Raw genomic sequence first — 72,089 nt, 5'->3', positions numbered from 1 at the left:
TATATCAAAATTTCAAAGTGAAGGAAAATAATCAGAATGAATTCCTAGATTATGGACAAACTTTCAAGCAGCCAAAACATTCTTCAAGCAAAATTTATTTCCAACAATCTGGCTAATCTCATCTAGCTTCAAAATATGATCCAATCTCTTTTTCATATTTGAGTTTTAGTCCATGCCATGTTGAGGTGCTAGTATGATATTGAAAATAACAAACTCTAGTGGTACGATAGCCTTTGATCCATAAACCATTTTGAAAAGGGTCATACCATTGGTAGCCTTATATGCTATTTGATATGCCCACAAAGTTGTTTGGAGCTTCTCATCCGAGTTATGGGGTTCTTTCTAAAAAATATTTGTGAGAATTGTCTTGATGGTCTGATTACTACTTTTCACCTATACATTGCATCTATGATAATAGAGTGTTGATTTTTGATGCTTGATAGATAAAGTTTCATTTAGTATCTAGATAGTATCATTTATGAAATGATTCCCTTGATCTGAAACTATCTACAATGGATAGCCATACCAACTATGAGGGCCAGGGCTAGAGGCAAGGTGCTAGTTTGAATTGAGCTTGAGGGTGCCTATATAAAGGGTAGAGGCTGGATGGAGAGACAGGTTCTTGACACCCTCTAGCCTCACAACCATACCAGAGATAATCTGGGAAAACGAAACCGTGGGGCTATTTTGGGGAAGGGGCGTGCATGAACCTTCTCCATCTCTAGCTCATGATAAAGAAGCTTTGGCGGGTGTGGCCACTTAGAGGACGAGGGAAGAGTGGAGCAACATGCAATCAAACACATCTTGTTAGGCTTCTTGGAGTGCACAGGGGAGTGGAAAAAAGCTTGTTTCTTCATCTCAGGCTCATAAGATCACTATAAGGAACCGTAAGCAACCTTCTCTCTCCAATGTTGCCTGCCATCACTATGGTTCAGAAGTCTTTGTGTTTTTCCAACTTAACAACCAAGGCAAGCCCATATTGGTTGATTTTCTAAAAAGCCCATATTGGTTGATTTTCTAAAAGGCCCCTAAGAGAGGGTGCCCATGACACAAGTCCAACTAGGTTGAAGGAAAGTAGGAAGTGGAGACAAAGAAAAACCATGTCGCAGTACCTCTTAAATTGTAGGAAACTTTTATGTAATTTACAAGATTACAATAGTAAGCATCTCTCTATTTTTTTTTTTATTGAAAAGTTTTTGACTCTCCAAGTGGTATCAACAAGGTGTTCTTCCACACAAACAGGGAAAAATATAGCAAGCTTTTTTTGCTACCTATAGATTGATGGTCTATCTTTAATGAATTAGATATGGTCTTTTTTTAATGTCTTTCAATCGGCAAAGTTTGCAATTGGATGGTGCTTTATGATGTTTGCGATCGAAATCGACAATTGATTATGATTTGACAATGTCAATTTAGCAAGTCTAATTGATTTTTTTGTGGTTGTCTGGGCCTAGTTCTAGAAAATTTTGACAATGATTTTCTCTTTAAGGTACATCTTTTTTCTAGCTAGCACAACATGTTGCGATACGAATTCATATATTGATACACAGTGTAGGTTTGATTTTGAAAATCCACTGACACTAGCTATGTCTGCTGCTGCTACCCCGCGGTCGGTTACTCTCACAAACGTTGCCCATCCGGAAAATAGTTTGGATGATAGCATGATGCATGGAATTTCTTGATATCCAAGAGTTTAGAAAAATGCAAACACACATGATTGTTTTATAGTCTAATTTTACACAGTTGAATGCGCATTTCACTAAGATGTCTGATATGCTTATGCAATTCATGCAATAGTCATCCAAGGGACAAGTTAGTGAGCATACTAGGGTTTTTGTAGCATTAGTGCCTAGCACGAGCACCCCTAGTTTGCAAAAGCAGTCCTCCAATCTAGAGGGGTTGCACCTTCTCTCTCAAAAAGAGGTGGATGACTTATTTAAGGATACCAAGACACCAAGTTTTAGAGGGGTGGAAAGGGAGTACAACAAAGATATTTTTAATATATTCATGAGAAAATGGGATGGTATTCATGATCTTCGACACACTTGAGATGCAATCAAGGCACTACAAAGAAGACTAACACTAGAGGGTAAGGCCTACAAATGGTGGATCTCATTCAAGGAGAAGGGTATCATATTACATACTTGTGAAGCCTTCAAGAATGTGTTCAAAAAGGAATTTTTGCACACAAATGAAGTGGGTAAAATTTGTCTACATGGGACAAGTGTTCTATATATGCACCAAGATACAACACTATTGGAGTATATCTTGCGCTATCATCACATGATTCTCAAGCTAGAGTGTAACAAGACTTGATTTTGAGGTGTTTTAGTAATAAATTTTGTTTTCTAGGAAGTTTTGTCGTTTTAAAGTTAGTCTACTGTGTAGAAGGATGTGTGGATTGTTTTCGTCCGATAAATTTTTTTGATCCGGAAGGCACTTTCTGGGGCATTTTTGAAGGCGTTAACGTGGGATTTTTAAAAAGTGATGTATGAAGCGATTGAAGCCTGCGTTATAAGGAACAACTTTGGTTCTTTGAGTCTTTAGAGATTTTGATGTTTTGATGCTCGTTGAGGGCCAAAGATTAAGAAAAAAGTTGGATTTGCTGTTTTTGCATCATTTTTGTAGAAAATGCTGTTTTGCAGAATGATTTTCAGCAAATCAGAGCAGGCTATGGAAATTTTCCATCACATAGTCGTCGAAGAGCACAGCGAGGGCAACAAGATTGTGTGAGACGGACTTGGGCTGTTTTGGCTCCGTTTGGGAGTTATGTTCAGTTGAAGACAGCTTAAAAATTGTGGACTTTAAAAAAATAATAATAATAAAAAGAAAAAATCTAACCCTACGGATCGCTTCGCGATCACGTTTTTACCTTGTTCTCGCAGGTATATTGGCGCGCAAGTCGAGTCGACCGAACGCTAAAAATAGAAAAGCGGATATTTTAAGAGGTCGCAGGCTTTTGGAGGAGAAAGGAGAATAGAAGGATGGGTGGTGCGTTTTGGGGGGGATTCACCGATTTCTCTTCTGCGAGTGCGAGTGAGACGCTACATGCAAGCGAATTGAAGCTCGGGGGTGGTCGGGAGGTTCGAGCTCCGTACAACGGAGTGCGCCCATATATTTTGCTCCTCTGTTGTATCAAACACTATCAATACAAAGATTTCTTCCTCTGTTTTGCTGTCTATCTCTATTATTCGGTTCCCGTGACAGAGAGTCTTGATACCTTTCATCAAGTACGTGGGTTCATCCATGGATTGACACCAGAGCTTCAAAAGCATGTTAGAACCTAGGACCTAAAGATGCTGACGATCCGATGGAAAAGCATTACACAACACTCACATTTTTGGCATCGCTTATATAAATGCATGAACACAGCATGGACATAACAAGAGAAGATTCATCTTAGCTACATCTTATGTATCGTGGAAGCCCAAGGGGCCTAGGGACGTTTTTTGTCATTCTTTATCAAATGTTGATAATGTTTTAAGTGACAATTCCTCGATGCGGCATGATTCTCCCTCTTCTCTTCCAACAATGGCTACTTCTCTTTGCGAGAATAAGTAAATGTTGCTAGTAAGTTAAAATATTTATTAATGGAATAAAAAGACATTCTCGAATGGCTTCTCACCAAGGTTACCATTGACATGTGTTGTGCAACATGGCATAGACATGGTTGCAGGTAGTAAGCTCATAAGTAAACCACCCTATAGAATGAGTCATTTTGAGGCTACTAAGGTGAAACCTTAGCTTGTTGACTACCTTAGTAGAGGATTTATACAACCCAACATTCACCTTGGGACTCTTCCATCTTTTTCATGAAGAAAAAGGACTGCAATATGTGCATGTGTGTAGATTCCCATGGACTGAACATTGTTACTGTTAAGAAAATATATATGTTTTCAAGAGTGGATGAGTTATTTAATACGATCACCCATGCTCATATCTTTACGAGGATAGACTTGTGGGAAAGGTATCATCAATTATATATTAGACTTGCTAATATACCCAAAACTGCTTTCCAAACAAGTTTTGGACACTAATGAGTTTTTGATATGCTCTTTGGATTGCACCAACAACTTTCATAACACTTATGGGCAATGTCTTGAAACCATACCTAGGCAAGTTCATTATCATTTTCCTCAATGAAATTATAATATATAGTGCCTTTGAAGAGGAGCACTTACAACATCTAAAGTATGTGTTCGAATTATTATGGCAAAATAAGTTATACACCAAAGGATCCAAGTGTGACTTTCTCAAGGATAAATTTCACTATTCTAGGCGTGTGATTTCAGTTGCCAGTCTACATAGGGATAAATCCAAGGTTGATGCCATTAAGAGGTGGCCTTCTCAAAGAAACCTAAAAGAGATAGAAATTTTCTTGGGATTGGCACGTTTTTATTAATAAAGAACTATGCTCATATCGCTATTTTGATGATGGACCAAATGAAAGCCAAGGGGAAAACCTTTTAGTGGGGAGGATCTCAATAGAAAAGTTTTGATGCTCTGAAGGACGCATTAGTTGCAGCTCCTATTTTAGCTTTTTGGGATCCTTTGAAACCATTTGTGCTAGAAATGGTTGCTAGTGACCGTGCTATTGGAGCATTCCTTCTACATGAGAAAAGGCCAATTGCATTTGAAAGTAGGAAGCTTGATTTTTAAGAGTAGAATTCTTTTGCCTACAAAAGAAACTCTATGCAATAGTGTCTACTTTGAAAATGTGGTAACATTATTTGTATGGAGCTCAGTTTGAGACTGTGTTTGACCATGAAAGTGTAAAATGGTTTACACAACAAATAGATTTGAAGTGTTGAAATGCAAGGTGGGCTGAGATTTTTTATGCAAATCTCTGATGTATTAAAGGATGATACAATGTGGTAGTTGATTCTCTTCCTAAGATCAACTCTGTTTGTTTCATTGAGCTTCAAAGTGACCTTTTGGAATCTCTCAAGGGAAAAATATGAGCATACTCAAATGTGTGGAGCCAAGTGAAAATGAGGAGTCCTTTTTAATCCAGCATTGGTAGTGTGTCTTTAACATCCATACACAGTCCTCGTCTTTTGAGTGACGAGCTAGAGAGATGGAATAATTTTTGCATAGATGATGGGTACCTACTCCACAAGGGGAGAGTTTGTGTACCAATAGACATAAACATTCATTGCAAGTTCTTTATGAATGTCATGACAGTCCTAGTGCAGGTCACCTTGGCATAAAGAGAACTTATGCACTCATACAATGACATTTTTATGCCCAAGTTTACATTGGTATGTTCAAGACCATATCTTGCATTGTCAAAAATGTCAAATGAAAAAACGATCTTGGGGGTGTCTCCCCCTAGAGGTTGGGTGGAGAGACAGGTTGTAGACTCCCTCTGGTCTCACATTGATAGTTGATATCCTCATAGATGAACCAAGATGTGGACTTGGCTATATTATTTAACAATGCGTTGGATTCCACCCACTTGATGACATAGCATGTTGCCATGATTATATATGTATTCTCTCTTGATGTGAAATTATTAAAATCTCCCATAGTATCAAGAGCCCAGTTCAAAAATATTTCCTTGCGTTGAATAGTGATCAGAGATATCATGCCCACTATTATTAGCCTACCCATTCTCTCACAAATGTCACATGTCCTGCAAAAATATCTATCATATGATATCATACTCTACCACCATAAATGATCTTGAAGAATATTCTTCTACAAGATATGAGAAGAGAAGTGTCCACATAAATTTCTCATGTGTCATTCCATTAGGTAATATTTGGACTCTCAAAGAGGCCCTATAACGAGGTCTAACTTTGCCTCTCTTAGTCCAAAGTGGGCAACCTGATGAAGTACATATACGCTTTGTCAAAACCCTATCAACCAATATATCATTGAAAAGATCTTAAAAGGTAGGTTCTAAATCCCCAAACTTCAGCAAATTATATGGTATTCCACCATATTGCAAAAGTCATACACACCTTGCCACTTTGGATCTCGATCCTCCATAGTCATTGTCTTGAACAATTCAACATCCACTAATTCATCTATTAAGGATATCAATGAGATAACTTTCATGATTCTAAATAGGAAGTCTACACCACAATGTCTTACTAGAACCATGAAAGTTATAGTAGGAACATCATCCATCTGATTGACCTTCCTTGAATGAAAAACTTATTAATGGACTTGGGGGTTCACTACACTATAAAAAATGTGTATTGTATGGGTCCAACATTAGGGGTTATTGTATTCTATATTTTCTCACATTTTCATAAACAAAAGGGAGATGAAAAATGATCTTGATTTTTTTTTCATAGTTTGAATAGCATAAGGGTTCCTTTTATTGTGATTTTTTTTTCATAGTTTGAATAGGATATATAGGTTTTACATATAGTGAACCCCTCCCACCGAATTAATCAAATAAATTAGGGCCTAATGATCAGCAAAAAATTAAAAAGATTTCCAAAAAAGTATTGTCTATACTTTGTGGCATTAAACACCATTCCTAGTTCCTCTCTTTCCATGGTTGAACACCCTTTTTTTGGCTTATGGAATCTTTGATTGGCAAAGTACATAGGGTAATTAGTTTTCCCATAGGGTTCAACCAAAATAGCCCACATCACCATACCATAAGAATGAACATGAACATGGAAAATGGAATCCCAATCAAATTGGCAAAAATTGCCTTCGTGCCGATGGGAACTTTTAAGAGATAAGAAAGCGGCTTCACATTTAGGTGACCAAATAAACTTATATTTTTTATGGATTAGGTCATATAGCAGAGGTGCATTAGCTACAAACACATGAATGAAACTTAGATAAAAAGTAATGTATGCTAGAAATGAACTAAGCTCAAACGTAGTTGTTGGTGCTCTAGCCTTCTTGGATAGGTTTTGTCTTATGTTTAGCCATCTCAATTACATTTCTTGACACCACATGAATATCCCTTATAGACCATGAACAGTTATTTGAAAGGATTCAAATAGGTCCTCTTTTCCCTACATATTTGAAACATCATCTTTAAGTATAGTAGATGCATCTTAATAGATGAAAATAAGGTTACATCATCCACAAAGATGTCTACAAATTTGCACAAGAACTCAGTAACTATTTCCATCATGCATCTTTAGAATGCTGCCAGAGCATTATATAAACCAAATGGCATAGCCACATACATAATGCTCTCCATTCAGTTATGAAAGTCATTTTGGCTCTATCTTTTGGTGCAATCTTCAACTAATTATATACACTATAATCATCTAGAAAGTTATACATCTCATGTCCAGCTATCTCATCAAGCATCATATATATGAATTGTAGAGGCAATGGTCTTTGATGGTATGAGCTTTGATCTTTCTCTAATCCACACATACCCTGAGTTTGCCTTTTTTTTTGGGATCACCACTATGGGAAATAATCAATTGTTGAACTGAGAGTCTAGATCTACTCAGCGGGAAATTAGTACAACTACATTTGGTCGATGTTATGAACGGTGCAAGTCAAAGCTATGTGTTCTTACAGGTACATGCTAAAGTGGACAGGGAGATGTGAAGGCAAAGGGTAGGCAAAGAGTAGCAGGTGTGTATGCTTTATGTGGTTTTTCAGTCCAAGGAACTACATTAGGTGACTATAGTCAAATCATTCAAGTGTAAAAATGGAGGTACCAGAGATGACCCTCAAAGTGTTCTTTGAGCTGGTGTAGATGGCTCCTTAACCGGAGCTATGGAGTGCAAGATATGGCAGTTTGAAGGTAAAAGTGGTTTGTAAATCTCTACCGGATTGGACAGTTGCAAATCGTTGGTTAGAGGGGATGTGAGTGCATGAATTCAAAGTACTTTATCTATGGTGAATTTTGGTCTTTTCATATTGTGAAACAAAGTTTAAATGACCAAGTTATGGACAATTAAAGTTTTGACAGGGGTGAGATATGTGCGAGTTTGGTCGCTTCAGTAAGTGTGCCATCAGGGGTTTTCTTGGGTTATATCATTTAATGAGCAATTAATGAGTGTCAAAAAATGAGAAAGTAAAAAATTTCAAGCATAGGCCAAGATTTTCCCTCAATAGTGGTAAGGCTTAAGACTAAGGTTGGATCAGTCCTTCCTCATTTAGTAAGTTGATATAGTCTTTGTTTACTAAGCTTGGCTAGACCACATGTCCAAAGTAGCATACACTTGCTTTGTGTGAACTTAACAAGTTTGTGTGTGTGTGTGTGTGTGTGTGTGTGGTGCCCCCACTTTCCAAGAATATTCCCAAGAAGGGGGGGGGGGACTATTTCTTTATGCATAGCAAGCTAGTAAAAGTGTTAGAACATGCTTGACTTGTATTATGAGGTGTTTCGACCTCACTGGTCAAGTGTGAAGCATTCTAATTCAAGACTAGTTGCACACTAGCATAAACATAAAAGGGGGGACTCATTCAATTTTTGGCTCTCTCTCTCTCTCTCTCTCTCTCCCTCTCTCTCATGGGATCTCTAGAGATGCACTATATGCTCAAGCTCTTAGCTATGGATGCAAATCCAAGCCAATGAAAGTTTCTTATCCATCCTTTGAATTATATGCATGATTGTAGTGATTTTAATTTGTATATGTGCAAAGAAATCAGTCCGTACAACCTTTATTCTCCTTGCTATCTTTCTCTTAAGGCAAACTATATCCTTTCATAATTAAATTAAGTAAAAAATAGATTCTCTAACAAGTTTAGAGTGATCAATTTACTTATGGGTAAAGGTTATTCAAAGTACATCAATGGAGATCATGAGGTGTTACTAGAGGAAGGTTCAACTCCTATGGAGATAATGGTGTTTAAAGATTGGAACCAAGGAGCTTGAAAGGTCAATTATTGTAATTTTGTGTGTGTGTAAGAGACTATGATTAGGCACATACAATATTTCCACACCCCTAAGGATATTTGGGACAAAATATAGAAGTGTTTGAGGTGAATGTTGCTATATTTTAACAATGTAGAGGAGTTTTTGCAGATACTGAGCTCTAGCACAAACATATTGGTCATGTAAACTTGCAAAGGCTGAAAATGATGCAAATTAAAGAGATGGTTACAGGTTTTCCAACATTTAAAGTTGTTGAAACACAAAAAATTCAGTTTGGGAAGTCATCAAAAGCATCATTTTGTCATGACAAGCATGTGAGCAAACATGCATTGGATTTAGTACATGCAGATGTATGGGTCTAGCAAAGACTGCATCTATGTGTGGTTTCAAGTACTATGTGAGCTTCAGTGATGACCATACAAGGTATAGCTCCACTACATGAAGAAACGTGCATTTTTAGAATTTCAAGGTTTTTATTGAAAAATAGACTGGAAAACATGTAAAGTGTTTATGCATTTTCAAAATTTCAAGGTTTTGGTTGAGAAATAGACTGGAAGACATGTAAAGTTCTTGAGGTCAAATGGAGGGGAAGAATACTTCTCTAATGAATCTAATGGTTTTTTGTACAATCATGGAATTTAGAGGTAGTTCTCATGCAGGTTTACTCCACATAAAAATGGTGTTGTTGAGTGGAAAATAAAAAAAAATCGCAGAAGCTGATAGTGCATTGATGAATGAGAAGAACATGCCTTATTGTTATTGGGTAGAGGCTATTGCTACAGGTGTTTACATTATGAAGAGGACCCCTGTTGTTGCAATATATGGTATGACACAAAAAGAGAATATTTGTGGTGAGAAACCAAATGTATTAGATTTTAAAGTGTTTAAAAATATTGCTTATGTGCCTATGCTAGATGAGCTGATAATTAAGCTTGATTAAAAATTAGAAGAATGTATGTTCATTAAGTATTCTCTTGAGCACAAAGGGTATAAATGTGACAATTCTATCACAAGTAAAGTTACGGTGAATAAAGATTTTTCTTGAAATGGCGAGTTGTTATGTTGATGTGAAGGATTCTTTAGGGTATGATATAAGAGAAATTGTGGTAACCAAAAATGCAAGAATGTAGTCACAGGTTTTAAGTGGGCTACAATGGTCACCTAGTGCAAGTTATGATGAGAATTTATGGAGTGGAAAGTTATGTATTAGATAGAGTTTTACTAGCTCATCAAATGTATCAAAAGAAAAGGAAAGGAAAAATCAAATGATGCCCCTAAGCTATCAAAGTTGAGTGTTGATCACGATGATGGTGACAATAGTGGTTCTAGAAAGAGTCTAGATGAAGAGTTTGGCATAACCTTTGTGAAGACTCTAGTTGCAAGAAGGATGTACTTAGGGAATAATACACCTAGAAAGATTAAGAAACCCTATGCAAAGATTGACTTACGATTGCTATGTGGCTCATCATTTTGCATATACGGTCAAGATTACACAAGAAGTAGAATCCACTTGTTTTGAAGATGGTATCAAAGATAAGAAATGGCACCAAACTATGGATGAGAAGATGGATGACCTTGACACAAATGCAATATGGGAGTTTTATGCCTTTTTCAGAGGGAAATAAGGTAATTGGATGCAAAAGGGTTTACAAGATAAAGCAAAACTTTGATGGCACTGTGAGTAGGTATAAGGCAAGGCTTGTGGCCAAGGGTTATGCGCAAATGTATGGGATTGATGATGAAGAGACATTTAGCCCTATGGCCAAAATGGCTATCATTCTTGTGTATACTATAGTGGCTATGACTTTGGGATGGGTGTTAAACAAATGAATGTAAATCTATGCTACATATACGTCCATATCGTTAAAATATATACGTATAAAACGTCATTACACACCAAAATCCCGAATAATCACCAAATAGCCGTATTTTTTCTTTTTGAATCGAAATATCTTTTGATCGAAAGATATTTTGATCAAAAAATATTTCGATTGAAAAAACTGCTTATATAAAGACAGTCGCCGGTTTTGATTGAAACCAACGACCGACTGCAATTGAGAGAGCAACAATAATCTAGAGCTTATTGACATATACTTTTAAATTGTTTACATGTGTTCTAACTTATTATTCTATGTTGTGTTAGACTTGTGTGGTGTAGTAGTTTTTCTCTCACCATAGAGTTGGCTTGCAGGTTATATGCCACTTTGTGGTGTGTAGCCATCCAAGTGACTCCAGAAGTGAGTAGAATCTAGTGCTTTTCTCATGATGTGCAGCCACTTGGCTCACTGCAAGGAAGGGTTTTACAACAAACTTGGATTCTCACTTGTGTGGTACAGTAGTATATCTCTCACCGGTTAGAGCTGACTTAAAATTTAGTGATCGATTTGTGGAGTGCAGTAGGCATGATGCTACACCTCTCATTTTAGAGTGACCTATAGATTTCTCAATTTTAGATCATATCAAATTATCCTTTGTACCATGTAGAAACGCAAGAGTTTTTCTCGTCATACAGAGAGTGGAGAGATGTATAGTTTATATCCTCTTCATCTCTGTGTGATGCACTATTTACTCTTGTGCTTCAAACTCCAAAGACACATCATTGTTCATCACTAGATGACTTGGTGTTGTCTTGGATGTAGATACATGCGATCTTTGGCCTACATCTGAGATTGTTAAGGTATTCGTTGATGTTTTTATTGTGAGTTCCACACACTTCATTGGGGATTAGATTAAGTCACATCATCGTTCTTACTACATAGAAATATGAGGGTTACGTTTGTGTACCTAAGAGTGGAGAGATGCATACCTATGCCCTCTTCATCTTAGCATGGCATTCCTTTCCCTTGTACTTTCTAATCCGTAAGTACTCCAGTCATCAATGACTTGGTGTTATCTTGGATGTGAATATTGATAGCCATTTTTTGGCTATCCGTAATTGCCATAATGAGCTAGCTTACCCTACCAAAATCACCCAAACACTGTGGCTATCTTCACCCTTTCACTGTACATAGGCTTGTGTGAGTTAGGGGACTTTTCCCATATCTCCTTAACACTAGGTTGGTAATGGGACACTTTTATGTCCTGGGACACTTTTATGTCCTCTTAAGTGACCATTTTCCTTGAATTATGTCAAGAGTTTCAAAATGGATTTTGAGGTGCTATCTATCAAGAAAGTTGTCTCATCAACTGAAAAAAACTCGACATTTTTTTGGAATATCAATTCCATCTTTAACCTTGTCCTTGCACAACATTTCACAACCTAAACTGTGTGAAAAAACGGGTCCTGTTTTTGGCTTTTTTCAACTTTTTGCAACTATACCACTCTAGAATTCATTTTTGGGAGGTCTACAATGCTAGAGAACTATCTTTAATAGGCCTCAACATGTCCTGATGCTTCTAGGGAGAAATAAATATTAAAGTTGTAAGTTATGACCAAATTACAAAAATTGTCAAATCCTGTTTTTTAGCCAATTTTAGCCCTTCTATGATTTTTTTGGTGGATTTCATGATATCCAAATGCATTTTTGATTTTCTATGTCGCATATTGTAGCATAAAGCTAATATTCCTTGAGTTTTGGGGCACCTAATACCCTATTTTGCATAGTATACAACGATGGTTAATTTTTTCAATTACAGAAGAAAACGAAACATTCTAGTATATCAAGTATTGCTTTTTCAATATTGTTAGTTTCTTGTGATAACTACATGCATTTTGTAGGTAGTAGCCATATCTAGTCATAAGGATCAAATTTGGTTAGATATTGAATAGTTTCTATGGGATTCTACAACTCATAATGTTGAACCCAGTTTTTTCATGTTTGCTGTATTTAGCACTTCATCTTTGTCCCCAAGATTCCCCTTGGTAAGAGATGTATTATTCTTTCAACATGATCCATGGCTCCTTATGAACATAAAGACAATAGGGAACTAAGAAAACATGCATATATTATTTGTATTGAGTGTGGCTATAGAAACTTTGATGATAGGTTTGCAGAATGGTAAAACTTCAACTTGCTTGTACCTATTTATTTTGGCAAAACAAAAAATAGTGAGTGAGAAGCAATCATATGTTCTGATCACCAACCCATTGAAGTTAACTAGGGAATTTATCTCAAGTCCTACAAAAATCCCTAATCTTATTTTTATGCAACAAAACGTAAGAAATTACTGTTTTGATGAAAATGTACTGGTCCATCAACTTTGGAGGCTTGGTGTGACCAAAAGATGAGAAATTTTACAAGTTTCTTATTTTTTCCATGTGTAGTAGGCCTTGAACTATAACCTCATGAAATGATTTTACAAAATGAGTGGATCTACTATGGTTTTGAAGGTTTTTTTCAAAACCCTGAAAGGACACTTTTATGTCCTGTTAGGTTACCAACCTAGTGTTAAAATCCTCAGCTAACTAGTCATTGGGTTAGTTGAGCCAAAAGAGTAAATAGAATCAAAAAGATGAAATATATGGCCCGTTTGTGTGTAAATATGTCATTGTATATAGAGCTTAAACATAAGGATTTTTCATAATTATTTTGGTATTTATTTAAATATTTCTACCTAAGTGTACTTTATTTTGCATATGTATGCTATGTACATTGACTCACCATTACCAAAATTTTCTTACCATTTTGCATACTCTTTATTCCATATAAAAATACCTTCATGCAAGCTTCTTTTTTTGTTTTGTGAATCGACTCCAACGAAAAACCTCAAAAAAATACCTTCCACCATCAGTCATTGCCTTTCACTAAATTCCTATTTTCAGCAGGTATTCTTTTTTACCCCTTGTAAATAAATATACATCAATAAAAACAAATGAGGGCCCTCCTAATTTGATCCCTATATTTTTATATATTTATTTTTAATATATAAGCACCTTTAATGAACTCTTGTGGCACCCACTCATCATCTATACCTCTAGTGTTGTGGCATGCAAGTGCTATAACCTCATCCTTTGGCCGCCTTTGCGAAGTAGAGTTGGCCATGCTTGAGCAAAGAAAATTAGGAGGAGGAGCAATACATTGCTTGTTGCTACGAATGTAGGTGGGATAAAGTGATAGGAGAAGGTGGTTAACACTAGGTTGGTAATGGGACACTTTTATGTCCTGTTAAGTGACCATTTTCCTTGAATTATGTCAAGAGTTTCAAAATGGACTTTGAGGTGCTATCTATCTAGAAAGTTGTCTCACGAGCTGAAAAAAACTAGACATTTTTTTGGAATATCAATTCCATCTTTAACCTTGTCCTTGCACAACATTTCACAACCTAAACTGTGTGAAAAAACGGGCCCTGTTTTTGGATTTTTTCAACTTTTTGCAACTATACCACTCTAGAATTCATGTTTGTGAGGTCTATAATGCTAGAGAACTATCTTTAGTAGTCCTCAACATGTCCTGATGCTTCTAGGGAGAAATAAATGTTAAAGTTGTAAGTTATGACCAAATTACAAAAATTATCAAATCCTGTTTTTAAGCCAATTTTAGCTCTTCTATGATTTTTTTGGTGACTTTCATGATATCCAAATGCACTTTTGATTTTCTATGTCGCATATTGTAACATAAAGCTAATATTCCTTGAGTTTTGGGGCACCTAATACCCTATTTTGCATAGTAGACAAAGATGGTTGATTTTCTCAATTATAGAAGAAAACGAAACATTCTAGTATATCAAGTATAGCTTTTTCAATATTGCTAGTTTCTTGTGACAACTACATGCATTTTGTAGGTAGTAACCATATCTAGTCATAAGGATCAAATTTGGCTAGATATTGAATAGTTTCTATGGGATTCTACAACTCATAATGTTGAACCCAGTTTTTTCATGTTTGCTGTATTTAGCACTTCATTTTTATCTCCAAGATTCCCCTTGGTAAGAGATGTATTATTCTTTTGACATGCTCCATGGCTCCTTATGAGCCTAAAGGAAAATAGCAAACTAAGAAAATATGCATATATTATTTGTATTGAGCGTGGCTATAGAAACTTTGATGATAGGTTTGCAGAATGGTAAAAATTCAACTTTTTTGTACCTATTTCTTTTGGAAAAACAAAAAATAGTGAGTGAGAAGCAATCATATGTTCTCATCACCAACCCATTGAAGTTAACTAGGGATTTTATCTCAAGTCCTACAAAAATCCCTAATCTTATTTCTATGCAACAAAACGTAAGAAATGACTGTTTTGATGAAAATGTATTGGTCCATCAACTTTGGAGGCTTGGTGTGACCAAAATATGAGAAATTTTACAAGTTTCTTATTTTTTCCATGTGTAGTAGTCCTTGAACTATAACCTCATGAAAGGATTTTACAAAATGAGTGGATCTACTATGGTTTTGGAGGTTTTTTTCAAAACCCTGAAAGGACACTTTTATGTCCTGTTAGGTTACCAACCTAGTGTTAACCCTTGTGGCAATGGGAGGAGAATGTGGATAACTCTTGCTTGGTGTGGCAATGGAAGGAGAAGGTGGATAACCCTTGCTTGGTGTGGCAATGGAAGGTGGTAGGTGAGGAGAGAGGAGCTTCCTTGCTGCAGCAATGGAGATGGTGTAGAGAGAGAGAGTGCTGGAGTAGAGGATGAGTGTGATGGTTGCAACCAAGGAGGGGTTAGAAAAGGGGTTCTAGAGAGAGAAAATAACTTTTTGCCCAAGGACTACTTTTGGGGGATCTCTGGATAGTAAAAAAAAAAATTCAAAAGTTTTTGTAAAAAATTAAATTTTAGGGTTTTCGGTGCACGTTTTGACTTTTTGAGGTCAAAAAATGCTTTTTTGACCATAAAATAGATTTAGGGGGGTTTTAAGAAGATCAAATTTGAGTTTTGAAAATTTTCAAATTTTTGGAATTTTTTCAAAACCGGATCAAAAAGGAGGGAAGTTGGAGGTTCCATATGGCCTAGCCCCTCCCACCCCACCTTCTCACTAGGTAAGAGACCATTTAAGAAGTGTAAGACTACTTTGCCCCCCTACATTTTGGAGGGCATAGAGTGTGTCCACCACCCTCTTCTCATTGGCTGGCCTCTAATTAACCTTAATCCCAAAGGGCCCCTGGAGGGTTCATATTTTTCCTAATGTAAACCATGCTTAACCTCTGCAAATTGAGAGATCTCATCAACCGAATTGCCATTTTCACCGTGATAATCAACCTTAACGGTGGTGGCATAAACAAAAGAAGAAGAAGAAGAGGATCAATAGTCATTTTGAGAACCTATACAAGTAAGTCCAAAACTTATTCAGGCTTCACCATCACAAAGATTTCCTCACTTCATTCAACCATCCACCTCATTCTACCCACTGTAAATATATCATTAACTTTGTAGTGATTACTTACACTAACCACTAACAAATTTGTTAGTTTGTAAATTAGAATTTTCAAATAATCTTAATGAGGGTCTCCAACCTATAAATAGGCCCCTCTCCTTCTTGTAAAACAATCCCCAATATCTCACATAGCACCCCAACACTCTATGCGTGAAGAGAGACTTAGGCGTACCAACCACTTTGTGAGCTTCACTCACGCTTCACTTTTGGAGCTTCTAAGCTACACATTGCAAGTGACAGAGCGTGAGTTCAAAATCTCAAAACTACTATTTTATATGTTCCTCCATCATTAATAAATTGAGGTTTGGTGCATCAAAGGCATGATTCGATGTTCAAACCTTTGTCCTTCCACTTATGCAATACGGTTTGGTGAGTTCAAGGTGACTTGTGTATTTTAAGTTTCTATCATTTGATCTTGTTTGAGAGAGTATTTTATTGTGCTTCATTACCAGTTTTGTGTCCATTGTAAGAGCGTATTGTGGTGAGACATCTCCCACACCCTAAGATAGTGTGTGTGTGTTGGCAATGTTTAGCATTCACTAAGCATTGAGTTATCTTTGTACAAGCTCTATGATAGCATCATAACGAAACATCTCTATTTGCAAGTCACAAACAAGGTATTACACAAGCTCCATTCCTCTCTCTATATTCCCTTTGCTCTAGCTCTCTCTTCTCCGTTTGGTGTATGTCTTGGTGTGAGATGTATGTGTGTGTTTTGTGACACATATTCTTGGTTGTGACAAAATCTCTCTTGCATCCTAGTTCACATATCATAACTAGGTGGTGCCCCTATCTTGTTTGGGTTTGGTTGTGGGTTTGTTGTTGTGTTGTGCTTGTGGTTGCCCCAGATCCAATTGAGTAGTATGGGAGCCTTGAGGGGTGTTTAGAGATCGCCTCTCTTGCTGCCCACCCCGGACCACCTCAATTTTGGTGCCCGCATGGAGAAGGGCTTGTGAATGTTGTTGTGAATAGTCATCCTTTAGAGTAATTAAGTAGCATGCAGGAATCAAAAAAAATTGTATGACCCATTTGTTCCCATTGCAAGGCAAAAGATGCATATCATTGTAAGCACAAAATTACAATTTCAACGAGTAATTCGTAGAATTTTGGGTGCTCTTAGGTCAAGATAAACGCTTGGGTAAATCCTTTTATTTTGCCTCTCATTAGGTACGACCTTAGTTTGGATGTCTATATTTTTGTTTTGTTTTAAGCATTAGGTCATGCATAGACCATGGATAATGGCCTAGGAATAGAGTTTTTTCCCTTCCATTTCACTCCACACATTAGAATTAACGTTGCAATTAGTAGAAAGATTCATTTTCAACAATGTATAGTATTCATGTTTAGTGCCCAAAGAGTAGGAGAAATTCTGGCATCACCAAACCCTACCATCTTGCCTATTGTTGACTGTCATAGATCATATGATGTGCATATTTTTATTTTGTTGTAGAATTGATTGCAATTTTAGAAAACATTATTGTCTAAACTTTCTAAGAAAGAAAAAAACATGGTATCGCTTTGAAATCGATTTAATGGAGGCCCAACGCCAAATGTCAGGATATCCTCTCTTTTTTGAAGAGCCTAGTGAGGATGCTGAGATATTTTTAGAAAATTTCAAAATGGCTTGCCGCATAAAAAGAGTGATAGGAGATGAGGAACACTTAGAAATGTTTGAGGTAGTTCTGAGGAAGGATGCTAGCACTTGGTGTGACTCTCTATCTTAGGAGGTTAAGGGAAACTATAACAAAGTTGTTGATCATTTCAAGAGATACTTCTTTGACCCTCAAAACACTCAAAAGATATGGCAAGGCATCGTTTCTCACAAACAAAAAGACTTAGATGACTACTACATGTATAAACAAGAGTTTCTACGTATTTGGGCTGTATGGGTGAGAAATGTTGCTAACCTTGTTGATGATGCAGAGTTCTTAAAGAAGGAGAGGTTCATAGCCGGTCTCTTTCCCACTCTCAAGATAATTTGAGGCAGGTGCACCTGCTACCTTTGATGCATCTGAAACTAGGGCGTGTTGAGAAGTATAGGAAACTCAAGTGTCTGAGAGAAGAGGTTCCAATAGAGGGTCCTAGACCTAAGGTAGAATTGCAAGCATCAACATCCAAAGAGATTCCTGAGGTAACGGCTAGTGATTGAGAAGTTAAATTAATCTTTAAGCAACTTGTCAATTCACCTTGCACAAAAGTTGTAGGTCCCAAGGGAGAAACAAAGAAAGCCAAAGAGCAAGAGCCACCATGACCTAGGAGAGTCTTGCAATGTTGGAATTGCAGAGAGTTTGGACATGGGATGTATAATTCTCCTTGGCCTCGTGGGGAGCTAGGGAGAACTAGCTGGAGTCAAGAACCCCACAGCTTCGGCAAAGACCAAATGTGGTAAGACCACCTCCACAAGGAGTGGAAGGAATTCCACCTTTGCCAAATCCAAATGTGCATTTGGTAGAGGTGACAAATTCCAATGAGGTGGACATGGAAGCAAATGGCATTAAGCGTGGCCGTGGAAAAGGTAGGAGAAAGAATGAGTCATGTCACAAAGTGTAAGATCCCCAACCCGCCTATACCGAGATCGAGATGGGATCCTTGACAGGTCTCTAGGTCTAGTAAAAATCAGAGTCTCTAAACAAGAAAAATCCAAGGAATAGACCTTTACCATTGACAATGGCTTGGGTCTATAGCCTTAGAAGAAGACCTAGTCCTGTCTTGCAGTGGAAACGGGACAACGTATTAAAAGTCCAAAAAACTATTTCAGCCCTATAACTGCCACAATTGGGCTAAGGTATCCTCAACCAACGCTTTTTTCCCCCTAACAAATGTGAGGGCACAGCCGTTGGTGGATTCCTCTTCCAAGTGAAGAAGTTTCTAAAACGTTTTAATGCGCAGGGATGGATAGTTAGCTGGCTAATCAGGTCCACCCGTCCATGATTGACAACCTTAGTCAATCCCCACTTACCACCCCACACTCACACAAGATTCATTTATCTTATTATCACATTGTTTTAAACATTTAAAATAATGATTTCTTTTAACGTTCCATCACGGTAATTCCTTGAAGAGAGCATTGAAAGCATTCTTTTAGCAAACAGATATCTTTAAACTTAAGACAGGGTACTGTCAATCAAAACATTATCCATAATAACCATGACCAGTACTCGTCTTGTCTCAAGACCACCTAAGGGTAAAAAATGACACCCATTCCTTATTCAAATCCGGAGTGGATAAACCCGCACCCAAGGTTCCGGGTGCCCATACAACCGGGCGGCTCCCCTAGGGTAAAAACGGTATCCTAACTTATGTAGAAACATCAAGACATGACACGGAGTAGAAACTCATCGTACACGGGGGTAACCGACTTAACCGTGTCTAGAAAGCCAATCATTATCATCAATTTATATCAAGGAGTCGGAGGTGTCTTGAGACAAGCTGTCTTAAGGACGATCAAACATATCTTTCCTAATTCAACCAGTTTTAACCCAAACAATTCTTTCCTATATTATAAACAAATGTACATTGGAAGTTATCTTCCGTTTTCAGTCAGTTTATCCTTCTTACGTATGCAATGCTAACTTATAAAATAACTTAAACTAATTAAAGACTTAATTGAACAATGGGAAACCCACCTGGGATTGATTGGCCATCTGTTGCTGCGCTGGAGCCTAAAGACTCTCCTCCGTAGGCCTACTACTAGGCCCAACTTCGTCGTCGTGCGACGCTCTAGTTCGTTTTGGAGCTACGTCCTCATCATCAGATGTAGGATTTTCTCGGGTCCTTTTTGGTGCCATAACTTCTTATCCTTATAAAAAGGACGTCTAATTATTAGGTAAATAGTTCAAAATCTAGACCTAACCTTTGTATTCAACCGTAACCCATCCAAAGTTAAATTTCTAGTCTTAATTGGTAAATTCTGGACTTAGTAATTTCTTATTTGTCTATATAGGCATGATAACTTTTTCCACCGCTTCCCTAAGGGTTTTTTAAGCTCTCCTAACTTTCTTATAATTTTCTATATCTTTTTCCTAATTTTCCCATCAACTTTTAAGCTAATAATCTACTTATTTTGGGTTCAATATTTATTGTATTTAATTATTCATAAAGATTTCATTTCCTTAACTTGATATCATAGGTTTAAACTTACTATAATTTTTCTAAAAACTTTTAACCACAAAGTCTATTTATTTTAATTAATCATTTGCTAAAAATGGGACTTTTGGTCAATTATAATTTCATAACCTCACTAATTAACTATGTTATAATTACCACAAGTAGATTATGATATTTTTTACTTCTCGTAATTATCTTATTATTTTCCAACCTAGTTATATAATTTCCATCTTCAATTTTCAGCTAAAATTAGGATAATTTGACTTAAATAAATACTTATACTACTTTTCTAACCTTGAAATATTTATCACGATGTCTTTATTATGTAATCTAGCTGTGATAAATAGAATGTAATCATATAGCATGATTTAGCAATTTCTTCTTTGAAATTTCCACCAAAATTAGTATATTTTGACTTAGATAAATATCTATACTACTTTTCTGACCTTGGCATAATTATCACGGCCTCTTTACCCTATAATAAAGCTCTGATAAATAGTATGTAATTATAGCACATGATTTACTAATTTCCCTCTTTAGTTTTTTAGCTAAAAATAGTATAATTTGACTTAGATAAATATCTATACTAGGTTTCTAACCTTGGCATAACTATCACGACCTCTTTACACTATAATATAGCTCTAATAAATAGCATGTAATCATATAGCATGATTTACTAATTTCCCTCTTTAAGTTTTAGCTAAAAACGGTGTAATTTGACTTAGATAAATATATATACTACTTTTCTAACCTTGGAATAATTATCACAGCCTCTTTACCCTATAATATAGCTCTCATAAATAGCATGTAATCATATAGCATGATTTACTAAATTCCCTCTTTAGTTTTTAGCTAAACATAGTGTAATTTGACTTAGATAAATATCTATACTACTTTTCTAACCTTGGAATAATTATCACGGCCTCTTTACTCTATAATATAGCTTTGATAAATAGCATGTAATCATATAGCATGATTTACTAATTTCCCTCTTTAGTTTTTAGCTAAAAATAGTGTAATTTAACTTTGATAAATATCTATACTACTTTTCTAACCTTGGTAGAATTATCACGACCTTCTTACCCTATAATATAGCTTTGATAAATAGCATGTAGTTCTAGAACATGACTTACTAATTTCCCCCTTTATTTTATCCCTAAAAACAGTGTAATTCCACTAAGATAATTAGTTAAACTAATTATCTGAGATCAGCATAATTATCATAGGTTTCATAAGATCTAATTAACCTCTAATAAATAACTCGATTCAATTTGAATCTATTTGATAATTTTCCCTATTTAATTTGTCTAAAAATCTGAATTTCTCTACTAAAATAATTATCTAGATTAATTATCTGAGCTTTCCCTAATTATCACCGGTTTCTTAATACCTAATTAGCCCTTGATAAATATATCACAGCATTTGAATTCAATTTACTAATTTCTCCTATTTAAACTACTCAAAAAATAGATTAATTCTACTAACTTAATTATCTAGATTAACTTTCTGAGATTATCCTAATTATCAAGAGTTTTTGAACACCTAATAAACTACTGATAATTATATCACAACATTTGAAATCCATTTACTAATTTCCCCTATTTAAATTACTCAAAAAACATAGTATTTTTGCTAAATTAATTAGCTAGATTAATTTTCTGAGCTTCTCTTAGCTATCACGGGTTTTTGAGCACCTAATTAACCACTTATAAATATATCACAACATTTGAATTCCATTTACTAATTTCCCCTATTTAAATTACTCACAAAACAGAGTATTTCTTCTAACTTAATTAGCTAGATTAATTTTCTGAGCTTATCCTAATTATTAAAGGTTCTTGAACACCCAATTAACTATTGGTAAATATATCACAACATTTGAAATCCATTTACTAATTTCCACTATTTAAATTACTCAAAAAAAAAACAGAGTATTTCTACTAAATTAATTAGCTAGATTAATTTTTTGAGCTTCTCCCAATTATCAAAGGTTCTTGAACACCTAATTAACTACTGATAAATATATCACAACATTTGAAATCCATTTACTAATTTCCCCTATTAAAATTGCTCAAAAAATAGAGTAATTATGCCTAATTAATTAGGAAAACTTCTCAAAAAATTATAGGATAATTTTCCTAGATTAATAACTGTCTAATTCATCTCTGAAAATTACTTCAACTTAATCTAATCTTAATTAATATATTTACCATTAATTCATGGTTAATTTGGCTAATTTCAGCCTTATTATAATAGGATAATTAATTAGCTTACTGTTACTAAGCTTAATTCTAATAATCAGCAGAGATTAATTAATTAAGAGAGGTTTGAGGAGCATACATAGGCCTAATCTTTGATTTATTAACAAATATCTTAATCTAACCTTGCTAATTAAGAAAGATTAGACTAATTACCGTTTAGGTTAATCAATTAGAGATTAATCTCTAATGATTTTTGTGTAGTGTCCTCTCTAGATGAGAGAGAAACGCACACAGCTTGGAGAAGATGAAGGAAGCTCAAGGCACACAACAGAGAGTGTGTTACTTCGTGTGCAATGGAAAGATAGATATCCCTAGAGTGATGGGCGTATATACAATGCTCGGGGGAAAAAAACTCCTAAAGAGGGAAAAAATGCCCGGACGGTCCTAGTGTGTTCACACACATCACTACCACATGTATATGGTAAAAAATCTCCCCTGGAGTGATGTGGTGAATAAGAGCTGGCACATGAGTAACGGGAAGTTCCATGCCATGAGGACATGATCAGTTTACAAAGGGGAGTAAGCCCAAAGCTTTGCAGAAAGCTTCAAGATTCTCACGAGAAAATGCCTTTGTGAAAAGATCTGCAAGGTTGTCCTGTGTTGGCACATAAGCCAAGCTGATCTCTCTTGCTGAGAGCCTCTCCCTGACATAGTGGTAATGCACCTCAATGTGCTTTGTGGGAGCATGAAAAACTGGGTTCCTCACAACCGCCAATGCACTATGACTTTTAGTGTATATAGTGTTGGTAGTGTCCTGTCCAACACCCAAATCATCCATAAGGCGTCTGAGCCATACACACTCAACCGTAGCTGTGAAGACTGCCCTGTACTCAGCCTCACAACTCGAAGTGGCCACAGTAGGTTGCTTCTTGCTCAACCATGATATACATGAACTACCAAGCATGAAACAAAAACCACTTGTGGACAGTCTCGTGTCAAAACAACCAACCCAATCTGAGTCCGAAAAAGCATGTAAGTCTGGCGGCAATGATCCCCCCTTGGGATAAAACAAGCCAAGATGTAAAGTGCCACTAAGGTAGCGGAAAATCCTCTTGACAGCCTGCCAATGGTTAGACCCTGGGCTATGCATGAATCTGCTGACCTGTGAGACTGCAAACTGAATCTCGTGTTGCATACATAAATGAGGCAGCCAACAACAGTTTGGTAAAGAGTGACATCAGCAGAATTGCCAACATCATGTAGACTCAACTTCAAACCTCTTTCCATGGGAGTGGCAATAGGTTTGCAATCCTCAAGTCCAAACTTACATAGCAATGTCTTTATGTAACTTTTCTGACACAAGGCAATACCACCATCACACTGCTTAAACTGTATACCCAAGCAATGATGAAACAACCCCAAATCTTTCATCTTGAAAGTAGAATTCAAATCAGCCTTAAATTCAGCAATATGTCTCTTGTTTGGTCCAGTGATCAACAAATCATCAACATAAAGAACCACAATGAGAAGTACATCACCCTCACGCTTTACATACAATGTGCTTTCTGTTGGACTGTTACGAAATCCTTGTTTGACCAAATGAATGCCAGCTTTCTCATACCAAGCACGAGGATATTGCTTCAACCCATACAAATCCTTGTTACATTTGCACACTTTGTCCTCTTGTCCTTTTATGACAAAACCGCGAGGCTGCGTTACATAAACTTCCTCAAATATGTCACCATTCAAGAAAGCAGTAACAATGTCTGATTGATATACATGATATACAAGCATGAAATAAAAACCACTTGTGGACACTCCCATGTCAAAATAACCAGTCCAATCTGAGTCCAAAAAAGCATGTAAGTCTGGCGGCAATGACCCACCCATGGGATAAAACAAGCCAAGATGTAAAGTGCTCTAAGGTAGCAAAAAATCCTCTTGATAACCTGCCAATGCTTAGACCCTGGGCTATGCATAAATCTACTGACCTGTGAGACTGCAAACTGAATATCCGGCCTCGTGTTGCATACATAAATGAGGCAGCCAATAGCAGCTTGATAAAGAGTGACATCAGCAGGATCGCGAGCATCATAGCAATAGGTTTGCAATGCTCAAGTCCAAACTTACATAGCAATGTCTCTATGTAACTTTTCTGACACAAGGCAATACCACCATCACACTGGTTAAATTGTATACCCAAGTAATGATGCAACTGCCTCAAATCTTTCATCTTGAAAGTAGCATTCAAATGAGCCTTAAATTCAGCAATATGTCTCTCATTTGGTCCAGTGATCAGCAAATCATCAACATAAAGAACCATAATGAGAAGTACATCACCCTCACGCTTTACATACAATGTTCTTTCTGTTGGACTGTTACGAAAGCCTCGTTTGACCAAATGAGTGTCTGCTTTCTCATACCAAGCACGAGGAGATTACTTCAACCCATACAATGTCTTCTTACATCTACAAACTTTGTCCTCTTGTCCTTTTATGAAAAAACCGCGAGGCTGCGCTACATAAACTTTCTCAAATATGTCACCATTTAAGAAAGCAGTAACAATGTCTGATTGATGTACATCCCAACCAAAATGAGCTGCCAATGCACATAGAAAATGCACAGTAGTCCTACGAAAAGTGGGAGCAAAAGTCTCTTCATAATTTATGCCTTTTTGTTGTGCATAGCCCTTTGCAACAAGTTGAGCCTTATGGCGATCGATCTAACCATCAGGCTTGGTTTCAACTTGTAAACCCACTTCCTACCAATGGCCTTTTTGCTAGGAGGCAAATCACATAAATTCCATGTGTCATTATCTATAAGTGCATCATATTCTGATTGCATGTCAGCCATCCAATTTTTTGAATTCTGTGCTTCATCAAAAAATAGAGGCTCCTCAACATCATGTAAGCTAGACACAGCCAAAGAATAACAATCTTATGCATAAGATGCATGGCGAGAGTCTGAACAAGTACGACTAGACAAAGGTGCCTCCAATTTACTGTCACGCAAAGTGTGCACTAGCCATTTTGGCATACCTCTAACCTGCTCATCTTCAGCCCTTTCCTCATCAAGTACATCATGTACATCTGCATCAGTAATAGGCTGATCTGTTACATTTTTAGAAACCCCCATAGGTTGTACATTTACCTCATTGGAACTTACACTCGTATTTCCACCACTAAAAAGAGGAAACAAAGTGTCATAAATGTCCTATGAGCTTACATTACTGTCTCTAGTACATGACAGCAAGGACTGAATAGAATCTTCCACAAACACTACATTCCGTGAAAACAGAATACATTTTGTTTGCGGATGATACAGCCTATAACCTTTGCTTTCAGCACTGTAACCAACAAAAATACATTTGATAGCCTTATCATCCAATTTTCTGCGTTGTCTTTGTGGCACCAAAGCATATGCCAAACAGCCAAAAACACACATGTGCTCAATAGAAGGCTTTCTATCATGCCATGGTTCATATGGAGTAATAGACTTCAAAGCTTTCGTAGGACACCTGCTTAGTATATAAGTGGCACACATGATGGCCTCAAGCCAAAAAGAATGCGGCAAAGCTTGACTTTTGACCATACATCGTGCCATTTCTGTAAGTGACCCATTTTTCCTCTCAGCAACACCATTTTGCTGAGGTGTATAAGGAACTGTACATTGGTGTTTTATCCCATGACTAGTTAGAAATGCATTGAATTCATGAGACATATACTCCCCCCCTCGATCGGAATGGAGGGTGACCATAGTACATTTCGAGACATTTTCATCCATAGCGAGAAATTGTTTGAAGCACATAAAAACTTTGGACTTCGCTTTAAGCGGAACTACCCATTCATTCCAGGAGTAATCATCAATGAAAGTTACGAAGTAAAGGTAATTGCCCAAGGACGTAGTTTGCATGGGCCCACAAACATCACTATGCACAAGCTGCAACCTGCATGTGGCCCGAACTGAACCATCCTTTGGAAACTTAGAACGCTACATCTTACCCAAAATACACCCTACACAAACATGTTTGACAGGTGCTTCAAGAGGCGGCAAAGAAGCAACCATATCAGATTTTTGCAAACGCTGTCGGGGGATAAGTGTTCGATACATGAGTCGGCCAGGCACCGGGCCTCTGGCTGTGGGAGGCGTCAAGAGAATAAGAACAACAGGTGGAAAAGGCTCTGTCAATCACCGTAACCTTCAAATAATCAATTTAAGTTTCGAGTACATTCTACTAGCAATAGCCAAGTCGGGTTGTTAACAACACCGACACTTAGGTTCACTGAAATCAAGGAGTTAAGGCTCCCGTTACAATTACCAGGGCTGTTAACGACACCGGACTCAACAGAATATTATATCAATTTTTAGTTGATAACGGTGATGGAAATTTCCTCCTATCGCTTCATCTGCTTCGATTGCCCTTAGATTCTGCAAGCTTCAATTCTCCTCACTGCTTCGATCATCAAACTTCAGTTATTACCTAAGTGCATGCCTTCTCCTGCTTTCTTCTCTTGCTTTGATTCAAGACCCAGCTCGCCATCTCAAGCCTGCTAGCTTCCCGTTTGCTTGTAAATCTCCTTCTCGCCTTTGCTTGCTCAAGCCTCGACAAGCTTCTTCCTCAAGATCCTCACCAAATCTCTCTTGCTTCAAACTCCCTTTCTTAAGCTTCAACCATGGCTCTTCGGCTCTTCGGCTCTCCAAGCTTTTGCCTGCTTTGAGGATGAGAGCGAGGGAGAGGGAGCTCTTCCTCTTCTTGCTCTTCGACTCCCTTTTTTCCTCTTTGCTTGGCTTCTTCTCATGCAAAATCCCGATAGAGAGAGAGAGCACGCCGTCTCTCCAAGCTAAGAGAGAGAGCTCGCTATGCTTGAGGTTCCTCCCTTCTCTCCCTTCGTTCCAAGCTTTGCTTCCGGAGCCCTTCTTTCTCCCTCGACTTGCTCTCAAGCATGAGAGAGAGAGAGAGTTCTTGTTCTCCAAACGAGAGAGAGGGATAGATAACCCTCTCCTCCTTACCCTCGTTCTCCTCTTGCCTTTCCTCGCTGCCCTCGTTGGCTTTTTTTTTCCCTTGCTATATTTTCCTCCAAAAATAAGGCCCCACCCACCACGCAGTCACGGCGCTTTGACTGACGTGGCGCAGGAAAACCTGCTTGATGACGTGGCAGGTGGGCGACTCAACCAGCGCAGATTTGGCCATGGATGGTGCCGAATGGTGTCGCCCTGGACAGCTGAGCAATGTTTGCTCTTGATCGCCACCTTCTAAGGCCCGAAGCCGCCACTGCGAGCCTGCTTCTTCCTCTGCGCTGTGCTCTTCGCTGCCAGCGCTTCTTCTGTTGCCCGCCATGCATCCGTTTTTTTATTTTATCCCCTTCACACACCATTGTGTTAATGGATTTTGTTTTCAACTTCCTTACTTTGGGTGGCCATTAAGCATGTCCCCTTGCCACTACCTTCACACTGCCATGTTTGCATGCATCTCAAGCAAGGGATGGTTAGTGGCATGGTTAGCCAAGCCTGCCAAGCACGAAATTTTCCTCTAATAGCCCTTGACTAACAATATCATCATGAATTTGATTCCCATATCATCTTGCATGGTGATGCTTGCCTTCAAGATATAAGCGTACGTGATTGCATTTTTCCAGCTTCCTGGCCCTACCTCTGTTGGAGTTATCCCACAATCATTGCATTCCAAGAGATGACATTCCGAACACGAAGCTCTTCAAGAACTTTTTGCACTTTATGAGATGTACACCACATTTGACTTACATTTAGACTATCATAGTACTGCTGCTGGCAATATACCCTGCTATCAATGCACTGCAGGAGATAACATTTCGGACAAGATTCTCATCGAGCACTTACTCTGGTGCATTCCAAAATCCGAGCGAGAGCCAAAATCTCCCAGATGGCACTCGGATCGAGTCGAGTGGTCTGGCACGGAACTAGGCCCCGGTGAATCTTTAACGGCCAATAACTTGGCGACCGGAACTCCGATTGTTGATCTGAAAAGACCGACGCCCTCCACAAAGTGAGCACTTCAGGCCTGTGCATTCATTCCATTTTTGTCACCTCAGCTGCAGCAGTTGCTCAATCCGGTACGAATCTGCAATCGACTTAAACTTCAAACTGCAATAACTTCTTCATCGTAGCTCCAATCGACGAGCCGTAAAGACAGGCCAGTAGAGCACTTCAAGCACTACAGTTCTAAATCATAATATCCTATATGTACTCACTCTAAGTATACTCCTTTTTGGCATCATTAAGGCATATGTTGGTCCTTTTAAGCCGCATCTGGCATATATTAATCATTAAACATGTCATGTTAACAAGCCCTCATCGTTGACCATTAATCAAGTAGGCTTTAAATAAGCTCGATATGTATTTTTTTGGCATCTTTCTTAGCATGGGAGCGGAGTTTCACAACAACGCAGCAAACTGGCAAAATTCAGATGATCAAAACGTGCATGCCAAAGTTTTGCATCTGAAATAGCCCTTGAATTTGCAGCAACATTTGCAAAATTTTTTCCTCACTTGTCGTACAAAGTGAGCTTATACAACCCACGACAAAAAATGCCAGATGCAACAATTTCATTACCAAAATTGAGATCATGAACTGTACATCTGTCATCCACAAATTTGACTACAAGTCCAAGTCTAGCAAGTGCAGATACAGACAAGAGATTCTTCTTGATCCCAGGTACATAAAGTGCATCAACAAGTATGAAGGAACTGCCATTTGCAGTAGTAAGCACAATCTTTCCAACTCCCTGAACTGGATAAGAGGCATTGTTGGCACAAGTGACTGAATTCCCATGAGGGACAGAGTCGAGAGAGCTGAACAATTCACGATGTGAGGTAATGTGGTTTATAGCACCACCTTCGAAATACCACAGATGTGAATCTGCAGCAGCTGACAAACATGCATCATGGACAACAGGATTGTAAGTGCACTCTGTGCTAAAAGCCCATTCTGCATCAACATCAGCATCACATTCTCCTTTCACAGAAGACTCAACAATGGTTGTATTTGTAGTGGAACCAGCATTTGTAGTGGAACCACCCTCTTTCTTCTTAGCCTCTTTGGCCTTTAACTTAGGACACGACTCGATGAAGTGATCATTAGCTTTATAATAATGGCAACGCATTTTCTTTTTGCCCTTATCACTAGAATTTCCAAACGAATTGCTGTCAGCAGAAGCATTAGGAACAGAATTTTTTCCGCTCGCAGTAGAACCATAAGAAGTGGTTGTATTGTTGTTACCACCCTTTCTCTGAGAAGCAATAAAAGGGTGAAAGCGTGGTTTGGTGGTACAAAAAAAGGACCTATTTTACTTCTACCAATGAAAAAGTGGGGATTGGTAAATTTTTTGTAGTTTAGGTCAAGACTTTTCGGACCTTGTGTTTTTAGATTCTTCTTTTGAAGATCTATCCACTGATATATAGTATGATAGGTAGTTTTTCATGTGACATGCACAAATTGTAACTCAAAGATTTGTCAAACGTGCTGTCAAGGACAGTCCTTTTTGTACCACCAAAGCGTGCTTTTAGCCAAAAGCCTATTCAACTACACGTTGCCTAGTCCTGTTTTTTCTAGAAAGTGACTCTTGCAACAGCAATGTGCATAATGCATCAAATTTGACAACTTCACGATTTTCTTGGGTCATAAGTCTCCAAGAACTAGTAAAATTCTCGTAAGAATCTGGTAAGGCATCAAGAACAGTCTGCACAAGAGAATTGTCTAAAATGACTTCACCTCTCGAAATAAGTTGCTCATTGATATCCTTGACACTAGCAAGAAAAGTGTCCATATCATCCTTATCATGCATAATCTTAGACTCCAGCTCTTTACACAGCAAAGAAATTTTAGCCTCATTGCAACTTGTATAAAGACCAGCCAAAATATCCCAAGCCTGTTTTACATATCTTGCTGAACGGATGTGAGGAACAATGGCGCACTTCACAGAGAACACAATCAATGCATGAGCCTGCGCATCCTTTACATCCCAACGAGCTTGTTCAGCCGTAGGCAAAACAACTCTAATAGAAGCAACCCTTGCAGCAAGACTTGCAACATCCTCAACATCGCCTACATCCTCAGAACCAGGACGTACATCAATGCCCTATATATGAAATATTCCAGATGCCCTTTGACACAAGAACGTGTTGCATCATATAAGACCACATAGGGTAATTGTCCCCATCCAACCTGTCCTCAACAGCAAACATCTTAAAGAAATCTGTGTTGTTGTCAACCATGGTAAATGTTGCACCTGATGTGAAAACTGGCCGAAAAGAGGAGAAACGGAGCGGGAACAACACGTGCTATATAGGACAAACCGTAGAAGATTGTAAGGCACCTATTATGTAGAAATTGGCACTGACAAAAATTTTGCACAAAATGACAAAATCACTACAACACTAAATGAAGATATCGATGTGCCTATATCGATGGCCATGCCTTTCCACGCGTATATTAACGACATTAGCGGGCGTCTCTATACGCGTCGATATACGCGTGGAAAGGCTTTATTTGCCACGCCTATAGTGACGCGTATATCGATGCCAAAAAAATTGGGGGAAAAAAGTGAAACCCGCGCGCAGGGGCCATTTTCGCCTGCTCGGGTCTTGGCCGAAACCTGCTGCGCAGGTATTATGTCCATCTCCACCCTCCCCAACCCCTCTCTCTTGCTCTCTCTCTCTCTCTCTGCCTCTACATCGTGTGTGTGTGTGTGTGTGTGTAGGAGAGAGAGAGAGAGAGAGAGAGAGAGAGAGAGAGAGAGAGAGAGAGAGAGAGAATTAATGTATGCTTAGGATAAAACTAAAGAAAAAAAATTAAAAAGAGAAATGAAATGAAATGTTATCTTAACGTCTTCGAAAGGCCAAAGTGACCTATGAGACATGAGACAAGAAAGTTACAATGTGATGGATCTAATACAAAGTTAGAGTAAGAAGATGACAAAATAAAATATTATGGAATCCTAAACTGCTAGGTGTGGACTAAATGGATAAATGAGCTAGTTGGGATAGGTAGATCTCCTCCATGGTCAGTACTCTAACCGGACGTTGTGCATGTCGAGCCAAAGTGACCTAGCTAGATCCTCTGATGCAGCCTCTGTCGATGTTGTGTAGTTCTCCGCAGTCGTGGGCGTCTAGATCTCCCTAGATCAGTCGTTCGTTCGATCATTAGAGAGATAGGGAAGTAGAGAGCAAGAGAGAGAGAGAGAGAGAGAGAGAGAGAGAGAGAGAGAGAGAGAGAGAGAGAGAGAGAGAGATAGGGAAGTGGAGCTCCAGGAGTTATGGCAGAGAAATAGGAAAATAGAGAAATAGAGAGAGATAGGAAAATAGAGAAAGAGAGATAGCGAGAGTGAGATCGAGAGAGAGATAGCGAGAGCGAGATCGGAAAATAGAGAAAGAGAGATAGCGAGAGCGAGATCGAGAGAGAGAGAGAAAGATAGATAGCGAGAGTGAGATCGAGAGATAGCAAGAGCGAGATCGAGAGAGAAAGAATAAGAGATAGGGTACGTAGAGAGAGAAGAAACTATGGAACTAAAAGAGGCAAAGCGGTTTTGCCTGCTACATGCATTGCCATGTACACCTGGGAGTGCACATATGTGTCTACCCATATAGGATTTGACCAATAAAGACGAGATTTTGACACCCGGTGGTCCTGATCTTTGTACACCTCTGGACCGAGGTGTACGGAGATTGGGCAAGACTAGAGAATGCGAGGTAGTTTACATTGTGAGAAGTATATATATATATATATTAAAACAACATTCATAATCATTGTAGATGGCAACGTCATCAACTAACATGGAGGAAAAGATTACATGCTCGTGCACGCTCTGCAAGTATCAAATCCTGCGCAAGCGTAGGATATGTAATGAGCATGTGCACAAGTACGGAGAGTTTGCTAGAGAAACCGTACAGAATTTGCGATACGACTCCTACAGAACGGGCATTGATTTCCGCGACATAGCACCTACATCTGAGAGAGTGAGAAAAAAGATTATGCGTGAAGGTCCGACCAATATAGAGCCATGGATGGAAGCAGAAAAGGGCTTACAGACAGAAGACGACAGCATGGAGGAGATGCTGGATGCCTTCTTCCAGACAAGCGAGGAGAACGCAAACGAAGCAGCACCAAAAGCCGTGCGCCTATCTCCTGAAGACATGTTGAGAAAGTTGGCACGTCAACCAATCTATGAAGGTGCCAAAATATCTGTGCTTCGTACTTGTCAGGCGTTTTTGAATCTTTAGTCAGTGTACGGGTGGTCAAATGCAAGCGTCACTACTTTGTTTAGGTACGTAATTTACAAAAGAGATTTTCTGATTGCAACGGTGATGTGCTCGCAGAGCTTTATTTTTAATTTAATGTGGCTTAAACAGGTTATTGCCGGAGCAACTTCTCCCGACTGGCAATGAAATGTCTCCCTCTAGGCCAGACGCAAAGCAACTTCTGACCTCAGTTGGCTTGGACTACAACAAGATTCATGCATGTCCAAATGATTGCATTCTTTTTCGCAATGAATTTGCAGATTGTCTGTCGTGTCCTAAGTGCGGAGCAATGCGCTACAAACAAGATGCAGTTGGCGAGACAGTGCCAGCTAAAGTGTTGCGGCATTTCCCTATTATTCATAGGATAAAAAGCATGTTTCTTTGTGGTTCCATTGCAAAGTTGATGCGGTGGCATTCTACGAATAGATCCATTGACTCAACATTTAGGGTGTCCGCTGATTCGAAGGCTTGGAGGCACATTGAAGATACCTGGCCACATTTTAAGAGTGAACCACGCAATTTGCGTTTGGGCATGGCAATGGATGGATTCAATCCATTTGGCTTGAGAAGCTCGTCATGGAGCACTTGGCCTGTGTGCCTTATCAATTACAACCTCCCGCCGTGGCTTGCTATCAAGAAGGGTCATTTGATTTTAAGCTTGATTGTACCTGGTAAGTTCAAAGCAAAAAACATGGATGTTTATCTAGCTCCACTAGATGACGAGCTCCAGGAGTTATGGCATGGGATCGACATAGCAGATGCGGTTGAACCAGTAGGACAACAGCATGCAAGGATCGATGGACTTCTTATGTGGACTATGCATGATTGGCCAGGATACGGAGAAGCTTCTGGTAATGGTTATTGATTTACAAAATTCTTGCTATTCGCAAGCCCTTTGCCTTGGCCTGATTCATGCTTTGATATATGCAGGACTAACAACTTCGGGATACAATGCATGTCCAATTTGCGGGCATTCTTTGGATGTGCGCTATTCTACCTCTCTTCGAAAGACAATTTATCAAGGCCACCACCGTTATCTTCCAGATGGCCATCACTTGCGCGAAGGCCAGCTTGGTCGCGTCGAATGTCGTCCTATGCATGTACAAGAGTGACGTCGCCGATGGGAGCAACATGAGGGGCAACCTATTCCAGGAATGAAACGTTTGTCCATTCTCCATACGTTGCCGTACTTGGGTGATCTACTAATTAACCATTTGCTGGATGCAATGCATATATTCAAGAATGTAGGAGAGCTCCTTTGGAAGAAAATCATGGGAATGAAATACAATCAAGCTTCACGAGATGATTTGCAGTCGGTTGGAAAGATGCCAGAGCTGTGGCCTTTTACCAATGCAGCTGGTCAAACAAACTTCCAAGAGCGCCATGGGTATTTCTAAAAAACGAAGAGCGACAAGTGAAAAGGGTGATTTTAGAGTTCAGGACGCCAACAGGATATATGCGATGTCTCAAGACAGCATTCACCCGTGACGATCAACTGTCAGGGTTGAAATCGCACGACTGGCATAAGTTCTTGGAATTGATTCTTCCAATTGTGATCAAGGGGTGTTTAACGGAGGAAGTGCAGACCTGAATATACAAGATTTCAGAGCTAGTGCGGTGGATCTCTTCCAAGGAGATACGGGAGGAATCTATTGCAGTCCCAAGGGCTAACTCCATTGAGGCAGTTTGCATGATTGAGAAGTATCTACCCACGAGCTGCCTAACTATCCAAATGCACTTGCTCGTCCATGTAGTAGATGAGGTTGCAGTGGCAGGTACAGTCCATAGCCGTTGGATGTTATTTCTAGAGCGGTTCATGAAAACACTTAAGGGTTTTGTTCGCCAAAAAGCGCGTCCAGAGGGGAGCATGGCAGAAGGATGGCTGGTGCAAGAGTCTCTTGTATTGACGACCGAATTTCTATCCATTTCTGACCCAGAAATGCCTCGACTGTGGAGCGATGAGGAGGATGCAAGACTGGTGGGAGAGGAGCCGCAAGGGCAAGGGGTGGCGAAGAAAATGAACCTGGCCATGCGAGAAAAGATCATGAAGTTCTGTATACTAAATTCAGTTGCCGATGCAAAAATGGCGTGAAAGGTACGAAGAAGAGAAAGAGAGACGCAATCTAGAGCGACAGGATTTCAGGCGAAGTCGAACGACTAGAGGCTTACCCTTGCCAGACTATCTCGCTCCTCTACCTGAATTCCCTACAATGGCATGGTTGGACAAGACAGTGAGAGCAGCTCGACAGATCGGAGAACCCATATCTCTAGAAGAGAAAGAGCTAGCTATTGGATGTGACTGGAAGTATCATACATACATGGCACTATGGTCGCATGGAAAGCATTCCAGAACACAACAAATTGACAGCAGAAGAAACACGTTTGACAGTGGAGTAATGGTTAGTTTCATGCAAAAGAGCAGGGCCAGTGCTAGAGACACGAATGAGAGCACTAGCAACCTGGATTACTGTGGTCTAGTGTCAGATATCCTGAAAGTAAGCTTCAGGCGGTTTGAGATGTTTTTGTTGGATGTGAAGTGGTTCAAGGTGATTACTTCTGGTCGCAATGCAACGGTACGCAGAGATGGAAACAAACTTGTGCAAATAGATTATACAAAGACTTGGACAGATGCGAGCGACACATTTGCTCTCCTTGAACATTGCGAGCAAGTGGTCTTTGTGCCGGACCCTCGAGAGCGACAATGGTGGTTTGTGGTTCAGGTTGCTCCAAGAATTAAACAAGTATTTGAAGGGCAAGATCTCCTCGAGGAAAGTCAGTCACACGACGTCCATACTACTGTTACATTAGATGAGATGGACGAAGGTATGGCAAAGGAAGCTGACAGATATACGAGGGATGATGCAGATGAGCCAGAATTGACACTTGTAGATGAAGATGCAATGGATGAAGACAATCTTCCAGAACGAGTTGGGGCAGAGTTATGTTTGCAATTAGAGATAGACGATGATACGGTGCAAGATCTTATCGATAATGCCTCACTCGTCAAGGCCTAGGCCTGTAAGTGTTTGTGTGAAGACTTTGATTTAAAATTAAGCTTAAAGTTAATTTAAACAAATGTGTTCTGACGCTTTATTTTACTTTCTGTGGAGGTGGTGGTTGCTGTGGAGGAGGGTCCACAGATGCTTCGACCCCTCCTCGCTCACAACAGATGCTTTTTGTGGAGGCCTTTGGCATTAAGAAGGTAGTGGATTTTTATGTTATGTCAACCAAGGGAAGTGGCTATCCATTTATCCTAGGAAGACCATGGCTAATGAAAATGCAAGCTTTGCAAGATTGGGAAAGTGGAAAGTTGATTTGCAGGAATGACAATCATAAGAAGGTTGTCTTTGACATGAAGGAGCAACATCAAGAGGAGCTCCATGAAGAATCATCGCAAAGTGAGACGGAGGAAGACTGGACTAATAGCACTTCAGAAGAAGAAGGTAGCGGCAACACTATGGAAGAGGAGTCTTCCATTGAAGTCATGGGGGTAAGGTTGAAGCCAAGCAACCAAGAAACCTCGCCTGAGCTTGGAGGAGGTAGGTCCTCAAGAGAACCAAAATTTGTAAGATAAAGGAATGTTAGAAGGTATGTTGTCTACCACATTTACAAAGGATGAAAAAGAGGAGTTCAAATGTGTGCTAAATAAGTTTCCTAAGCTTTTTATTAAAGACTACACCGACGTGCGTGGAGTAGATGATGTTCAACACAAGATAGAACTAAAGTCAGAGGCCACACCTAAGGCTCAAAAGCTACGAAGGCTAGGAGTCATCAAAGAGAAAGCTTTACTCAAGGAGGTAAGAAAGATTCTAGCAGCAGGTTTCATTTATCCAATGGAGAATTCAGAGTGGGTCTCTCCTATTGTCATCACTCCCAAGAAGAATGGCAAGTGGAGGGTGTGTGTGGATTACTGTCCACTAAATGAGGCAACAAAAAGAGATCACTTTTCCCTCCCATTTTAGGATGAGATACTAAATGAGGTAGTTGGTCACGATAAGTACACTATGTGTGATGGCTATTTAGGTTACTTTCAAATAGGTATCACATTGGAGGATCAGATTGAAAACAACCTTCATCACTCCCTGGGGTTGTCATACTTTCAGACTCATGCCATTTGGCCTGACAAATCTCTTGCAACTTTCCAACTCTTCATGAACATGGTGTTTCAAGCGTTCTTTGGAAAGTCCATTCAGGTTTTTATTGATGAATTTTGCATTTATAGCTCAAAATCATTGCATCTACAAAAGGTAGACGAGGATTTGAAGAAACTCTATGACATGGGAGGTCAACTCAACCCCGACAAGTGCCACATAGGTGAGGATGAAGTGATCTTGCTTGGTCATAAAGTTTCTTACGAAGGCATCGCAGTGGATCCTTCAAAGGCAAAGGCTCTTATTGAGCTACCATCAACGAAGAGTCTTAAAAAGGTCATCTCATTCATTCAAAAAGGTGAATTATATATCACGCTTCATTCACTTAGCCTCGAAGTTACTTCACCCCTTGCAGAAATTGACACAACAAGTCAAGCTTGTTTGGTTTGCTAAGCTTGAAGAGTATTTTTGTAACATCAAAATCATTCTGTCAGAACTACCAACACTTATGCCTCCTTGTTGTGAGTACACATTCTTTGTTAGCTCTAGTGTTGGGAAAGAAACAATTGGTGCTATTTTTCAACAACAAGATCCCCACAGTACCAAGATGCGACCCATCTACTTTGCTAGTAGGGTCATGAATGCTTTGGAGAGAGTCTACACAGAAGAAGAACTCATGATGCTTTCTCTCATGTTTGTGGTGAGAAAGTTTAGATCCTACTTGCTACCAAAAACTTTTGTAATTATCACTATAGAAAATTTGTTTCCTTGGCTGTCATCTCAAATGAATTTTAGTACTAAGATCTCTAAGTGGATTATGGAGTTGCAAGAGTTTCAATACTCTTTCAAGTTAGAAGATAGTGTGCGTGCACAATTGGCTAGGATTCTCACTTATAGGGTACATGAGAAGGAGATTAAGGTGCCTGAAGTAAAAACCCTATCATTGCCACCACCTAAAAGTATTCCTAATGTTTTTACCTTGTTTTAATTCTTTGATGGAGCTTTTTGATGAGCCACAAGAAAAGTAGGGGGAGGGCTAGTGTTGCTCAACCCAAGTTGAGAGGTGGTCATGAAAGAGAAGTTCAATCTACCAGGTTCAACTAGCAACAATGAAGCAAAATACGACACACTACTCAATGGTTTGAAGATGTGCATGAGCCAAGGTATGCAGTGTCTCATGGTAAAAGGGGATGCACTTCTCATTGTGAAGCAGATTTTAGGCATTTAGGCATGCAAAAATGAAAGCCTAAGGACAAAATTTCATGCCATTTTTAGATTGTTTAATCAGCTTGAAGAAGTGCAACTATATCATATTCCTAGGAAACAAAATGAAGATGCCGATTTACTTGCACAACAAGTAGTTACATGTGTTGAGAAATAAGTGCAAGTCATCACACTCTCTGGGTGATTTTAGTGGGCTACCTTTCCCTACTAAAATCACCCAAACATTGTGGCTATCTTCACCCTTTCACTGTACATAGGCGTGTGTGAGTTAAAGGACTTTTCCCATATCTCCTTAAAACCCTCAGCTAGCTAGTCATTGGGTTAGTTGAACCCAAAAAGAAACTAAAATAAAGAAAATCAAATATATTATGGCCCATTTGTGTGTAAATATATCATTGTATATATGGCCTAAATATAAGGATTTTTTATAATTAATTTGGTATTTATTTAAATATTTCTACCTAGGTTTGCGTTATTTGGCTATGTATGCTATGTACATCGACTCTCCATTACCACAATTTTCTTACCATTTTACATACTCTTTATTCCATATAAAAATATCTTCATGCAGGCTTCTTTTTTTTTTTGTGAATCCAATCCAACGAAAAACTTCAAAAAAAAACCTTCCACCATCAGTCATTGCCTTTCACTAAATGGCATTTTTCTATAGGTATTCTTTCTTGCCTCTTGTAAATAAATATACATCAATAAAAATAGACGAGGGCCCTCTTCGTTCCATTCCCTATATTTTCATATATATATATTTTATATATAGTCCACACTATTCTAGATTCGATGAATTGTTTATATATACTAGCCTATTTTTTCCATCATATCCATATATTATATTTAGGCACATTCCACAACCATGCATATTTTCATATCCCTAAGAATCAATTAGTTAATGCTCTAATGCAAGGCGAGGCTCACCTTTGCAGCCGTATGCAAATTCAACAAAAGGGGGGCCACTAAAGACTTTCTTATGATGAAAAATAGGCATTTTGGTGGGATTGTTTATATCCATCTCCACTCTAAATTTGATGTGGTGATTACAAGACAAAATGTGTACCAAGATCTGAATAATCACCTCTTGAATATTCATAATTTTTGAAGCCACCACTGGTGAGGTATGATTTTTTGATTGGACCCCAGTCTGCCCACTTTTCTCACAAGTAGCCGATACTCTTCTCTCACCTCTTTCCACACTTCTACACACACACACTTATTCCTCTCAATCCTTCACTCAAACCTGCACCTTCCATGGTTTCTCTCACCTTATTCACCATTAACCTCCCCTCTTACTTTCATAGCTCTCATATGAGCTCTACATGTACATACACCATCTCTATGCCTCTCTCTATTACTTCCAAAGAGCAATTCCATCTTACCCCTTCTCTATATACATAAAATCCAGAATGTAAACCATGCTTAACCTCCACAAATTGAGAGATCTCATCAACCAAATTGCCATTTTCATCGTGATAATCAACCTTGACGGCGGTGGCATAAAGAAGAGAAGAAGAAGAAGAGGATCGATAGTCATATTGAGAACCTACACAAGTAAGTTCAAAACTTCTTCAAGCTTCATCATCACAACGATTTTCTCATTTCATTCAACTATCTTACTTAAACCATCCACCTCATTCTACCCATTGTAAATATATCATTAACTTTCCAGTTATTACTAACACTAACCACTAACATACCAACACAAAATAGCCATTGACCTAACCATAAAAGGCACCTCACCTCAAGACATGTGCATAGTAACTCTCTTTCTCTCTCTCCTTCCTTAAAACTCTAATTTCACCTTATCTACCATCAATAATGATCTCTTTTGAGCCCAGATCCATGACTCAAGCAGACAAAGAAGGCCAACAATGTTTTAATATTTAGAAAAAATCATAAGCCCGATTTGTTAGCTTATAAATTAAGATTTCCAAATAATCTTAATGAAGTTCTTCAAACGTATAAATAGGCCCCTCTCCTTCTTGTAAAAAATCCCCAATATCTCACATAGCACCCCAACACTCTATGCATGAGGAGAGACTTAGGCGTACCAACCACTTTGTGCGCTTCACTTTTGGTGTGATTGAAGCTTTCAAGCTACACATTGCAAGTGAGAGAGTGTAAGTTTAAAATCTCAAAACTACTATTGTATATGTTCCTCCATCATCAACAAATTGAGGTTTGGTGCATCATAGGCATGATTCGACGTTCAAATCTTCGTCCTTCCACTGGTGCAATACGGTTTGGTGAATTCAAGGTGACTTGTGTATTTTAAGTTTCTATCATTTGATCTTGTGTTTTCATTGCCAATTTTGTGTCCATTGTAAGAGGGTATTGTGGTGAGAGGTCTCCCACACCTTAAAGACAGTGTTTGTGTGTTGGCAATGTTTAGCATTCACTAAGCATTGAGTTAAATTTGTACAAGCTTTACGATAGCATCATAACCTCGGGGGGTTCACTATGTGTAAAACTACCATATCACGTGCGTTCAAGACATGTTTGTAAAACCCCTTATCTGTGAATTTTGTTAAGAATATAATGTACCCTTTTATTTTAAAATCTATAATTTTTTTTCAAATTTGGAAAAATAATACCCTTATGTATATATATTTCTGTAAGTTTCAAGAACTACCCTTCTGTTGAACTCACGTGATAGGTTATATTTTTATTAGGTGACCTACCCGAGATCATAACGAACCATCTCCATTTGCAAATCACAAACAAGGTATTGCACAAGCTCAATTCTTCTCTCTCTCTCTCCTTTGCTATAGCTCTCTCTACTCCATTTGGTGTGTGTCTTGGTGTGAGATTTCTTGTGTGTCTTTTGCGGCGCATCTTCTTGGTTGTGACAAAATATCTCTTGCATCCTAGTTCGTACACCATAACTGGGTGGTGCCCCTTTCTTATTTGGGTTTGGCTATGGGTTTGTTGTTGTGTTGTGCTTGTGGTTGCCCCAACCCCAATTGAGCAGCATGCGATCCTTGAGGGGTGTTTAGAGGTCACCTCTCTTGTCGCCTACCGCCCCGGACCACCTCAATATGTACAATGTTTGACCACAATCTGAGATTGTTAAGCTGTCTATTGATGGTTGTGTGGTGCATTCCACACACTTTATTAGGGACTAGATTGACTAAACTATCAGTCAACATTATAACATTGTCCAAGACTTGTGCTGAGCGTACCTCACATAAGCTAGGTTGTTCACATGTATGCTCCGATCGTTTACATGTATTATGTAATGCACATAAGAGGGTCCAATTTTTGTGATGAGTGTCCCTCACACTCCTGGCCAGTTCACCTCTCTCCATCTCTCTTTGTGTGTTCTCCTCTCTATTGTACAATGTATGGATTGCAATCATAATATATCATTGTTTGCTAAAAATTGTGTCAATTGTTTATGGATTAGGGTCATGACAGGATTTGATAGTTCACCCTCTCCTTTGACAACGTTTATGTTTTAAATTTATTTCTTGCAGATATGGCGGATACTAAGCTGACGAAACATCAAAAAAAAATTCTTCAAAGTGATACTGCGTCACTTGCATCACATGTTAGAGCCTGAGATTCATCGTTTCCTAAACCCCTTTGCTCCGGAGCATTATTATCAGTCCACACAGGCCTTAGCAAAGTTTGTATTTGAGCAGCTCCAGCTTGTATTTACACCCGCTGCTTTTGAAATATCTTGAATTCCATCAGGTTCATTATTTTACATGGTCAAGTAGTCTATTGGACAAACCGCAAAAAAAATTCAAGATCTAAAAAATTATAAAATCATTACTTTTCCATGCATAGCTACTCGCATACAACTTGTGCAATAAATGCATACTAAGTTCAAGAGCAAGGAGAAGCTAGAAAGGGTAGCAAATTGCACGAGAGTGGAAGCCAGCTCTTTTGATGCTACTAAAGAGCTATGAGCTACTGTTAGAATAGAGTTTGTTGCTAGTGCAACTCTCGCTCTCGATCAGTCTCAACTCCCCCCTATATTGTATATTTTACCAGAAGTTGCAATCTTCAACATACAAAATCCACAGCTGGGAGAAGGGAGATGGGCACTCGTGAAGCGTGTAGGTGTCACACATCTTGCATTTAAAGATCCAATGTATGCGGCAAAGATCTTTAAATTCCACTTGCATGGATCCACAATGGATCAGTAGGTTAAAGATGAAGCCACAGTTTTGGACATCGCTCATCGCGGAATTATTCATCCACTTGCCATGGTCCACCACATAGAGCTTCCAATGCTCACTTTACATTTTTTGAATGGATTCCATGTAGAGGAGTGGATAAAAGAGTGCACTATAGATGGCCGTCAATATGCCATTTGTGATTATGTAACAATTGAAGGAACATTAGAGCTGTTTCAAAATAACATTTTTTAGATAATAAACGCTCTTCTTCAGACCCTGGAGTATCTACATGTGCACGACTATCTGCACAATGACCTTCACTCCCGCAACATGATTCTTCATTTTATCAGAAGGGGTCTATGCAAGGCATTATGGATTGGGAGTCATGTACAAAGACCAAAACAAGGACATGATTTCCTCCTCTCTGCGACTTGCAAATAGAAACTAGAAAGCAGATCGAGAGATTTTTTCCATGGCCTCCTCCATAGTGCATATCTACTAATCCCCCTCCTTGGAATAAAGCCATGGACATCTTCTCCATGTGTCATACTTGTGACCGACTCTTGAAGTGCATGTTAGTGCTACAAGAGCAAAATGAAAGGGATCTTTTAAGCAATGAACGTAACCACCTTGAGAGTGGCAAGCGAAACAATCCTTTAACTTGAACTAGGGCTTTTGATCTTTCCCTCTGTCTAAATGGTGCACATATATTTGGGCTATGACATTGTAATAATGTCTGGTCTATAACCAATTGATGATTAAAGTGATAATTTGATTATCATCCTCTTTAGTTGTGCTTGTAAATTATATACTTGATCAAGTTATCTTGTCTCTTTCCAACAACATGGTAATAAATATTATGTCTCTTTCTTGCAGCATGATTAAGTTATATTGTCTTTTTCTTTCATAATTTAAAAGTGATATCTTGTTAACTTCACAATAAGTCTTTCTAATGATGACATATTTGCTTGATTGGAATATATGGAAGAAGAACGTAACCACGCTGAAGCACGTGCCATCTACAAAGAAGAGAGAGAGTATTATGGCTGCGAGAAAGACCTCAAAGCTATTGCTAGAATTGAAGAGGACAAGTCCGGGTTGCAAGGTGAAACTCTCAACCTTAAGGAGTGCAGGAAGCTATATCCATAACACTTTGTGTGCCAGAAACTATTTTAAATTAGCAATAATTCAAAGGAATCAGCTCTTATACAGCTATCAGATTTGTCAATTAGACTCACACTACATTATCAATTATCATTTAACAATAAACAATGATAGTCTTATCATTCTTCAATAAACTCATGCCAATCAAATTGTATTTTCAAGCGCTAATTAGCTTCATCACTTCAAACAAAACATTTCAATCACAATGCTCACATTGCACTATATTGATTTATCTAAAGTGCAAGCTTTTAATTTTCACACATTACAATCTTCATCACTTAGTTAAAACAATACAAATAAATTGCATCATCATGTTGCACTATATCGATTTATCTAGAGTGCAGCTTACACATTACAATAATTGATAATATTAATCAAATCTTGCAATTGATTCTCATTGGAACATGAGGATTAAGTGCAAAGCTTGACGTGATCACAAGGATGAACCAAGGAAATAGGACAAACCCAAACACACGACAACCACCCACCCAAAAATGCAACCCTTGTGGAGGAGATCACCCAACTCAGTGGCGAAACCTTCAACAGAGGCCAAGAGTAAACATACCACGAATCCTAATGTGGTGTACTACTGATAAAAAATGGACAAACCATGAAACCCACGAATGTTTCTATAATAGAAACTATGTTAGAGAGAGACAATATGGACCACATGAAGGGTAAAAATTTCCACCCCCTCCAAGATACCAAGTAGGGCCAAATAACACAATCCAAGGGCAGGAAAAACCTCAACCTGTGTTGAGGCATCAACCTCATTTACCCTAGGAGAATAGGTCCATGGTAAAGGATTTTGCAACCTATAGAAGCACCTTCTGATCAAAGCATGGTCCAGGTTGTTTCATACCGAGAAGATTTAGATAACACCTGTGAGAGGGGGTTTAACAAAAATGCATATGCTTTAGACGTACAAATGCATGGATGGTCCTGAAAGAGATGCCAGAGCCCCCATACTAGCACAACCAAAAAAAAAACCATTACTTGGTAGATGAAAATATGCTTATGTTCATGGAAAACTAGGACTACAAACCTAGGGGATATCCTCGTAGAACAAGACAATCGATGGGGGTTCCACAAGCTTCTCCACCACCTATAGGATCATGCTATGAATGCGATGGTGATCATTGGGAAATAATGTTTCCACGCAAAGGAGAACAAATCAATCTTTTTGGATTCTATGAAGGGTATACAAATGACCATCTCATTCCACATTGTCCGAAAAACCCTGATAACAAAGGGAAAACAACCATGAATAAAATTGGATTGTGCAAAGCTCAAGTGGATCAAAAACAAAACCAACCATTCCGATCAATGCGGTAACGAGATCCCAAGCACATGAGGCTGCAAGGAACACCCCAGCCAGTCAAACAGACACAGAAAATTTATCTGCCAGAACCCCTAGGAAATCCTGGAAGGCAAAACGAGACAAGATAAAAGCCAAAAGAGAGAAAGGAAAAACAGCTTTGGAAACCAAATTACTACAAATAGAGGAACAATTGAGGATAGAAAGAGACATTAAGGAAAAAGGCGATGTAGCAAAGCCATCAACAATACTGTCGGGAGGATCTGTCTTGGTGGACAAGGTCTTTGAACCCTTGGACGTGACCTTAAAAGCTTACGATGCTAGGTTAAAGCCTAACCAAATCCACGAGGATAGGTGGCTAATGTACCCTCACCCAGGCTATGAAAAAGAGAGGTTAAAGATGTGCAAGGAGCTCATCCAATCCGCTCAAGCGCTTATGGAACCACCAATTCCGATTGCTCCAAAACTTGAGGCATGGGATCGGGGATGAAAACCAAACAGATTCTGTAAAGGAAATGCCCTTAGATACGAGGATAGCAGCCAATACGTTAGATGGAATGTATTTGCAATCACCTCTACCAATTCCTGAAGTGGAAGAACAATGGCCACAGGATTTGTGGAAACATATCAGAAACAGAAAAGATGGAAGCGTAACGCTTCAACCAACGCCCATCACAGAGATCCACCTCAAGCATGAGCTCTACCCAATTCTATCAGATCATTCTATGGTGGTGCAAGTATAGATATATCAAAAAACTCAGTCATTGAAGACTTTACCTTCATTTATTGGCAATCATGAAACCAGATCAGAGGTAAAGAAAGTACCATCTCAATGGAAGGATAATCCTAAGATGATGGATACCAAAACTCTTCATGAGGTGATGTTTGTTACCATATACATGTGGTAGTGATGTGTGTGAACACACTACGACCGTCGGGGCATTTTTTCCCTCTTTAGGAGGTTTTTTCCCCCGTGCATTGTATATACGCCCATCACTCTAGGGCTATCTATCTTTCCATTGCACACTAAGTAACACACTCTCTATTGTGTGCCTTGAGCTTCCTTTGTCTTCTCCAAGCTGTGTGTGTTTCTCTGCAACCCTAATTCCAACAATTGGTATCAGAGCAGGTCACATCCTCTCGGGCTTAGTCGCTAGCTGCTCCAGCACACGCCTGCTCACTTTCTCCGATTTCAGTGAGCTTTGGCGAGCATTCGCAGGTCGACAAATATTTTGGGCTGGCTCGCAGAGCTCGGTCTGCTCAGAATTTTGATTTGGGCTCATTTTGGCCTCCGTTTCCACTACGAGCAGTACTGCACAGGCTATTTCGTCATTTTGTGCAGATTTTCTATCAGTGCCGTTTTCTGCATAACAGGTGCCTTATAGTCTTTTACGGTTTGTGCTATATAGCACAAGTTGTTCCCGCTCCATTTCTCCTATTTTCGGGCAGTTTTCACATCAGGTGCAGCATTTACCATGGCTGACAACAACAACACAGATGTGTTCAAGATGTTTGCTGCTGAGGACAGGTTGGATGGGGACAACTACCCTATGTGGGCTTATATGATGCAACATGTTCTTGTGTCAAAAGGTGTCTGGAACATTGTGCAGGGCATTGATGTACGTCCTGGTTCTGAAGATGTAGGCGATGTTGAGGATGTTGCAGGTCTTGCTGCAAGGATTGCAAGGCTCATGCATTGATTGCGTTGTCTGTGAAGCACATCATTATTCCTCACATCCGTTCAGCAAAATCTGCAAAACAGGCTTGGGATATTCTAGCAGGTCTTTATGCAAGCCGCAATGAGGCTAAAATTGCTTTGCTGCGTAAAGAGCTAGAGTCGAAGATTATGCATGAGGAAGATGATATGGACACTTTCCTTGCTAGTGTCAAGGATATCAATGAGCAACTCATTTCTGCAGGTGAAGTCATTTCGGACTGTTCTCTTGTGCAGACTGTTCTTGATGCCTTACCAGATTCCTACCAGACTTTTGCTAGTACTTGGAGACTGATGACCCAAGGAAGTCCTGAAGTTGTCAAGTTTGATGCATTATGCACATTGCTGTTGCAAGAGTCACTTTCTAGAAAAAACAGGACTAGGCAACGTGCAGTTGAACAGGCTTTTATTGCTTCTCAAAGAAAGGGTGGTAACAGTAATGCAGCCACTTCTTATGGTTCTGCTGCGAGTGGCAAAAATTCTGTTCCTAATGCTTCTGCTGGCAGCACTTCGTCTGGCAATTCTGGTGATAAGGGCAAAAAGAAGATGCGTTGCCATTATTGTAAAGCCAATGATCACTTGATCAAGTCGTGTCCTAAGTTGAAGGCCAAAGAGGCTAAGAAGAAAGAGGGTGGTTCCACTGCAAATGATGGATCCACTACAAATGCAGCCATTGTTGAGTCTTCTGTGAAAGGAGATTGTGATGCTGATGTTGATGCAGAATGGGCTTTTAGCGCAGAGTGCACTTACAATCCTGTTGTCCATGATGCATGCTTGTCAGTTGCTGCAGATTCACATGTGTGGTATTTCGACAGTGGTGCTACAAAGCACATTACCTCACATCGTGAATTTTTTACCTCTCTCGAGTCTGTCCCTCATGGGAATTCAGTCACTTGTGCCAACAACGCCTCTTATCCAGTTCAGGGAGTTGGAAAGATTGTGCTCACTGCTGCTAATGGCAGTTCCTTCACACTTGTTGATGCACTTTATGTACCTGGGATCAAGAAGAATCTCTTGTCTGTATCCGCACTTGCTAGACTTGGACTTGTAGTCAAATTTGTGGATGACAGATGTACAGTTCATGATCTCAGTTTTGGTGATGAAATTGTTGCATCTGGGCTTTTGTGCCGTGGGCTGTATAAGCTCACTTTGTATGACAAGTGTGGAAAAAATTTTGCAAATGCTGTTGCAGATTCAAGGGCTATTTCAGATGAAAAACTTTGGCATGCACGTTTTGGTCATCTGAATTTTGCCTGTTTGCTGCGTTTGCAGAAATCTGATATGGTTGCTTCTTTGCCGCCTCTTGAAGCACCTGTCAAACATGTTTGTGAAGGCTGTATTCTGGGTAAAATGCAGCGTTCTAAGTTTCCAAAGGATGGTTCAGTTAGGGCCACATGCAGGTTGCAGCTTGTGCATAGTGATGTTTGTGGGCCCATGAAAACTCCGTCCTTGGGCAATTAGCTGTACTTCGTGACTTTCATTGATGATTACTCCAGGCATGCATGGGATTTCCGCTTAAAGCGAAGTCCGAAGTTTTTATGTGCTTCAAACAATTTTTGGCTATGGCTGAAAATGTCTCAAAATGTACTATGGGCACCCTCCGTTCCGATCGAGGGGGGGAGTATATGTCTCATGAATTTAATGCATTTCTGGCTAGTCGTGGGATAAAACACCAATGTACAGTGCCTTATACACCTCAGCAAAATGGTGTTGCTGAGAGGAAAAACAGGTCACTAACAGAAATGGCACGATGTATGGTCAAAAGTCAAGCTTTGCCGCATTCTTTTTGGCATGAGGCCATCATGTGTGCCACTTATGTACTTAACAGGTGTCCTACAAAAGCTTTGCAGTCTATTACTCCATATGAAGCATGGCATGATAGAAAGCCTTCTATTGAGCACATGCATGTTTTTGGATGTTTGGCATATGCTTTGGTGCCACAAGTGCAGCGCAGAAAATTGGATGATAAGGCTGTCAAATGTATTTTTGTTGGTTATAGTGTTGAAAGCAAAGGTTACAGGTTGTATCATCCGCAAACAAAACGTATTCTGGTTTCACGGGATGTAGTGTTTGTGGAAGATTCTGTTCAGCCCTTGCTGTCATGTACTAGAGACAGTAATGTAAGCTCACAGGACATTTATGACACTTTGTTGCCTCTTTTCAGAGGTGGAAATACGAATGTAAGTTCCAATGAGGCAAATGTACAGCCTATGGGGGTTTCTGAAAATGTTTTAGAACAGCCTATTACTGATGCAGATGTACATGATGTACTTGATGAGGAAATGGCTGAAAATGAGCAGGCTAGAGGTATGCCAAAATGGCTGGTGCACACTTTGCGTGACAGTAAATTGGATGCACCTTTATCTAGTCGTACTCGTTCAGGCTCTCGCCATGCATCTTATGCATCAGATTGTTATGCTTTGGCTGTGTCTAGTTTACATGATGTTGAGGAGCCTCTGTCTTTTGATGAAGCACAGAATTCAGAAAATTGGATTGCTGCCATGAAATCAGAATATGATGCACTTATAGAGAATGACACATGGACTTTATGTGATTTACCTCCTGGCAAAAAGGCCATTGGTACGAAGTGGGTTTACAAGTTGAAACGCAAGCCGGATGGTGAGATCGATCGCCATAAGGCTCGACTTGTTGCAAAGGGTTATGCACAACAAAAAGGCATAGATTATGAAGAGACTTTTGCTCCCACTTGTCGTATGACTACTGTGCGTTTTCTATGTGCATTGGTAGCTCATTTTGGTTGGGATGTACATCAATCAGACATTGTTACTGCTTTCTTGAATGGTGACATATTTGAGGAAGTTTATGTAACGCAGCCTCGCGGTTTTGTCATAAAAGGACAAGAGGACAAAGTGTGCAAATGTAAGAAGGCTTTGTATGGGTTGAAGCAATCTCCTCGTGCTTGGTATGAGAAAGCTGACACTCATTTGGTTAAACGAGGCTTTCGTAACAGTCCAACAGAAAGCACATTGTATGTAAAGCGTGAGGATGATGTATTTCTCATTGTGGTTCTTTATGTTGATGATTTGCTGATCACTGGACCAAATGAGAGACATATTGCTGAATTTAAGGCTGATTTGAATGCTACTTTCAAGATGAAAGATTTGGGGCTGTTGCATCATTCCTTGGGTATACAGTTTAAGCAGTGTGATGGTGGTATTGCCTTGTGTCAGAAAAGTTACATAGAGACATTGCTATGTAAGTTTGGACTTGAGGATTGCAAACCTATTGCCACTCCCAAGGAAACAGGTTTGAAGTTGAGTCTACATGATGCTGGCGATCCTGCTGATGTCACTCTTTACCAAACTGCTGCTGGCTGCCTCATTTATGTATGCAACACGAGGCCAGATATTCAGTTTGCAGTCTCGCAGGTCAGCAGATTTATGCATAGCCCAGGGTCTAAGCATTGGCAGGCTGTCAAGAGGATTTTCCGCTACCTTAGTGGCACTTTACATCTTGGCTTGTTTTATCCCAAGGGGGGATCATTGCCGCCAGACTTACATGCTTTTTCGGACTCAGATTGGGCTGGTTGTTTTGACACGTGAGTGTCCACAAGTGGTTTTTGTTTCATGCTTGGCAGTTCATGTATATCATGGTTGAGCAAGAAGCAACCTACTGTGGCCACTTCGAGTTGTGAGGCTGAGTACAGGGCAGTCTTCACAGCTATGGTTGAGTGTGTATGGCTCAGACGCCTTATGGCTCACTTGGGTGTTGGACAGGACACTGGCAACACTATCTACACTGACAGTCAGAGCGCATTGGCAGTTGCGAGGAACCCAGTTTTTCATGCTCGCACAAAGCACATTGAGGTGCATTACCACTATGTCAGGGAGAGGCTCTCAGCAGGAGAGATCAGCTTGGCTTATGTGCCAACACAGGACAACCTTGCAGATCTTTTCACAAAGGCATTGTCTCGTGAGAAGCTTGAAGCTTTCCGCAAAGCTTTGGGCTTACTCCCCTTTGTGGACTGATCCTATCCTCAGGGCATGGCACTTCCCTTTACTCATGTGCCAGCTCTCGTTCATCGCATCACTCCAGGGGGGATTTGTTACCATATACATGTGGTAGTGATGTGTGTGAACACACTAGGACCGCCGGGGCATTTGTTCCCTCTTTAGGAGGTTTTTTCCCCCGTGCATTGTATATACGCCCATCACTCTAGGGCTATCTATCTTTCCATTGCACACTAAGTAACACACTCTCTATTGTGTGCCTTGAGCTTCCTTCGTCTTCTCCAAGCTGTGTGTGTTTCTCTGCAACCCTAATTCCAACAATGTTGTCCCCTATCCGTTGTACACTAACTCTATCGGAGTTACTGCAAATAAAACCTCATCTTTGGGAAGAGGTTAGAAAAAATTTGGAGAAAATAGGGCTGATAATTTTTCCACCCAATGCTTCCCCAAAGACACCAAATACCCAAACCTCAAAACAAGCTAAACATGAGTCAACACTAGTGAACAAGGTAGGAGATTATTGTGAGGGCGAAGAAGGAAATACTATCCTATCAATGGAGTGCAAAGAGGTAAAGTCAGTACCTATTGGCATTTTGAAGCAAATCATAGTGACTGGCCTCTTGTGGAATTGCATATGAGCACACATTCGCTATTATGAATTTGGATGAGAGTGAAAATTTTGATATCATATTGGGCACACTGTTCCATTATGAAGAGGATGGGGTCTAGGAGGGTATCTTTATTTTCCATGACATTATGGAGTTGATTAAGTTTTTGACAAATAGATGCATGCCATGTGTGCAAGAATGCCGGTGTATAAGAGAGGTGTAAAAGTGGTCAAAGGATGCACTTTTTTCCCCAAAAAGGGGGTACACAACTTTATGATTTTTGGCCTTCCGTAACTCCTACATATGATCTTCAATTTTAGTGGAGATTATAGATCTAGAATCTACACACTAAGGACTTTCCATAGATATGCTACATGATATACTTTTGTCCACTAGATTTTAAATTTCATTTTGGGGGGGAAATTTGAGCTCAAATAAACTAGCCATTTTGCCTATTTGAGTTCAAATAAACTAGCCATTTTGCCTATTTGAATTCAAAAATTGTCCTTTGATTGCTTTCTTTATACTAAAGGTTTGACTTTCTTAAACTACCAAATAAAGAGGCCCTCCTAGACTCCATTCTCTTTCTAATGATGTGTCAGCTCAAAATGGTACAAAATTGGGGTTACAACTATATCTATCTAAGGAACAAGGATGTCACTACGAAAATCAGTGTCACAGATCATAGCTATAGAGACATAGAACGAACCCCAGGAGAGGAACTTAACTCCACAACTGACCAAGAAGGGGGAATACCGGCTTGTTGGCTGCAGAAAAAATCTCATCATTGGATAGGTAAAGCTTCCAAGGAGTTAGTTTAAGAAAATAAGATTGCATTCATGATAGGTCAACACAATATGATGCATATGAACCAGATCCTTTTCGAGAGGAGGTGTTTGAACCTTTTTAATGGCAGTAGATACTGGCCACTCTTGATGTATACGTGAATGAGGTGACCCTGACTAAATTCTGTGATGAGGAAGAATATGATATCATTACATTCCAGATGATAAGTGTCAGTTTAAACCAAAAATCATAATTGGAAGTCCCTAACAGGGAATGAGTTACAAACAGTCGACGCATAGTGGATGAGCTCTCAGTACGGGACCTTGACCAAACGAATAAAGAAGCATTCCAGGACTCCAGGGATAAGCTATTAGAACACAATGCAAAAGACGAGCTTTCTAGTAGCTCAAATCAGAACATCAAGCGGAAAGATTGACAAGTGTCCAAACCACTTTGTGTGCCAGAAACTATTTTGAATTAGCAACAATGCAAAGCAATCATCTCTTACATAGCTATCATACTACAGTATCAATTATCAATTAACAATAAACAATGATAGTCTTTTCATTCTTCAATAAACTCATGCCAATAAAATTGTATTTTCAAGGGCTAAAGAACGTCATCACTTCAAACAAAACAATTTCAATCACAATGCTCACATTGCACTCTATTGATTTATCTAAAGTGCAAGCTTTTGGTTTTCACACATTACAATTTTCATCACTTGTTTTAAAAAATGCAAATAAATCTCATCATCATGTTGCACTATATCAATTTATCTAAAGTGCAGCTTACAGCTTTTACACAGTACGATAATTGATAATATTAATCAAATCTTGCAATTGATTCTCATTGGAACATGATGATTAATTGCAAACCTTGATGATTGTCATATCTATCTAAAGTGCAAACATGAGGATCTCACACTCCACGGTAGATCTTTGAGAGCTTATCTATCTGCAATTGCTACACGTATACAATCACATAGTATGATAGACATAGCACTCCAAATAAAGATAAGTTAATATCAATGTATTTGGACATGAGATTCCTAAATTTTAATTCCAATGAGAGCATAGTGTGATGGCTCTACATAGGAAAAAAATAATTATATCTATGTTCACTTTGAGGTGAGAAAATATATGCACATCAAAATCGAACCTACCTAAATAAACCGATCTCTATTCTATTATATTTTGCAGACTGATAACCTCATGTGAGAGTACACTCTGCACACAAAGGCAATGTATAAATTATATCACTTATTGACTTCCACATGTGAGTACACAGAGCACGTAAAAAGTGACTCCTAAAAAATAAACACAATGTATGAGTGAGAGTTGGAGCTCTACACAACATACAAGGTTTACATAATTTGAACCTAAAAAAAATAATCAATCAAATTTTTAAAAAACATTAATTTTAAAACTATTTTAAATTACAATAAGTTTTGATTATAAGTAATTTTAATTTTTTCTCTACTATTGATATGAAATACCTTTTGTGATGAGTACTAGTCTCAACAAGGCGTGCTGCCACTATATATACTTCATTTTCAATCAATGTATTCTTCAATCAAAAAATACTTTGTGCAAAGATTTTTTCGATCAAAATTTTTTTTGATCGAAGTTTTGTTCAATCGAAAAACTAGGAAAAAAATCGATTGCCTGTTTTTATTGACGTGGGATCGTATAATACGCCCGTATAATATGAGGTCATGTAAAATATGTCCGTATATGACGTATTATACATATCCCTTATAGTGTATAATGCAACTTACATGTAAATATTGCTATCTTGAATGGAAACTTAGAGGAAGTTGTGTATATGATGCAGCCACAAGGCTATGTGAATATGAGGCTATGTGACCTTGTTTGCAGGTTAAAGAAAGCACTATATGGGTTGAAGAAAGCAGTCAGATCTTGGTATGAAAGGATTGTGGCATTCCTTGTTTTCTTACCTTTTGAGATATCAAATGTACACCATTCATTATATGCAGAAAAGAATGATGCAAGAATTGTTGTGATATGTATTTGCATGGATGACTTGATTGTGTGAGGTGATAATGTGACTAAAGTAGAAGATGTACAAGCTCTACTTATGCAAGAATTTGAGATGAAATACTTGGGAGAGTTGTGGTACTTCTTGGGCATTGAAATTGTTTGCACAAAAGCGGGTGTATGGCTATCACAACGACAATATGATTTGGACATACTTAAAATGTATGGTATGGCTGATTTCAAGCCAAATGTGATACCCTTTTATCATAATTTAAATTTGTAAAATGATGCAAGCCAGTGTTTGAGAATGCTATTGAGGCGGTCCGGGGCGGGCAACAAGAAGAGAGGCCTCTAAACACCCTTCTATACTCCCGTGCTGCTCAATTGGGGCTGAGGCAAGCAAAATTAGAGACAACAACAACCCACAGCTAGAAACCAAACAAGAAAAGGGGCACCACCTAGTTGTAGATGCGAACTAGGACGCACGTGATATCTCCTTGTACTCAAACGCACAAAGAGAGGGGAACGCAAGATAGCCACACACACCACACACAAATATTCACCACACCAGAGAGAGGTAAAGCACACAAATCAACTTGAGCAACTTAGTCTTAGCTTTAAAGACTAGATGCACACAAAGCTTGATGAGAAATAGAGCGACAACACAAAACTTGACCTTGTTGCCAATACACAAATTGTCTTAGGGTCACGGGAGCCCTCTCACCGAGCACCCTCTTACAATTGAAAGTTTTGGCAAACAATTCAACAAGCCCTCAAACCACCAAGCATGAAATGGCACAACAAACTTCAAGGACAATATACCTTCAACCACCTGATGAGCCCCGATGTGGATTAGGCCTAATCAAGTTTATTTGAAGGAATAAAAGATTATGCATATTTTTATTTTTTTTAATGAGGGTGGGTCTCTCTTGTCCTTTGAGTCACATGGATGTGGGCTAAAGGGAAGAGAATTATTGAGGATGAAAGGAGAGAGAGATTGAGTAAATAATTTGGGAGTGCCTACTCTACTAGAGGGTGCATTTTACAATAAGGTTAGTGGTTAGTAGTTAGTAATTATCACTAAAAAATATTTACAAAAACATTCACCAAATGGTGAGATATATGATGAGAAAAGTTAGAGAAGGGATGAGCTTGTAAAGAGAGGTTGAAGCTTTGGAGAAGTTGACATTCACCTCTTTACAGCACCGGTAGAAGAAGTGGTCAGCATGGCGAAGCAGCGCGTGTCGATGAAGCTATGTTATCTTCAAACCTTGAAAAATTCATAATAAAGCCTTCAATTGCAGAGGTTATCCTTGGATTTTTACTGATTTTTTGAAGTTCTTTACAAAGCTGAAGAGAGTATGGTAATATGGACATATATGTAGAGAGAAAGGGGGACAAATAGGGTGTAGAAATGGAGGATGAAGGCTATGGAGGTATGAGAGATGTGGCAATGGTGAAGAGGGTGAATTAGGACATAGGAGTTGCAGGTTTGGGAGTGGTAAGGAGAGGGAGGAGTTTGTGTGAAAGAGGAAAATGATAAAGTGGAAGAGGGAGTGTGGCTGCATAGCATGGGCAAACTGGGGTCCACCAATAAAATCATAGCTCACAGCTCGTAGCTCAAAAAAATATGAAAACATTTGAGGTGAAAGTTCAGCTCACGAGCTACAACTTTTGTTTGTATCACCTTTTCAAATTCGGGGAGCATGTGATCTTTAAAAATTCAGCAAAACCGACTGTTTTTTCCACTTCACAAAGGTCCTTGTGAGGTCCTTCTTTGGATGATTGTTTTGAATACCTCCAAGAGTGAGCTCCCCATGGTGCATGCATGCATTCCACATACCCTTGACCTTATTTGGTAGGTCTATAATTGAAGATATTGTTGAGATCATGATATAAATGAATAGTACAACTAAGAAAATCAAATATTGAGGGGTCTAAAAAATATGTATATGTCAAATATAAATAATATAGGTGGAAAAAATATAAAGGGGTCAAAATAAATCTCTCTCATTATAAGTCTACCATACAAAGATGAATATTTTATGTGGTCTAATTTATGAGAGTAATAAAGAATAGATGTAGGAAGGAAAAAATCACAATAGTGAAAAAATATACACATAAATAAAACTAGTTTTTTTTTTTTTTTGGGGATGGAGTTACACCAAAAATAAGAAAAGCTTGCATGAAATTATTTTTATATGGAATAAAGAGTATACAAAATGGTAAGAAAAAATATGGTAATGGTGAGTCAATGTTCATAGCATAAATAACACACCATAGGTAGAAATATTTAAATAAATACCAAAATAATTATGAAAAATCCTTTTATTTAGGCCTTATATACAATGAAATATTTACACACAAATGGGCCATAATATACTTATATTTTTCATTTTTTTGGCTCAACTAGCCCAGTGACTAGCTAATTAAGGGTTTTTAAGAAAATATGGAGAAAGTTCCCTAACTCACACACGCCTATGTACAGTGAAATGGTACGGATAGCCACAGTGTTTGGATGATTTTGGTAGGGTGGGTTAACTCACTATGGCAATTACGGAGAGCCGAAAAAAGGCTATCATTAGCCCTCCCCCAGGATGATGGTATATTCATGTACCATCGTAGAGCATCTTTTCCAAAGAGAGTGCTTCAGAGTCCTTGACGAGGTCTTCATTGTTTGGCCGCTCGGCATTTTGGCTCGAGTCACACTCATGCTTCATGGAATAGTACTTACATGAGATAGCTGCCCTTTGACAGATCTTTGGTAGATCCTTTGGTATAAGTCGACTCAAATAGGGCTTCAAGCGATAACCATTTACCTTCCTAGAGTGCTCTTTCCCATTCAAGTCCATAAGTTGATAGTAACTTGAATTGAAAGCCTTCTTAACTATGTATGGCCCTTGCCACTAGTTTCAAATTTGGCATCAAAACGATTATCGAGTCGATTGTCATACCTTAGCACAAGATCTCCTTCATTGATGCCTTTGTCCTTTAGTTTCTTGTCAAGCTTCTCCTTCGCCTGCGTAGCTTTCCTCTTGTAGCACTCGTATGTTGCTTCTCTTTTCCACTCAAGATCAGCTAGGATAAGATGTCAATCCATCCATGCTTCTTGATCATCTTGTGTTGCTTTGCCATGAAGTCGCATTGTTGGAATGTTGAGCTCAATTGGTTGTAAAGCCTCTTGACCATAGACCAAGTGAAATGGTGTAAACTCCGTGGCTTCCCTATATGTGGTTCGATACGCCCACAAGGCACCATCCAAGAAGTCATCTCACAACTTTGTCTTGTTTTTCACCATCTTTCTAATGATGCCTGCAATGACACCATTAGCTTTTTCTACCAAACCATTTGATTGGGGATAGTAGGGTGTACTATGACGATGTAGAATGTGAAGTTCTTCACAAACTTCTGTGAGCAAGCCCTTTCTAAACCCTGGACCATTATCAAAAACAATCTCCAAAGGTGTCTCAAATCTACAATAAATGTGAGTGTAGACAAATTTGCTCACTGTCCTCTCAGTTACCTTTGCCACACTTTGTGCTTCCACCCACCTAGTCATATAGTCTACCGCCACTAGAATGTAGAGTTTACCATTTTTTGTCCTAGGGAGAGGACCCATAGCATCAAGCCCCATTTTTCAAATGGACCATTTTCAAGGACTAACTGATGTGGACCATGTAACAGACGCTTGTTTCCATTAATCTAACAGTTGTGACAGCTTTTACACCAATATTGAACATCAATGTGCAAGCTTGGCCAAACATATCCGGCAAGCAAAATCTTTTTTGCAGTGGGTTCCTATGAAAAATGAACACCACATGCTTCCTCATGCAAACCTTTTAGAATGGCTAGGATGTCCTCAATAGTTGATACTCTTCTACACACTTGATCCTTCCCTCTTTGGTAGAGGGATCCTTCTAGGAAGAGATACGTGCTTGCCTTCTTCATGAGTCTCCTCTTCTGAGCCTTCGTGAAGTCTTGTGGAAACTCACCTTCCAAAATGTAGCTAATATTGGGAGTCAATGACTCCAATCCCTGGTATCTCGGTTTCTTGACAGTTGGTGCCACCATGATGACCTGCACTTCTTTCTCAACACATGTAACTGCTTGTTGTGCAAGTAAATCGGCATCTTCATTTTGTTTCCTAGGAATATGATATAGTTGCACTTCTTCAAATTGGTTAAACAACCCACAAATGGCATGAACTTTTGTCCTTAGGTTTTCATTCTTGCATGCCCAAATGCCTAAAATCTGCCTCACAATGATAAGTGCATCTCCCTTACCATGAGACGTTGTATACCTTGGCCAATGCATAATTTTAAACCATGAAGTAGTGTGTCGTATTCTGCTTCATCATTGCTAGTTGAACTTGGTAGATTGACCTTCTCTTTCATGACCACCTCTCCACTTGGGTTGAGCAATACTAGCCCTCCCCCTGCTTTTCCTGTGACTCGTCGAAAAGCTCCATCAAAGAACAAGGTAAAAGCATTAGGAATACTTTTAGGTGGTGGCAATGGTAGGGTCTTTACTTTAGGCACCTTAATCTCCTTCGCATATACCCTATAAGTAAGGATCCCTGCCAATTGTGCATGCACACTATCTTCTACCTTGAAAGAGTATTGGAACTCTTGCAATTCCATAATCCACTTTGAGATCCTAGTGCTAAGATTCATTTGAGATGACACCCATGGAAAGAAATTTTCTGCAGTGAGAATTACAAAAGGTTTTGTTAGCAAGTAGGATCTAAACTTTCTCACTGCAAACATGAGAGAAAGCATCATGAGTTCTGCCTCCGTGTAGCCTCTACTTTGGGGATCTTGTTGTAATAAAACTGCACCAATTGTTTCCCTCCCAACACTAGAGCTAACAAAGAATGTGTACTCCCAACAAGGAGGCATGAGTGTTGGTAGCTCTGACAAAATGACTTTAATGTTACAAAAGTACTCTTCAAGCTCATAAGACCATGCAAATTCTACTTGTTGTGTCAACTTTTGCAAAGGTTGAAGCAACTCCGAAGCTAAGTGAATAAAGCGTGACATATAATTCACCTTTTAAATGAATGAGATGACCTTTTTGAGACTCTTGGGTGATGGTAGCTCAATAAGAGCCTTTGCCTTTGAAGGATCCACCTCAATGCCTTTATAGGAAACCTTGTGACCAAGCAAGATCACTTCATCCTCACCTATGTGACACTTGTCGGGGTTGACCTCCCATGTCATAGAGCTTCTTTAAACCTTCTTCTACCCTTTGTAGATGCAATGATTTTGAGCTATAAATGCAAAACTCATCAATGAAAACCCTAATGGACTTTCCAAAGAATGCTTGAAACACCATGTTCATGAAGCGTTGGAAAGTTGCAGGAGCATTTGTCAGACCGAATGGCATGACTCTAAAAGCATAACAACCCCACGGAGTGATGAAGGTTGTTTTCAACTGATCTTCCAATGCAATACCTATTTGAAAGTAACCCGAGTAGCTATCACACACAGTGTACTTCTCATGACCAGCTACCTCATTTAGTATCTCATCTTGAAATGGGAGGGGAAAGTGATCTCTTTTTGTTGCCTCATTGAGTGGACGGTAATCCACACACACCCTCCACTTACCATTTTTCTTAGGAGTGACAACAACGGGAGAGACCCACTCCGAATTCTCCACTAGATAAATGAAACCTGCTGCTAGAAGCTTTCTTACCTCCTTGAGTAAAGCCTGCTCCTTGATGACTCCTAGCCTTCGTAGCTTCTGAGCCTTAGGTGTGGCCTCTGGCTTCAACTCAATTTTGTGTTGAACAACATCTACTCCACACACATCGGTGTAGTCTTTAGCAAAAAGCCTGGGAAATTTCCTTAACACACCTTTGAGCTCCTCTCTTTCATCCTTTGTAAGTGTTGTAGATAACATACCTTCTAGCATTCTTTCATCTTCCACTTTTTGGTTTTCTTGGGAACCTACCTCTTCCAAACCTGGGCAAGAGGTCTCTTGGTTGTTTGGCTTAAACCTTACCCTCATGACTTCGATGGAAGACTCCTCTTCAGTAATGCTACCGCTACTTTCTCCTTTTGAAGTGCTATCGGTCCAGCCTTCTCCGTCTCACTTTGAGATGATTCTTCATGGAGCTCCTCTTGGCGTTGCTCCTTTATGTCAAATACAACCTTCTTATGATTGTCATTCCTGCAAATTAGCTTTCCACTCTCCCAATCCTGCAAAGCTCGCATTTTCATTAGCCATGGTCTCCCTAGGATAAATGGGTAACCATTTCCTTTGGTAGACATAACATAAAAATCCACTGCCTTCTTAATGCCAAAGGCCTCTACAAAAACATTTTTACAAATGCCTACACACCTAGATTTGCTATTGTTTGCCATCTTGACTTTAATTTCAGGTGTCTCATGGATGTGCATGCCTAGTTTTTGCATGAGTACCTCTGTCATGATGCAAATTTGTGCACCCCCATCCACTAGACCTTTCCTTACCAATCTTCCTTTGATGTAACAATCTAGCACAGGTGTAATATCCTCATTCATATAAGCATGTGCAATTTTTACAACAAGAACACTCTCTTTTATCTTTGTCCTAGTGATAACTGCTTTCGTTAAATCCTTCCTAACTTGTGGGCATAATGCAAGAAACTGAGGCCATGAGATATTGGGACCCTTACCTCTCATGTCTTCCAATAGGTTGTATGGAGCCATACCATGTCCAAGAGGGAAGTCTTGGAGATTGATACGACGTCGAGTCCTCTTAGCTTCCTTGGTCTCCTTTGCCTTCTTGCCTCGTCCATGGTCACTCTGTGATGTGACACCTTCTTTCTCTTTATCTTTTCCTCGGCCCCGCTTAATGCCATTTGCTTCCATGTCAACCTCATTTGAGTTTGTCACCTCTACCACATGCACATTTGGGTCTCGCAAAGGTGGAACTCCTTCCACTGCTTGTGGAGGTGGTCTTGCTCCATTTGGCCTTTGTAGAAGCCTTGGTTGCTGACCAGTTCCTTCACCTGCATTCATCACTGGGTAATTCAAGTAAGGTCTCCCTGGCTCCCCACGGGGCCAAGGACAATTATACATCCCATGTCCAGACTCACCGCAATTCCAACATTGCAAGACTCTCCTAGGTCGTGAATCTCGCTCTTCAGACTTCCTTGCTTGTCGTTTTGGACCTATAACTTGTGCAAGGTGAATTGACAAGCTGCTTAAAGATTCATTTAACTTCTCAATCACTTCCGTCGTTACCTCAGGAAGCTCCCTAGATGTTGATGCTTGTGACTTACCTTTGGGTCTAAGACCTTCTATTGGAACCTCCCCCCTTAAGAACTTGAGTTTCCTATATTTCTCAGCAGCCCTAGTTTCAGGTGCATCAAAGGTAGCAGGTGCACCCGCCTCAACTTTTATCTTAAGGTCAGGAAAAAGTCTGGCTATGAACCTCTCCTTCTTTAGGAACTCTGCACCATCACTAGGGTTAGCAACATTTCTCACCCATACAGCCCAAAGATGTAGAAACTCTTGCTTGTACAAGTAGTAGTCATCTAGGTCTTTTTGCTAATGAGAAACAATGTCTTGCCATAGTTTTTGAGTGTTTTGGGGATCAAAGAAGTATTTCTTGAAACGATTCAAAACTTCTGTGTAATTCCCCTTAACTTCCTCAGGAAAAGAGTCAAACCAAGTGCTAGCATCTTTCCTAAGGACCACCTCAAACATTTCTACACGTTCTTGATCAGTTACTATCCTCTTGATACGGCAAGACATCTTGAAATTCGCCAAAAATAATTCTGCATCCTCTCCAGGCTCTCCAAAGAAAAGAGGATATCGAGACATTTGGCGTTGGCTCTCCATTGAATTGATTTCAAAGTGACGCGTTTTTGTTTTTTCTTTCTTTAAAAGATTTACACAATAATATTTTCTAAATTGCAATCTATTCTACAACAAAATAAAAATATTCACATCAAATGACCTATGATAATCAATAAGTGCTAGAATGACAGGGTTTGGTGACGCGAGAATTTCTCCTACTCTTTGGGCACCAAACATGAACACCATACGTTGTTGAAAGTGGATCTTCCTACTAATTGCAAGGTTTATTCTAATGTGTGGAGTGAAATGGAAGGGGAAAACCTCTATTCTTGGGCCATTATCCATGGTCTATGCATGACCTAATGCTTAAAACAAAACAAAAATATAAACGTCCAAACTAAGGTCGTACCTAATGAGAGACAAAATAAAGGGATTTACTGATGCGCTTATCTCTGCCAACCTAAGGGGACCTAAAATTCTACGAATTACACGTTGAAATTGAAACTTAGTACTAACAATTATGTGTACCTTTTGCCTTGCAATGGGAATGAAGGGATCATACAAATTCTCGTGATTCATGCAAGCTACTTGATTATGCTAAAGATTGACCCTTCACAAAAATACACAAGCCGTCCTCAGTGGGGGCACCAATTTGAGGCGGTCCAGGGCAGGCAACAAGAAGAGCGGCCTCCAAACACCCTTTGAGGCTCCCTTGCTGCTCCATTGGGGCTGGGGCAAGCAAAATCAGAGACAACAAAAACCCACAGCCAGAAACCAAACAAGAAAAGGGGCACCACCTAGTTGTAGATGCGAACTAGGACGCACGAGATATCTCCTTGTACTCAAACGCACAAAGAGAGGGGAACGCAAGATAGCCACACACACCAAACACAAACATTCACCACGCCAGAGAGAGGTAAAGCACACAAATCAACTTGAGCAACTTAGTCTTAGCTTTAAAGACTAGATGCACACAAAGCTTGATGAGAAATAGAGAGACAACACAAAACTTCACCTTGTTGCCAATACACAAATTGTCTTAGGGTCAAGGGAGCCCTCTCACCGAGCACCCTCTTACAATTGAAATTTTTGGCAAACAATTCAACAAGCCCTCAAACCACCAAGCATGAAATGAAACAACAAACTTCAAGGACAATATACCTTCAACCACCTGATGAGCCAACTTATCAAGTGAATTTGGACAGAAGAGTCGTAGTTGCAGCATACAATTTCACCCAAAACTATAAATCTTATTTATGCACAAAAGTAGGCTACAAGTGTGGTGAAGAGTATGGCATACACTCCACTCCTCTAGATGGCATAACTAACTTCAAGCTTCTCCATGCACCTATGTGTAGTGATGGAATAGAGCACTCACAATGCACACACTCTACACAACTAGGCTTGAAGAGTGGTGTGTTATGTGTTGAGAATGGTGTGGTGTAGTGTGATCATGTGTTGATTTACAAGGGAGTGAAGGGCTCTATTTATAGGTTTTAGAAGCCCCGATTTGGATTAGGTCTAATCAAGTTTATTTGAAGGAATAAAAGATTATGCATATTTTTATTTTTTTTAATGAGGGTGGGTCTCTCTTGTCCTTTGAGTCACATGGATGTGGGGTCAAGGGAAGAGAATTATTGAGGATGAAAAGAGAGAGAGATTGAGTAAATAATTTTAGAGTGCCTACTCTAGTAGAGGGTGCATTTTACAATAAGGTTAGTGGTTAGTAGTTAGTAATTACCACTAAAAATTATTTACAAAATCATTCACCAAATGGTGAGATATATGATGAGAAAAGTTAGAGAAGGGATGAGCTTGTAAAGAGAGGTTAAAGCTTTGGAGAAGTTGACATTCACCTCTTTACAGCACCGGTAGAAGAAGCGGTCAGCATGGCGAAGTAGCGCATGTCGATGAAGCTATGTTATCTTCAAACCTTGGAAAATTCATGATAAAGCCTTCGATTGCAGAGGTTATCCTTGGATTTTTGCTGATTTTCTGAAGTTCTTTACAAAGCTGAAGAGAGTATGGTAATATGGACATATATGTAGAGAGAAAGGGGGACAAATAGGGTGTAGAAATGGAGGATGAAGGCTATGGAGGTGTGAGGGATGTGGCAATGGTGAAGAGGGTGAATTAGGACATAGGAGTTGCAGGTTTGGGAGTGGGAAGGAGAGGGAGGAGTGTGTGTGAAAGAGGAAAATAATAAAGTGTAAGAGGGAGTGTGGATGCATAGCATGGGCAAACTGGGGTCCACCAATAAAATCATAGCTCACAGCTCGTAGCTCAAAAAAATATGAAAACATTTGAGGTGAAAGTTCAGCTCACGAGCTACAACTTTTGTTGTATCACCTTTTCAAATTCGGGGAGCATGTGATCTTTAAAAATTCAACAAAACCGACTGTTTTTTCCACTGCACAAGGTCCTTGTGAGGTCCTTCTTTGGATTATTCTTTTGAATACCTCCAAGAGTGAGCTCCCCATGGTGCATGCATGCATTCCACATACCCTTGACCTTATTTGGTAGGTCTATAATTGAAGATATTGTTGAGATCATGATATAAATGAATAGTACAACTAAGAAAATCAAATATTGAGGGGTCTAAAAAATATGTACATGTCAAATATAAATAATATAGGTGGAAAAAATATAAAGGGGTCAAAATAAATCTCTCTCATTATAAGTCTACCATACAAAGATGAATATTTTTTGTGGTCTAATTTATGAGAGTAATAAAGAATAGATGTAGGAAGGAAAAAATTACAATAGTGAAAAAATATACACATAAATAAAACTAGTTTTTTTTTTGGATTTTTGTTGGGATGGAGTTACACCAAAAATAAGAGAAGCTTGCATGAAATTATTTTTATATGGAATAAAGAGTATGAAAAATAGTAAGAAAAAATATGGTAATGGTGAGTCAATGTACATAGCATAAATAACACACCATACGTAGAAATATTTAAATAAATACCAAAATAATTATGAAAAATCCATTTATTTAGGCGCTATATACAATGAAATATTTACACACAAATGGGCCATAATGTACTTATATTTTTTATTTTTTTGGCTCAACTAGCCCAATGACTAGCTAATTAAGGGTTTTTAAGAAAATATGTAGAAAGTTCCCTAACGCACACACGCCTATGTACAGTGAAATGGTAGGGATAGCCACAGTGTTTGGATGATTTTGGTAGGGTGGGTTAACTCACTATGGCAATTACGGAGAGCCGAAAAACGGCTATCACTACCATGTACAAGGAGATGGCTGGTAGCTTGATCTACTGGAATATTTCACATCTAGACTTGAGCTACACAATTGGGTTTCAATCTCCTAGGAAACCACACTTGGATTATGCATAAACAATCAATACGAATGATTTTAATCATCATAGAAATTCATCATGGCACCATGGAACAACTTCATGGAAGGATAATCATCACAATGACAAACGATCCATACGAACAATTTGTAATCAGCAAGAAAACACATTATGACATCGTCAAAAAACTCTATAATTGCAATCTCAATAAGAACATTCTTATAAGAACTCATCATGAATAATAATCACATGAAACCTTTGATGTTTGTTGCTGAAATTTTTTTTTTAATATGTATCTCTTTGATAAATCATATACATTGTAAGTCTTCAATTTGACGAAAGTTATCAATAATAATCAAATCATTAAAATTATAATTCTTTTATGTCTACAATCAAAAGAGAAAATAAGTCATCAAAATATAACTCTTTGATAATCTATGAGAATCATAACCGTTGACATTCACAAAGAAGAGAAATAATATGAATTGCGAAAGCATAAGCTTTAACATCGCAATTGAAATTTATAAAATGAATCATCAAAATCTTAAGTGTCTAAGACATAGCCAAAGAACTCATCAAAACAAAGCACTTCAATATCCACATAGAAATCATATAAACAATTATCCAAACATAATTCTTTAACATCAATCTTGGAATATAACACAAATTAGTAAAATTATAGTTCTTCAATATTTGCAAGTATAACTCTTTATGCATCATCAAATCCATAACCCATCAATATCTATGATGAATATTGCTTTCTTCAAGTGAAATGTCTTACATCAAATATATGTGTGAAATATGATATGATGAATATAATTGTCTTTACAGTCGTATCATGTAACTCTCGATAAATTCAATAAAAGAAAATCGCAATTTGATCTTTATCATAAATCATACACAATTGAAAAGAAAATCAAAATAAAAAAATCTAAAGTGATATGACTTTGATCTAACTCCATACACATGCATCAAAATATATGTGATACACATAAAGAGCAATGGAGATCAATCAAATTGTCTACTTCTTTCAATATGTAAATCAAATTGAAAACAATGTAGATTCAATATGTTTAACTCTTGATCTAATTTATTTTATATAAACCAAATTACATATGATGCATGAAAAGAAAATCCAAGAATCATGGAATAAGAAACTCAATATGTATTAATAGGTAAATCTAATTTGAATACAATGTAATTTCAACATAATTAACTCTTGATCTAATTTATTTTATATAAATGAAATTATATATGATGTATGAAAAGAAATTCATCATTCATAACAAAAATTTTAACGCAAATGGATTTGGAAATATAAAAGCTCTTAGCTTTTGATGGTTTCAATTGAAAACATATTGAAAAAAGCTACTAATTTGGCGTAAGTTACTTTTGGTGCAAAATTTGATAAATATGTCATAACAAGAAGCTCTGAACACTCCAAAATATTAAGAACAACTCTCCAAACACTGAAATTGTAATTTTGAGCCAAAAATCATGACAATTTTTTGTTTTGTTGAGTTGCAAGATTTTGCTACGCGTACGCTACAAGGGAGGCAAAAAATGCCCTATTTTTTGTGAAGAAAAAGAAACCATGCTCTTATACCATATTGAGGAGACAGGGAAAGAGAAGAACAAAGATACAATACGTAGAGAGTGCAACCCCAAAGTATGTAGAATAGACACACATGATGGTATATATATAAAGGGGACCCACGGTTATGTTTGTTTAGAGTAGCTTCTAGGCCCAACATCCCCCTGCTAGTACTAGGTTCTCCTATCCTAAAAACTGAAGGCCAAGTGACTCTTTTATAGGTTACTTTTCCATTTTCCCTACCTATGTTTTATAAGCATCATGTCAATTCACTTATTAATAAATGACTTAAGTGATTGTTTATATACCTATATGCTTAAGTGACTACTATGCAAGTAAGGGTATGCAACTATGACGTGTCTAATCATGCATGTCCTTCTAGAGGCTCACTAAGTGAGAAGCTAGTTCCTATACTAACTAAGATATATGATGACTTGTATCAAATTCTTGTCTGTGTGGCTCGAGTACAATGCCCGAATCTCTTTTGGGGTGATCCTAAAAAACGAGGATACTAGAAAAAAGGTATCCAAAAAGCTATGATAATAGTTGACTAAAGTGCCTCCCTCTTTCATTCTCAGATGATGCCAAGCCGTGATGACATCTTACTCATCTTCTCCCATTAACCAAGCCTAGGTGAAAATTCTCTTGAATTTTATCCACTTCTTAGATGCTTCTCTGTGAAACCGCAGTGTACACCACCATGTTGGTGCGTTATGTTTCAAATAAGAATCCGCTCTGTGTACCTAGGAATTTTTTGAGATACTACTCTCTCAGCTTTTCCTTTCTGCACTAAGCTTTGGCTTTTGCTTCATGACCGACTTGAGAGGATAACGGATTACCTCTTGCCATTTGGAGGGAAACTCATCAAGTGGGTAATCGTTTAGGTGATTCACATATCCTAGGTCCTTGGAGTACATTATTAATATTTTTATGCACGTATCAATCTACAATTGAAGTTTGTACTGCTATCACTATTGAGATTCCTTGCCAAAAACATGTCAAACCCTCTCAACTCCTTGAAAAAATACTTACTCCCATTGTTGGTTTCTGAAAAAATGTGAGTGAAAGGCTCAAAGTTCAAGGTGTGTGCAAGCTATGTGCTCTACCGCAAGCCAAATACAACTCCTAGTGAGTGAGTGTGTGTGTGTGTGTGTGTGTGTCTATGCCTATGCCTATGCCTATGCCTATGCCTATGCCTATGCCTATGCCTATGTCTATGTCTATGTCTATCTATATTTCTATGTCTATATCTATGTCAATGTATGTGTCTGTGTGTGTAAGAAGGAAACACCTGGTTTGCATGTCTGTCTTTTGTCTTGGTGAGTGAGCAAATGTGCATGTAGTAGAGCTTGGCCTTGTGAAATTTATGTATCTATTCCCCCGTTGGGATTTGACTTTTCATCTCCCCTAAACTAACAATCGGCGAGGTGTCATCTTTGACGAATTCTCTATGAGAATCCATGTGTGCTACAAAAATAATTCCTACGTAAAGAAGAATCTTATGAGCTCCAATACCCTTATACAACCCAACATTCACCTTGGGACTCTTCTATCTTTTAAATGAAAAAAAAAAGACTGCAATATGTGCATGCGTGTATATTCCTAAGGACTGAACATTGTTACTGTTAAGAAAATATATATGTTATCAAGAGTGGATGAGTTATTTAATAAGATCACCCATGCTCATATCTTTACAAATATAGCCTTGTGGTCAAGGTATCATCAAGTATGTATTAGACTTGCTAATATACCTGTTAAGGCGGTTACGCCGCTAGCAGAAGCTAAATAGCGAGAACTCAACCAACAACAGGATTTTTCAGACGAGGACGAAGCTTGACCCGCAGGCGCATGGAAACAACTAGGTGGGTGTCAAATCACCTACTCGACCTTCTAAAGACAATCACTACTAAGGAAATCAAATCTAAGTTCTAAAATATGCAAGTGACTGAAATCCGTACTACGAACGAATGCTATACGAAACAGGATCTAGAATCATTGAATCAATCTCAAACTCAAGGGGAAGTCTATGCACTAGGTAAGAACAACACCCTAAAGACTTGAACTGCAAAATCAACCTATAACCACTCCGTGCGGTAAACGCGTATGAAGACAGGCCGAAAAATACAGGTGACCGAAACTTGACCCCAATGGTACTAATGTGTAGCTCTACTTGTTGTGGTTCTATAGATATGCTGCACGCTATATTCCGACACACGAGTTGGAAGAAAACTCACACCGAAGCTCGTAGGAACTTACCACACATAGAAGCCGATAGCGCGCACTCTTGGTATCAGTGCGTAGCTCTCGCCGTTGCTAACACGATGGCGGTGTCGCTTCTCCAATGGCGGCTCCGTAGCTCGCGTAGCAAGTGTTTGAGGTGAATGTTGCTATATTTTCACAATGTAGAGGAGTTTTTGGAGATACTTAGCTCTAGCACAAACATATTGGTCATGTAAACTTGCAAAGGCTGAAAATGATGCAAATTAAAGAGATGCTTCGTGGTTTCCCAACATTTAAAGTTGTTGAAATGCAAAAAATTTGTGACACTTGTCACTTTGGGAAGTCGTCACTGAGCATCATTTCCTCATGACAAGCATGTGAGCAAACATGATTTGGATTTAGTACATGCAAATGTATGAGTCTGACAAAGACTACATCTATGTGTGGCTGCAAGTACTATGTAAGCTTAATTGATGATCATACAAGGAAGGTATAGGTCCACTACATGAAGCAAAATGCATTTTTAGAATTTCAAGGTTCTGACTAAAAAATAGACTGGAAAACACGTAAAGTGTTTATGCATTTTTAGAATTTCAAGTTTTTGGTTGAGAAATAGACTAGAAAACATGTAAAGTTCTTGAGGTGAAATGGAGGGGAAGAATACTTCTCTAATGATTTTAAAGGCTTTTGGTTGAAAAATAGACTAGAAGACATGTAAAGTGTTTATGCATTTTTAGAATTTCAAGTTTTTGTTTGAGAAATAGACTGGAAAACATGTAAAGTTCTTGCGGTGAAATGGAGGGGAAGAATACTTTTCTAATGAGTTTAAAGGTTTTTTGTACAATCATGGAATTTAGAGGTAGTTCTCATGCAGGTTTACTCCATATAAAAATGGTGTTGCTGAGTGAAAGAACAAAAACATAGCAAAAGCTAATAGTGCATTGATGAATGAGAAGAACATGCCTCATTGTTATTGGGTAGAGGCTATTGCTACACGTGTTTACATTATGAAGAGGACCCCTATTGTTGCAATATATGGTATGACACAAAAAGAGAAGCTTTGTGGTGAAAAACCAAATGTATCAGATTTTTAAGTGTTTGAAAATATTGCTTATGTGCATATGTTGGATGAGTTGATAAATAAGCTTGATTTAAAATTAGAAGAATGTATATTCATTGGATATTCTTTTAAGCACAAAGGGTATAAATGTGACAATTCTATCACAAGTAAATTTACGGTGAGTAAATATGTTTCTTGAAATGGTGAGTTGTTATCTTGATGTGAAGGATGCTTTAGGGTATGATATAAGAGAAATTGTGGTAACAAAAAATGCAAGAATGCAGTCTCACAGGTTTTGAGTGGGCTAAAATGGTCACCTAGTGCAAGTTATGATGAGAAGTTATGGAGTGGCAAGTTATGTATCTAGATAGACTCTTACTAGCTCATCAATTGTATTAAGAAAAGGAAAGGAAAAACAAATGATGCCCATAAGATGTCAAATTTGAGTGTTGATCGTGATGATGGTGACAATAGTGGTTCTAAGAAGAGTTTAAATGAGGAGTTTTGCATGACCTTTGTGAAGACTCTAGATGCAAGAAGGATGTAATTAGGGAATAAGACACCTAGAAATAGTAAGAAATCCCACGTAAAGATTGACTTATGATAGTTATGTGGCTCATCATTGTGCATATATGGTGAATATTACAGAGGAAGGAGAATCCACTTGTTTTGAAGATGCTATCAAAGATAAGAAATGGACCCAAGCTATGGATGACAAGATGGATGACCTTGGTACAAATGGAACATGGTGTTTATGCCTTTGTCAGAGGGAAAGAAGGTAACTGGATGAAAAAGGGTGTACAGGATAAAGAAAAAGTTTGATGGCATTGTGAGTAGGTGTAAGGCAAGGCTTGTGGCCAAGGGTTATGCGCAAATGTATGGGATTGATTATGAAGAGACATTTAGCCCTATGGCCAAAACAACTACCATTCTTGTGTCTATAATAGTGGCTATGACTTTGGGATGGGTGTTGAAACAGATAGATGTAAATTTGTGTTGCATTTATACGCTTGTATTGTAAAAAATATACGTATACACCTTCATTATACGCTGTGAACGGGATGAAAACACACACAGCGCCTCTATAACGACCCGACACACACTCTTGGGAAGATACACACACACACACTATGGGGCACCACTCGGCTTACACAACTAGCCTGGCCGAGAAAGGAAACACACAGGCGGAGTGAGAAGAGAGAGATTTCCCACTTGCCCACTCAACACTCACACATACACACTCACACACACACTCTCAATTCAGGTCAAAGGAGGAAAATCGCTATTGTTTAGACTCGATGAAGCTCAGCCCAACACCAATGGGGTAAATAGTTTACACAGTATTGAGGAAATACACCAGATACAACCACAAAGTTAAGTAGAGGCTTCACTCACCGGAGAAGACTACTCAGAAAAACAGCAAAAAATTTGTGAGGAATTTGGCAAAATGGACAGCGTCATTGCGTTCGGAACGCCCAAAAACCCCAGTCTACAATGTCAAAGTGCTCAAATCCGACCTCGGATGAGCAGTTTAGGGCCAAAAAATGCTCCAAAAACAACAAAAACACACTTGCGGCTGTTCCTCCTCTCTTCTCCACGTTTTTTCTGGTATTCTCTCTCTTTTTTCAGTTCCCACACTTAGCTTTATTAGTTGGGCACCCTTGGCCTTTTGGATGACCTCAAACGGACCCCGAACAGGCCAAAAACTGACCTTGCAGTGCATAGTTGTCACCTTTTTGCATCATCCGCACACCTGGCACTCATTTCTTTTCAATAATGCATCTCGCAACCACGTGAAGTGGCCCCAAAAAGTGGTCCTAATGATGACCTTTCTGCATAACTCTCACAAGAAAACACCCACGTTGTGTCCGTCCTCATCCGCGTGCAATTATTGACCCCGTTCGCCCTCCTGACACCACTAGATGCCATCTGACGCACCTGCTTACCTCATGTCGTCGGCCCGCGGATAGCTTCCTTGAGAAGTTTTACGCGCTACCAACTCCTCCTTATTGTAGAAAAAACACAGTGGTACTGGTAATAGTGAAAATCGATGCACTATGTATACCCTGTCCTACCTGTACACATGTGGGCCCCACGTAACCACCTGGCTCTGAAAAATGGGCAATTATTTATTTGATGCACCATGCATGTTTATGTATATATGCGAAATCCCTTGCTCCAAAAAACTCCTGACATAATTTGCCCATCCCCTAGCCTGCTAGATCATTCATGATCAGCAGCAGCATAAAGCGATATGAGACTCGCCGCATCACAAGTCTCCTCATCCCTCACCAACATTACTTCCTCCACAGACAGCTCATCTTGCTCCACCATCATCAATCTAGCATGATACAATTTAAGACGCAATCCATTTACCCTTCACCTATGT

Source organism: Adiantum capillus-veneris, chromosome 21, assembly GCF_014529385.1.
Source record: "Adiantum capillus-veneris isolate H3 chromosome 21, ASM1452938v2, whole genome shotgun sequence".
In the NCBI taxonomy this organism is placed as follows: domain Eukaryota; kingdom Viridiplantae; phylum Streptophyta; class Polypodiopsida; order Polypodiales; family Pteridaceae; genus Adiantum; species Adiantum capillus-veneris.
This window is presented reverse-complemented; position numbering follows the sequence as displayed.